This window comes from Oratosquilla oratoria, chromosome 12 (assembly GCF_046742065.1).
Source record: "Oratosquilla oratoria isolate Oo_2021 chromosome 12, ASM4674206v1, whole genome shotgun sequence".
Taxonomy (NCBI): Eukaryota; Metazoa; Arthropoda; class Malacostraca; order Stomatopoda; family Squillidae; genus Oratosquilla; species Oratosquilla oratoria.
Window position 1 is genome coordinate 13,314,508 of NC_134788.1, and position 62,523 is coordinate 13,377,030.

At 39.7% G+C, this 62,523-nt stretch overlaps 2 protein-coding genes across 2 annotated transcripts; one reads left to right on the forward strand and one right to left on the reverse strand.

The window, feature by feature from the left end:
• Positions 1-30,106: 30,106 nt before the first annotated feature.
• On the reverse strand, positions 30,107-33,629 carry LOC143030983 (uncharacterized). Its single transcript, XM_076194292.1, has 2 exons — positions 30,380-33,629; positions 30,107-30,268 (listed from the first exon to the last, which is right to left on the reverse strand). The coding sequence occupies exon 1, from the start codon at positions 33,624-33,626 to the stop codon at positions 30,768-30,770; it is 2,859 nt and encodes a 952-aa protein (XP_076050407.1). The 5' UTR covers positions 33,627-33,629; the 3' UTR covers positions 30,107-30,268; positions 30,380-30,767.
• Positions 33,630-48,369: 14,740 nt separating this feature from the next.
• Positions 48,370-60,600, forward strand: LOC143030559 (BTB/POZ domain-containing protein 6-like). Its single transcript, XM_076193708.1, has 6 exons — positions 48,370-48,465; positions 53,280-53,440; positions 57,264-57,494; positions 58,596-58,691; positions 58,918-59,057; positions 59,179-60,600. The coding sequence occupies exons 2-6, from the start codon at positions 53,300-53,302 to the stop codon at positions 59,747-59,749; spliced, it is 1,179 nt and encodes a 392-aa protein (XP_076049823.1). The 5' UTR covers positions 48,370-48,465; positions 53,280-53,299; the 3' UTR covers positions 59,750-60,600.
• Positions 60,601-62,523: the final 1,923 nt, after the last annotated feature.

Consider the following 62,523-nt stretch of genomic DNA (forward strand, 5'->3'; position numbering starts at 1 on the left):
CAGTGTCGTCCGCAAACAACAGCTGGCTCACCTCCCACTTTTCTCCATTTTCTTTAACCATCTCCAATCCCTGACCCACTACCCTAGCATTCACCTCTCGCACCACCCCATCCATGTATAAGTTGAACAGCCAGGGCGACATAACGCATCCTTGACGAAGTCCCACCTTTACTTCAAACCACTCACTCTCTCCATTTCTAATCCTGACACAAGCTCTACTACTCTCATAAAAACTCTTGACAGCTCCCAGAAGCTTTCCTCCTATCCCATAAATCTGCATAACCTCCCACAGTGCCTTTCTGTCTACCCTATCATAAGCCTTTTCCAGATCCATAAAAGCCCAAAAAACATCCTTCCCCTTTCCTATAGCTTTCTCACATATCTGTCTTACCACAAAGATCTGATCTACACAACCTCTACCTGTCCTAAATCCACACTGTTCCTCACCAATTACTCCTTCTGTTCCTCTCCTAATCCTCTCAATTAAGATCCTCCCATAAGCCTTCCCTACTACACTTAACAGGCTAATCCCTCTGAAACTACTACATTCACACTTGTCCCCTTTTCCCTTGTAAAGAGGAACTATACAGGCACTTCTCCAGTCCTCCGGTACTCTACCCTCTCTCCAGCAAACATTAAATAACCTCACCAACCAGTCCACCATCACTGAACCTCCCTTTTTCAGACATTCTGCATGGCATCCATCCAGACCAGGTGCCTTACCTGCTTTCATCATCTTTACAACTGCCTTCACCTCATCCTTCCTTATTTCTCCTCCATTCTCCTCACTCATCACTCTCATTTTCTTCGCATTTCCCACTGCAGCTATCTTTCCTTCCCTATCCTCCTTCACATTTAGCAACTCCCTAAAATATTCTGCCCATCTTCCCCTTACTGCCATCTCTTCCATTATCATCTCTCCATCTGTACCTTTTACCTTTTCTTCTCTACTTGATTCGCCTCCTCTTCCTCTCTTAATTTCTTTCCAAAACATCTTTTTATTACTTTCAAAATTTTCTGTCATACTCCTACCCCATTTCACATCTGCTCTCCTCTTTGCCTCCTTTACCTTTTGCTTTACTTCTCTTTTCTTTTCTTTGTACGTCTCATATGACTCCCCCGTCCTCTTTTGTAACCAATCTGTGAATGCTCGCTTTTTCTCTTCTACAACCTTCTTTGTTTCCTCATCCCACCATTCACTACCCTTTCTTCTATTTCCCCCTGTCCTTCTTGTTCCACACACCATCCTTGCACACTTTAAGACTCCCTCCTTGAACCATCCCCATTCCTCCTCCACACCCATCTCTGCTCCATCCTTTACTCCCTCCCACTCCTCCTTCAGCTTCTTTTCGTACTCCTTCTCCTTTTCCTTTACATTCAAGGAGTTCACTCTAAGAACCTCCCTACCTTTTGTCCCTTTCCTCTTTCTCCATCTATTCTCCACTCTCAACTTACCTTCCACCAAAAAATGAAATGATATTCCCCCACCCTCTCCCCTTAGCACATGTACATCCTTAACTCTTCCTATCATAATCCTATTTACCACTACATAATCCATTAGCGCTCTATCTACCACCCTTCCCTCCACCACCCTCTCCCATGTGTACTTATGCTTGACTTTCTTCCGAAACACTGTATTTGCTATCATCAACTCTCTTTCTAGACACATTTCCACCATCAACTCTCCACTACGATTCTTTCCTGGAACTCCACACTTCCCAACCACTCCATCGATTGGACCATCTCCTACCCTAGCATTAAGGTCTCCCAGTACTATTACATTGACATTTCTTCCTAAACCCTCTATGCACTCATTTAAATCTATCCAAAAGGCCTCCCTTTCTTCCACGCTCTTCTCACTGCCAGGCCCATATGCACTTACAAAAACCCACATCTCCTTTCCCAGTTTCACCTTCATCCACATTATCCTTGAGGAAACCTCCTTCCACTCCACTACCTGTTTACCTATCTCCTCACTTACTAGAATAGCCACCCCTTCCCTCCCTCGCCCTCTCTTCACTCCTGATAACCTCCCACTTACACTCCCAAACTTACACTCACCCTTCCCTTTCAACTTAGTTTCACTCAAAGCCAACACATCCATCTTTCTTCTCACAAACATACTACCTATCTCTTCCCTTTTACTCACATCTGTACCACATCCACGCACATTAGAAGACCCAAACCTTAGGGTGCTGGCCCGAGGCCCTCCAGCACCCCTTATGCCTTCACTTTTCTCTTTAGGATGTGTGCCCCGTGGGGCTACAGGGAGAAGGATGCCTAGTCCCTCTCCCCGTCCCTTTTTTCTCGCCTCTTACGATCCAAGTGGGATACTTGGTGGCAGTATTCTTTTCCCCCACCACAGGGAATTCCCCCATTACAGAAAGATAATACTCAGAGAAATGGTACAGGACAGCAACAAGGGGTTGGGGGACAGCATAACGGAGGGACAGTCGTAGTATAAAAGTGTCATCATTTCTCTATGAACAGAATTTCTTCTATCATAGACAAAATGATGTGAGGCTCTGGTCCGTAGGGGCGCCCCATATAGACCCTAAAGTATCGACTGCATGCTACTTTGCCACAATAACAAGCAGCCAATACCCCAGACGTAAAGACAAAATGATGTGAGGCTCTGGTCCGTAGGGGCGCCCCATATAGACCCTAAAGTATCGACTGCATGCTACTTTGCCACAATAACAAGCAGCCAATACCCCAGACGTAAAGACAAAATGATATGATAAGAAATTATATGAGGAGGTGATTGTGCTGTCAACACTGCATGGAATGGAAACTTGGAGTTTGAGAGACAGAAAGAAGTTTAAATGTGTTTGAGATGAAGTGTCTGAGAAGTATGACAGGTTGGATAGAGTAAGAAATAAGGTGAGGAAGAGAGTGGGGGTTGGAAAAGCAGATGGCAGATAGGTCTGATGAACAAGTGTTAGAATGGTTTGGACACCTGAATAGAATAAGTAATGAAAGATTAGTAAAAGAGGTGTGAAAAGCAAAGGTGGATGGATTGAAGTGATGACAAAGGATGAGATGGATGGGTGGGGTAAAAGGGGCAGGAGATAGGGGCGAGTGAAGAATGGCTGTGTATGAGTGATTATTTTGACACAGCCTAAAGAGATTTCTTCCCATCTTCTCTATTTTCTGTAGGAGGAAACAGAGAGAGGGTTGCCAATTAAGTACAGTGGCTTTGCTGTGTCTTGCTTCTGACATGGGCAGTGAGCAGGAGACAAGGATCACCCTTCACCCACAAGGAGCTAAGATGAGGTGGTAACAAGGGTGATACATGGGAGTGGAATGGGTCGGAGTGGGTGTGTGGCTTGGACTTAGCTACCTCTCTTATATGGGGGAAGAAACACCTTGATGTGTATGTGTATATATATATATATATATATATATATATATATATATATATACATATATATACATATATATACATATATATATATATATATATATATATATATATATATATATATACACATACATAACATTTAAATCTCGTGTGAATGTTTTTAGGGTGTAGTTGAGCCAATGAAATTACTTAAACCTGCCACCTAAGGTGGTACCAATGACATATTGGGTCCAGGTTTGGAGATTGTATCTGGCTTAAGAACATAAGAACATAAGAAATAAAGGAGACTGCAAAAGACCATAAGGCCTACACTAGGCAGCTCCGTATCCATCACCACCTGTCGTCCCCATCCATAAAGTTGTCTAATCGTTTTTTAAAACAACTGATAGTTTCAGCGCTTACTACGTGGTTACTAAGTTTATTCCATTCATCGACCACCCTATTTGTAAACCAATTCTTGCCTATTTCCTTCTTAAATCTAAATTTGTCCAGTTTATACCCATTACTGCGAGTCCTGCCCTGTTGTTTTATTATGATGACCTTGTTTGCATCACCCTTGTTATAGCCTTTGATCCACTTGAACACTTCTATTAGATCACCCCGCACTCTGCGTCTTTCCAGAGTGTGTAAGTTTAGGTGCCTAAGCCTCTCTTCGTAAGGCAAATTTCCGAGTCCATGTATCATTTTGGTCATTCTTCTCTGTACTGATTCTAGTGAATTTATGTCCATTCTGTAGGACGGAGACCAAAACTGTACCGCATAGTCAAGGATGGGTCTAACTATCGCTAGATAGAGTTTAATAATTACCTCTGCACTTCTATTCGTTACCGTCCTAGCAATGAAGCCTAATGCCCTGTTAGCTTTATTTCTGGCGCTAATGCACTGCTTCCTGGTTTTAAGGTCCGGACTCACCAGAACTCCCAAGTCCCTCTCGCACTCAGATTTTTCTAAAAACGTGTCATCTAAATTGTATCTATTTTCGGGGTTGTGTAGCCCTACGTTTAACACGCTACACTTAGAGATATTGAAGTTCATTTGCCATTTCACCGACCATGTTAACAGTTTATTAAGATCATCCTGCAGTATCTGGGCGTCTTCTCCTGACCTAATTAGGCGTCCTATTTTAGTGTCGTCCGCAAACTTACTAACATCACTATTTAACCCATCGTCTAAGTCGTTTATATACATAATGAACAATAAGGGACCCAAAACCGAGCCCTGGGGGACCCCGCTAGTAACATTGCCCCACCTAGATTTGATTCCATTTATGGTGACCCGCTGTTTTCTGTTACTAATCCAAGCTCTAATCCATTCTAACACTTTTCCTCCTATGCCATGGGCTTTGATTTTATTTAGTAGTCTCTGGTGTGGCACTTTGTCGAACGCTTTGCTAAAGTCAAGGTAAATAACATCGTAATTTTCATTGTTGTCTGACGCCTTATATACCTTAGTGTAAAAGGATAGAAGATTAGTCACGCATGACTTACCTTTGGAGAAACCATGCTGTGAATCACGAATTAAATTATGCCCTTCAATGTGTTCTCTGAGTCTATTTACTATTATTGATTCAAGCATTTTTCCTATAACCGATGTCAAACTGATTGGCCTGTAGTTGCATATGGTCGATCTATCTCCCTTCTTAAAAACAGGAACAACGTTTGCCTGCCTCCAAGCAGTTGGAACAGAACCAGTGTCTACCGATTTATTGAATATTTCAGTTAACTGGTCGCAGATTTCAAATTTACACTCTAAGCATTCTTGGAAAAATTTCGTCCGGACCCGGAGATTTTGTAGCTTTAAGTCTGTCAATCTGCTTGATAACTTCTTCTTTACTAATGCTGATATTAGTTAGGCTATTTTCTTCATCCCCTCTGAAAATCGGATCGCAGTCAGGCACTTTATCTAACCTCTCATTAGTAAACACCGATAGAAAATAATTGTTAAACTCCTCACTCATTTTTTCTTCCGATTCTATCATGACATTTTCATCGTTTTTAATTGGTCCTATTCTTTCTTTATTTTTTGTTCTATAGAGGTGAAAGAAACCCTTTGGGTTGGATTTTGCTTGACTGGCAACCTTGATTTCATAATTACGTTTCGCTGAACGTGTATTCCTTTTAACCAGCTTTGCCATTTCGTTATATCTTGATCTAAGGTGTGATTCCCCGTTTTTTATTTTTACGTAAAGTCCTCTTTTAATTCCGATCTCATGTTTCAATCTGTCCGTCATCCATTTGGGAGTATTACTATTTTTCCGTATTGACTTTAGGGGGATAAATGTGTTTTGTGCATTAATAATTAGATCTGCCAGATTGCTATACATCTCATCCAAAGTACTGACCTGATTTTTGGGCCGTCGCCCCGAATCGACCTGACCCAAGGCACGCGCATCACTCTCTTTGACCCAGACCTGACCTAAGGTATTCGTATTTCTCTCCTTGACCCAGACCTGACCCAAGGTACGCGTATCCTCCTTGACCCACTTCTGACTATCAGCCCCGCAACGAGAATCAAGAAGGTTTGAAACGTCCGGATTGTTTTTCGTATTCAATTTCAAATAGGTTTTTATATTGTCAAAGTTTGCTTTCCTGAAGTCTGGTACTTGAACGTTATTTGTACTTTTTATTTTTTCCCAAATAATATTAAATCTTATTTCTTGATGATCGCTAAAGCCTAGACTATCGCCCACTATTATGCTGCTAATTTGGTGCTCATTATTTGTTAGAATTAAGTCCAGGGTATTTTGTCCCCTCGTAGGATCGGTAATCATTTGTTTTAGGAAATTATCCTGCACTACATCTAGGAATTTTTTCGCTTCATGATCTCCTATTAAAGTTTCCCAGTCAATGTTTCTATAGTTAAAATCTCCCATGATTACAACGTTTTTGTACTGGGACGCTCTGTGAATTTCATGAATTAGGGAATCAGTCTGCTCAATGCTAAGGTTAGGAGGTCTATACAAGACGCCAATAATAACTTTCTTATTCTTGACTATAATCTCTACCCAAATAGATTCCGTACAGTCCTCTTCCTTAATCGAATTGTTAATAATACAGTTTAATGTATTTTTAACGAAAAGTGCTACACCTCCCCCATTCCTGCCGACCCTATCCTTATGAAAAAACTTATATCCTTCTATTTCGATTTCCGGAAGGAAATGTTTATCAGCCATGTTGATCCAGGATTCAGTAATGGCTATAATATCGAAATTTTCTACGCATGCTTTACCTCGCAGCAAATCAATTTTGTTAATTATGCTCCTACTATTTGTATAGTAAACTTTAAGTTTATCTTCCCTCCACCTGCTTTGGTGATTTTTTGTACAGTCCTCTAAGTTGTTTCTATTTCCTAAACTAAATTCCGATACTTCCCCCCCTACTCCCACATAATCTACCCGAAAAAACCCTGTAGGATGCCTACTTCTCGCTCAAGGGATTCAGCAAGGAGCCGAAATCCTTTGGGAGACAAGTGCACTCCGTCCCTTGTGTATAGGTGATTCTTACCATAAAAGCGGTCCCAGTTGTCGACAAATGCCCATCCATTAGCCTTACAATGTTTTGCCAGCCTGCAATTCATTGCAATAGCCCTGGAATGCCACATGCCTCCAACTCTACGCCTCGGAAGGATTCCACATACTACAGGAACACCTCCCCTATTTCTGATCTTGTCTAGCGTATCTCGGTACCGCGCAAATAATTCCTCACTCCCTACCTTACCTATATCATTTCCTCCGGCACTTAAGCAAACTACTGGGTCCTTACCTTCCCCTACTAGACACTCTTCAATCCTATCTCTAACATCACCTATGCCCGCGCCGGGGAAACACACCTGCGTCCTATGCTTCCTATCTCTGTCGCAGAAAACCCTGTCTAAATACCTCACTTGACTGTCTCCTACTACCAAAATCTTACCTGTGGGCAGGGATCCAGCGTCTGCCCTTTCCTTCTTCTCTTGGATTTCATTAGTTCCTTCTTCCTGCAGATTTGCCAGCACTTGAAACGAGTTTTTGCATTTCAGTGGGGCTGGTGAGGACTTTTTTCCACTTTTCCGCATCTTATTTCTCACCGTATTCCATCCATGCTCATCGCTAATATTGCCTTCCGTATCATGGGCCTTCGAGCGGAGAACTCGATTCTCCTCTTTAAGGCACTTAACAGCATCCTCCAAGGCTTCAATTCTACTAAGTAGAGATTGTACCTCTTCGGCGCTGAACACAGTGACACATTCACTCGCCATATCGCTAACTGAAGCAGCTACCCGGTTTGACCTGACCTGAGTGACGACTACGGCTTGATGCAGACATGGAATTCTAACCCAGCAGGTACTTTCCCTGGATGTCCTCAAGTGTGACATGTTTCTATTTTGATATTGTGATCCTCTATTCATTCGCACATGTCAAGATAACTTTGGACGCTGTGTTAAACTGGATCAGGTTTGTGTAGTGTACCGATCCCGATACCAGGGAACTTTGCAAGGTCATAAATTTCATTCGACCTCTGGATGTTTCCACTTTTCTTTTGTCTGGAAAAATAATATTTGTTCCAGGTCATAGATTTCTATTTAATTACTACCTACGTATCCATATCCTTGTATGAAGGGGTGATTGTGCCTACAGCACTATATGGGGCAGAAACATGGAACATAAGAGAGGAAGAGTTTAAATGTGTTTAAGATGAATTACCCGAGAAGTATGGGAAGGGTTACTAGGCTGGATAGAGTGAGAAATGAAGAGGTGAGGAGGAGAATGGGGGTGGAAAGGGAGTTGGTAGATAGGGTTGATGAAAGAGTATTGGGATTGTTTGGACACATGGAAAGAATGAGTGAAAAAAGATTAGTAAAAGAGGTGTGGAAGGCAGAGGTGGAAGGAGTGAACATGAGGGGGTCACCAAGGATGAGATGGATGGATGGGCTATAAGAAGCATTGAAAAAGAAGGGAATGTCTGTTGAGGAAGGAAGATGACAGAAGATAGGAGTGAGTGAAGAATGGTTTAGAATGGATGATGTGATGCATGGAAGAGAGTGGGTGGGGGATGGAGGGGCGAGGGAGTGCATGTGAGTGATATTTTGACACAGCTCAAAGGGATTTCTTATCTTCTCTTTTTCTGCATGAGGAGATGGAAAGAGCGTTGCTGTGGATGTATTATGTCTTGCTGCATTGCTTCTGACCCAGGGAAGTGGGCGAGATGCAGAGATGACCCGTCATCCAGGAAGAGCCAAGAAAAGGGGGAAGGAGAGGTGGTGAATAGGAGTAGTGTGTGGAGATGAAATAGCTGGGAGTGGATTTATACCTTTGACTTTGGCTACTTCCCTTGTAAGAGGGGAAAAGTTGTTGGTATATGTACGTATGAACTGAATCTTAACTGTAGAACACTATTCTTAACTATAATTATCAGAAGCCCATAAATGATCCTGTTCCAGATATCATTGAGAGCCCCAGGAATATGTAAACAAGATTGCTACCGAAACGTTTTGGCAGATGTGAAAACGTATTGGAGTTTATTTCAGTTTTCCTTTCCGACTCTGCTTTTTTCTTGAAAAAAAAATGTAATTCCAAGTTGCACATGCAACTTTTATTGTATAGTCCCATTCGTACTTCTGTTCGGACCATTGCATAAAAAATATGGTCAAGGGTTGTTGTAGTTCATTAATTTACAACTGAGTGAATAGTGCTACGGCTACCTTGCTACGAACCATGGAATCATTTGCCTCAAAACAAGACCACGCCTTTAAGTACGCATTAGATTAATACCATACGGTTTGGTAGCCAAAGTTCTTATATTCTTACAGTAATTATTCCCACCCAACCACCGCTGGTTATTCTCCTACATCACTTACCTTCGAAATGACGTCAAACAGACCGTAGAGGTGTTTTGTGGATATACAACAGGCAAAACACAATATTTTCCTTTAATGCCCTGCCGACTTGAACTTTACGTTCCTGATTCAAAGGTACGTTTGACTCGCACTCACACTCACAAAGCCAGATAAGATATACCCTCGACTTGGACTGAAAAAAGAAAAGAAATATATATATATATATATATATATATATATATATATATGTGTGTGTGTGTGTGTATTTTGGGAGCAGGTTCTCTTTTAAACATGTTTGATTGAATACGACAGCATTCTGGAAGTTGTTGATTTTCTTTCTTGTATTTTCTATTTTTCTAATTATATTCTTCCCTTGGATAGGGTGGGCATAGACCAATTCCTTATACTTCTCCATTTTATTACACGACGTTTCGTCTTTAATAAGACATCTTCTGGTATTTCTGTTTTAAAGATACAATAGATATTTATGATACTAGTCTGAATTACATTGATTGTTGCACATTTACAATTTATATCAAATCTTACAATTACATTTACATTTTAAATTTGAATGAATAATAACACTAAAGATAATATTATTATTAATAATAATGATAATAATAATATTAATAACTACTTCTTGCCTTAGGTGAAAAGGATGGCTAGCGGCTACATGTTGACCCTGGGCGACCTTCTCCTAGGAAGGTGAGGAGATTAGCGGATTACCCGTGAACTCATTCCTTTAAAATGGTTCAGAGACCTGATGAGGAGAGGGGGTGTGTGGAGGGGAGGGGGGAGGAGGAGGAGGAGGAGGAGGGAGAGGAGAGGGTGAAGCTGCGGGGGCGGGGGGGGTAGGGGCGGAATATTGCAATTTATGGCTATACAAGGGGATATTAGATATTAGGTCACATTGCAAATTGATGGAAGGGGCTTTTTCTCTAATGTATATAGATTCTAAGAGCTGGAGTTTTCTTGAATTATAATGGTGTCCAATGATTTTAGTATTTTTTGATATTTAATCCCTTGTGATTACTATGTTGTAGCATTTCTTTAGGTGTTCTTTTTATCGCCCCCGTTTGCTGATGGTATGTTAATCTTCTACCTAAGGTACATTGTGTATGACCAATGTAACTCGCTGGAAGTGCAAAGCCTTCCTCTGGACAAGTGAATTCATAAATTACATCAATGACGTCATTTACCATAGCCAATATGGATTTCAACGAAATCTTTCAACGTCAGCAGCAGTAATGGAATTAATTGAAGAGATAATTAACAATATAGAACAAAAGAAAAAGACAGCCGGCATATTTATTGATCTAAAAAAGGCATTTGACACAGTAAATCATGAAATCCTAATTAGAAAGGCTGAATACTAAGGGCTAAGAGGTAAGGTTGATGATTGGTTAAAAAAGTTATCTAAAAACAGGAAACAACATGTAGCCATTGAGGAAGAAAGATCATATATTCTACCAGTTACATGCGGAGTACCTCAAGGTTCAGTTCTAGGACCCAAACTATTCTTGCTATACATTAATGACATTACAAATATATTCAACCTTATGAAATTTATACTGTTCGCCGACGATACCACCATTCTATGCTCCGATATAAATTCCGACAAACTGATCAAGACAATTAATGAAGGATTATGTCAGCTATCTAACTGGTTTTCAGCCAATAAACTATCCTTAAATGTATCAAAAACTAACTACCTGCTTTTCTACAAAAATAATGAAAGCACTCAGCCGATCAAAATAAACAACCAAATTATTGAAAAAGCGTCCGTCAGTAAATTCCTCGGCGTGTATTCAGACGATCAACTTAATTGGAAACATAATATAAATCACGTGATAAATAAGATGTCCAAAACTTTAGGAATAATGCATAAAATGAGAAATATCCTCAATGAAAATACCCTACGCATCATTTACTAGTCTACTACTACCATACCTAAACTACTGTTCAGAAATTTGGGGTAATACTTATCAAACTAATCTTCAACGCATAATTACCTCACAAAAATAGGCACTGCGTATAATCTGCAATGTAGGTCGTTTAGAACATACAAATAATTTGTTTAAAAAACTAAATCTACTGAAATTCATGGACTTAATAAAGTACAAAATTGTCATTGTTATGCACCAAATCTACAATAAACAAATGAATCAAAACATATTGAAATTTTACTCAACTTACGAAACTCGCTATACGACTAGGCATACAAACGACTTCTTTAAAACTCAATACAGAACAACCAAAAAAGGCCAATGCTTATCTAAATTATAGGTGTTAACACATGGAATAAACTTGAAAAGGAATGATCTAAGACAAAATGTTTATCAACATTCAAACGACATTTAAAAAAAAGTCATTAATCTATAAGTATTAGTATATTGAACATTTCAGATCCATTCCATGATTGTATTCATGGAGAAACTGTCATGTACCACCCAAGTCTGACCTCTCACCTCTCACCTGACCCCCACAAGATGCGTTGCTCGTACGTGACCCCGATTCCTACGTGAGGTCGGAGTTGCGGGCGTCGTGTTGCATCTCATTGCAATATATATATTATATATATATATATGTGTGTGTGTGTGTGTGTGTGTATGTATAATACTAACATGTAACAAAAATAAATAGAATAAAAATCATTCTTTCCTTAAAGAGAGAACAATTCCCCATAAGCTTTGCTTCACGCTTTCCTTTTTCAAGAAGCAATTTTGTACAAATTTTGTATATACGTATGTATAAATTGTATTTCATTTTGTTGAATAAATCTTAACTAACTAACAAGTGAACGGTTTTAAAGGTCTACTGAGTAGGTTCTCAAAGAGTTGGTGAATTTTTGCCAGATGTATGGCTTAGTCACTTTTTGATAAAATAATGCAAAAATAAATCCAATGCAATGTAATAAGAAAAAAAGGCCTATCAAAATATCAGTAGCATATGAACTTTTACTTTACCAACTTTCGGTTTTTCTTGTAAGACTGTGATGTCAAGCTTGCTGTTTACATCCTGATGCTTGCCATATGCATGCATTATAAAATACCGTGCCATGCTGCCAATTTGATCAGTGATCTGTCATATTTCATGTGTTAGCAAGGTTTTATAAAGTATTTCGTTCGAAAATTGCTTACTGTGTCACCGCAAGTTGCAACAGTGATTCAACAAAACAAACATCAGTGTTGGAATCTTATCACAAGGTTGTGTGCTTCTTTGTTCCCAAGTCCTAGCACTTTTTTATGAAGTATAAAAATTATGGTTTAACATATTCATTGATTAACGATCAAGAAGTTACCAGTCACAGTGTTCAACCTGGTTGGGTTCTCAAACAGTGGTATTTGAAATAAGAAGATTAAGACCTTTGAGTGCTTGAATTTTCGAAGACGTAGGTCCCTTGCCTTGATGTTTCTAGTCTTGACGTCCGTTTGGTACTAGAGCTCTGGGTAGTCTGTGGTGACAGTTAGTGCAGACAGTGTATTTGGCACGTCTCTTCTGAGTTCGTAAAGCTCGAAAAGGCCATGGGTTAATATTGACTTTTTAAGTAAATTCTCAAAAGTTCAATCCCCGATTTATTAAACTAATATTATATAAAAAGAGATTTAACAGGCAATAAAAGAGGAAAGGAGTTAAATCGTATCTTATTTAAAGTTACAATAGGCGCGGTTCAAAGCTTCAGGAAATGCTCCCGATTCGAAAGATGTAGACAACAACACCTTGAGGGAAAGTTTCCAAAACGAAATGGTAGGCACTAATAAAGATTCCCAATAATAAGGAAGATGCCTATTCAAATAGGTAACAATTACCACAGAAGTAATGAAAGGAAGACAAGTACATATTTAACTTCAAACATCTCGATGTAATTTCAGTATGGTAATTCAGGCACAAGGGGGCTGAATCCATATTGAGAATGGTAAAATGTATACATGGTGATTGAAAATTATCATTATTAATTTTCTATTTTCAGACTACTATTTGCTGCACTTCTTTTCAATGAAATTTCATGTAAAAAGAAGAAGAAAAAATTAAAAAGGTGCAATGGGCTATCTTATCCCAAAGTCAAAACAGGTGTTGGAGTGGTGAAGGAGAAGGTTGATCTAAAATATGGTGAGTGTATAAAGCATTACTGTGCTACATATTGCATCCAAACTGTGAAACCATATAGGACTTCCTACTGGAGCAATGTGATAACTTCGAAATACTTACCTAAAAATTTGGTATTGTCCTGATATGACAAACTAAATAAAATGTACAAAATATAAACCTCAATTTTTTATTTACAGAATCCATACAAATTTTACTTGGTGAATTACTAAGGTTATGTTTTGAATATCCATCATACAAACTTGCAAGAGATGCCAAACTTCCAGTCCACTATAAAAGGTCCTAAACCAGTCTGTTCCAAGTATGAAAAACAAGAGAAGTCTGACATCATCCTGAAATGAAGGTCCAGGTTTAATTGTTCAAAAAAGTGAATTTTTTCATATACCAAAAACAAATAGTACATACATATACCAAAGGCTTTTCCCTCCTTACATGGAAGGTAGCCTCCTGGATGACGGGTCCACTGCCCTGGGTTAGAGGCAGTGTCACAAGACATTTTGTATGGTATCCATCCAACCCAGGTGCCTTACCAGCTCTCATCATCTTAACAGCTGCCTTCACTTCATCTTTCCTTATTTCTCCTCCATTTTTCTCACTCATCATGGTCATTTTCTTAGCGTTTCCCACTGCAACTGCCTTTCCCTCCTTATCCTCCTTCAAATGTAGCAACTCCCTAAAATACTCTAACCACCTTTCCCTCACTGCCTTCTCTTCCATTATCATCTCTCTATCTGTATCACCTTTTCTTCTCTACTTGATTCGTCTCCTATTCCTCTTTTAATTTCTTCCCAAAACATTTTTATTACTTTCAAAACTTTCTGTCATACTCTTACCCCATTTCATATCTGCTTTCCTCTTTTATGCTTGACTTGTCTTCTCTTTTCTTTGTACCTCTCATATGATTCTCTCATCCTATTTTGTAACCAATCTGTGAAAGCCTGCTTCTTCTCTTCTACACCCTTCTTTCCTTCCTCATCCCACCACTCACTACATTTCCTTCTATTTTCTCCCATCCTCCTTGTTCCACGCATCACCTTTGCACACCTTGTGACTCCCTCCTTGAACCATCCCCATTCCTCCTCCACTTCTGGTTTTACTCTATCATTCACTCCCTCCCACTCCTCTCTCAGCTTCTTGTACTCCTTCTCCTTTTCTTTCTAATTTAAACAGTTCACTCAAAGTACCTCCCAATCTACTGCCCTTTTCCTCTTTATCTATTCTCCACTCTCAACTTACCTTCCACCAAAAAGTGATCTGATATTTCCCCACTCTCTCCCCTTTGAACATGTACATCCTACTATACTCTTGGTTATCACTATAAAGTCCATTAATGCTCTATCTGCCACACATCCATCCACCACCCTCTCCCATGTGCACTTATGCTTGACTTTCTTCCTAAACACTATATTTGCTATCAACTCCCTAGACACATCTCTACTGTCAACTCTTCACTACGATTTTTTCCTGGAACTTCATATTTCCCAATCACTCCATCTAATGGTTCATTTCCTACCCTAGCATTAGGGTCTCCCAATACGACTATATTGACATTTCTCCCTAATACCTCTATACAGGTAAAACAAAGAGAACGCCATGCTGGACTCTAAGTGTGTAGGCATCACTTGCGTATGCCTTTCTGCCGGTTTGATCCAAGCCGTCGGAAGAGTGTGATTTTTTCATCATACAAATTATACAGGAATGGCTTCTCTCCAATGTCTATCCTCACATACCTTGTGAGAGAAGTCTTATGTGAAAAACCAGAATCAAAGAGGTCACACTGGAAATGCTGTTTTCCTGTGGGAGTCTTCATCTGCTGTGGGGGATAACCCTTTTGTGAAAAAGAAAAGTTACACAGGTCACACTGGAAGACCTCTCCTGTGTGACTCTTCATATGCTCTGTGAGAGAATCCTTTTTTGAGAAAGCTGCATTGCACAGAAGTCACATTGGAAAGGCGTCTCTCCTGCGTGGGTCTTCATATGCTTTGTCAGATCACCCTTTCTTGAAAAAGCAGAATTGCACAGGTCGCACTGGAAAGGCTTCTCTCCTGTGTGGGTCCTCATATGGTTTGTGAAAGAAACCTTTTGTGAAAATGCAGATTTACACAGGTCATGCTGGAAAGGCTTCTCTCCTGTGTGGGTCCTCATATGCCTTACGAGTTTACTCTTTAGTGAGAAAGGAGAATCACACAGGTCACATTGGAAAGACTTCTCTCCTGTGTGGGTCCTCATATGACTTGTAAGAGAACCCTTTTGTGAGAAAGCAGAATCACACAGGTCACACTGGAAAGGCTTCTCTCCTGTGTGGGTCCTCATATGCTTTGTAAGATTACTCTTTAGTGAGAAAGCAGAATCACACAGATCACACTGGAAAGGCTTCTCTCCTGTGTGGGTCCTCATATGACTTGTGAGATGACCTTTTACTGAGAAAGCAGAATCGCACAGGTCACACTGGAAAGGCTTCTCTCCTGTGTGGGTCCTCATATGAATTGTGAGATGACCCTTTCTTGAGAAAGCAGAATCACACAGGTCACATTGGAAAGGCTTCTCTCCTGTGTGGGTCCTCATATGCCTTATGAGAGTAATCTTTAGTGAGAAAGCAGAATCACACAGGTCACACTGGAAAGGCTTCTCTCCTGTGTGGGTCCTCATATGCCTTATGAGAGTCATCATTAGTGAGAAAGCAGAATCACACAGATCACACTGGAAAGGCTTCTGCTGTGTGGATCATCATATGCTGTGCGAGACAATGCTTTAGTGAGAAAGCAGAGTTGCACAGGTCACATTGGAAAAGCTTCTCTCCTGTGTGAGTCCTCATATGACTTGTAAGAGAACCCTTTTGTGAGAAAGCAGAATCGCACAGGTCACACTGGAAAGGCTTCTCTCCTGTGTGGGTCCTCATATGCCTTATGAGAGTAATCTTTAGTGAGAAAGCAGAATCGCACAGGTCACATTGGAAAGGTTTCTCTCCTGTATGAGTCCTCATATGCTGTGTGAGAGAACCCTTTTCTGAGAAAGCAGAATCGCACAGGTCACATTGGAAAGGCTTCTCTCCTGTGTGGGTCCTCATATGAATTGTAAGAACACCCTTTTGTGAGAAAGCAGAATTACACAGGTCACACTGGAAAGGCTTCTCTCCTGTGTGAGTCCTCATATGACTTGTGAGATTACCCTTTCTTGAGAAAGCAGAATCACACAGGTCACATTGGAAAGGTTTCTCTCCTGTATGAGTCCTCATATGACTTGTGAGATGACCTTTTACTGAGAAAGCAGAATCGCACAGGTCACACTGGAAAGGCTTCTCTCCTGTGTGGGTCCTCATATGACTTGTAAGAGAACCCTTTTGTGAGAAAGCAGAATCACACAGGTCACACTGGAAAGGCTTCTCTCCTGTGTGGGTCCTCATATGCTTTGTAAGATCACCCTTTTGTGAGAAAGCAGAATCACACAGGTCACACTGGAAAGGCTTCTCTCCTGTGTGGGTCCTCATATGACTTGTGAGATTACCCTTTTGTGAGAAAGCAGAATCACACAGGTCACACTGGAAAGGCTTCTCTCCTGTGTGAGTCCTCATATGACTTGTGAGATTACCCTTTCTTGAGAAAGCAGAATCACACAGGTCACATTGGAAATGTTTCTCTCCTGTATGAGTCCTCATATGACTTGTGAGATGACCTTTTACTGAGAAAGCAGAATCACACAGGTCACACTGGAAAGGCTTCTCTCCTGTGTGGGTCCTCATATGACTTGTAAGAGAACCCTTTTGTGAGAAAGCAGAATCACACAGGTCACACTGGAAAGGCTTCTCTCCTGTGTGGGTCCTCATATGCTTTGTAAGATCACTCTTTCGTGAGAAAGCAGAATCACACAGATTACACTGGAAATACTTCTCTCTTGTGTGGGTCATCATGTGATATCTAAAACAAATCAAGATATAGCTGTGCTATAGATGTCACACCAGATCCTCTCCATTACATGACACCTATAGATTCTATGGATAGCTCTCCCAAAGGAATGGTGATAGTTACCCTCCTCCTGGAAAATATGTAATCATAAGATTGTCATCTAACTCTTTGAAATCGTGTAATATACTGTTATAGGATTATGAGTGTTGTGTACACAAACCATTTAATATTAAAGTCCCTTTGTACCTAAACAGACCCCTTGTACTTGCCATAATGTAACATGAAATATAAATACTAACAGATATAGTGCTATCATATATTGCATTCTACTTTTACATTAGAAATATGCTGAAAACCATCCAATAGCTACATGCATACTCACCCCACCACAACTGGAATGACTAAAATTTTGCTCTGGCTTTTTCATCATGTCATGAGATTTGGAAGTAGGAAACAGCCCAGATGGTCAAAGCAGTCATATTTTAACATAATTCCACAACATTCCATGTTTGGGCTCACAAGACCAGAGTCTAAATATGACAAACCCTAGGAGGGCTTATTCAGTTCATCTCATCTGAACCAAATAAGTGATGCAAGTCGTCACATCCTTTCAGATAAACTGGTAAGTGATGTACCTGTGTTATTATTTCTAAATAACATAAATGAAATTGTAGAGGAAATTTCCATATTTTTTCTTGTCACATTAAGTAAAATACCTGTTTGTCTAATTAAAAAATATATATTGGATATACCTACTAAAACAATCTCAACAATCATGATGTAATCAGGAAGGAACTGGTATTAAAGGTTCAATCCCAGTAAATGTGGAAATAGCAAGAGGACAATGTATAATATCAGAATTAGTGCTTTCACATATTCAACCTACAGGTCCTTTAAACACAGGCATTACATACACAATCTCAGTCATCTTCCAGGAAGCCTGTGACTCCCTTACCAGTTGTGACACTTGTGTGATAATATATATATACATATACCAAAGGCTTTTTCCCCTTTACAAGGAAGGTAGCCAAAAAAACAAAGACATAGAATCCACTCCCACCCATTCCATCCCCACATACTCCACTCCCATCCACCACCCTCCTCCCCTCTTATCTTGGCTCCTCAGTAACCCCTGCATCTCGCCCACTGCCCTTGGTCAGAAGCAGTGTCGCAAGACATAGCACTTCCTCATTAAAATGGTGATCCCCCCTCTTCATCCCCTCATTTAGAAATGGAAAAGATGGCTTAGAAATCCCTTCAGGATATATAAATTTATTTTTCACACCCACTCCCTCACCCCCCATCCCCCACCCACTCCCTTTCATGTATTACAGCATTGTCCATACACAACCATTCTCCATTCACCCAAATCTTCTGTCTTCTCCTGTCCTTCTTCAACAGACATTCCCCTCTTTCCTAATGCCCCTTTTACCCCATCCATCCATCTCATCCTTGATCATCCCCACATGTCAACTCCTACCTCTGCCTTCCACAGGTGTTTTAATAATCTTTCTTCACTCATTCTCTCCTTGTGTCCAAACCATCCCAATACTCTTTCATCAACCCTATCTCCCAAATCCCTTTCCATCCCCGTTCTCCTCCTCACCTCCTCATTTTTCACTCTATCCTGCCTAGTAACCCCTATCATACTTCTCAGGCACCTCATCTCAAACAGGGTTGCGGAGTCGGAGTCAGAGGTTTCAGCTGGGGTCGGAGTCAGATTTCTAAGAGTACTAGGAGTCGGAGTCGGAATTTTTTATCCGACTCTGACTCCTTAAGTCCAATAAAATCACTTTTTTAACATGGTTTCCCTGTTTGGTTTTACCAGTTGCACAATTCAACAGTTTTTGTATGGTTTTGCTTTTATTTTTGGAGGCAATAGTTAGTGTGTGCAGTGTATATGTACACTAAGTGGTCTCTCCAGATGGAAACAAAAAACAATCCATCAATAATAATAAAAAAAGAAAAATACACAATACTGACAAGCTATCATTGTCAGTCTGGGTAAAAGTGTTTGTGGTCATGTATTTGTAGTTGTTTCCTGTAAGGAGAGTGAAACTGTATATAATGTATATATATATATATAATATTTAGTACTATACTGCAATGCTTCTACTTCAACATAAATAAACATCAATTCGTGCTGCCACCATGTGACGGCATTGTGTGCTACTAGTACTAACTAATGTAAACAAACAACAGATTCTGCCTGAAGCAGTGTCTCCCAATGAATTTTCTTTTCCTTCATTTTCGGTAGTTTTATCACACTTTCCTTTAATAGAAATATGCTAGATTATGATAAAGCTACTTCAGAATATGAAAATCATATGTTTATCAAAGAAATTTAGTGGTTTGAAATATACCAAATAGAAACAGGCTACTGATCATGGTTACTAGTGAATACGATAGGCCTACAAGTGAAGCAATGAAAAATAGAAATCAGAGTGAAGAAAATCATGAACCATTTTAATCTAATTCAAAACTGATTATGTTATAAAGACAATTGCAAATTAGGCCTAAGTGTACCAGATATTTATGCTTTAACCCATAACCATAATTCTATCTATATACAAAAGGCTTTTTCCCCCTTATCAGGGAGGTAGCCAAGTCAAAAGGCATAAACCCACTCCCACCCATCATCCCCTCCAAACTCACATCTTAGCTCCTCGTGGATGATGGGTCATCCCTGCATCCCGCCCACCACCCTGGGTCAGAAGCAATGCAGGACACAGCACATCCACAGCAAGGCCACTTCACTTAATTGGCGACCCCCCCCCCCTCTCCGTCCCCTCACATAGAAAATGGAGGACAGGGAGAAGTCCCTTCGGGCTGCGCTAAAGTATCATTCACACTTTCCCACTCCCCAAACCCTCCCCATTCTCCCATCCCTTCCCTTTCTTTTCATCACAGTATCATCTATACACAGCCCCTCTCCACTCATCCGTATCTTCTGCCACCTCCCTTCCCTGCTCCAGAGACATTCCCCTCTTGCTCAATGCCCCTGTCACCCCATCCATCCATCTCATCCTCGGTCGTCCTCTCAAATTCACTCCCTCCATCTCTGCCTTCCATACCCCTTTCACCAGTCTTCCTTCATCCATTCTTTCCATGTGTCCAAACTATCCTAATAGTCTTTCATCAGCCCTCACAGCCAACTCCTTTTCCATCCCAGCTCTCCTTCTCACTTCCTCGTTTCTCATTCTATCCAGCCTTGTAACCCTCACCATACTTTTCAGACATTTCATCTCAAACACATTTAAACTCTTCCTCTCTGCCCCTCTCAGATTCCATATCTCTGCCCCACACAGCACTGTCGGCGCAATCACCCCTTCATACAATCTCCTCTTTGCATTAATTCACAAATGTCTATTTCTCATTACTTTTTTAAATCCCCCCCAAGACATTTATTTGCTTCTCTCAATCTACAGCTTAGCTCTACCTCTACTCCTCCCTTTGCAGCCACATATGACCCCAAGTACCTAAAACTATCCAGTTCCTCCAGCCTCTCCCCTTTAAGACTTACTTCCAACTCTCCAGCATCCTCTCCTCTTGTACACCTCATCACCTTCAATTTTTTCCTATCACACACCCTCCCAAACTCAGTCACTAACTCTCCAAATACCTCCTCTGACCCTGCCACAAGTACAGTGTCATCAGCAAACAACAACTGACTTACCTCCCACTTTTCTCCATTTCCCGCAACCAACTCTAGTCCCCTACCCATTACTCTTGCATTTACCTCCCGTACCACCCTATCCATATACACATTGAACAGCCATGGTGACATGACACATCCCTGACATAGTCCCACCTTTACCTCAAACCATTCACTCTCTCCATTTCTGATTCTAACACAGGCTCCACTCATAAAAACTCTTCACTGCTCTTAACAGCTTTCCCCCAAAACCTGTCTACCCTATCATAAGCCTTTTCCAAATCCATAAAGGCCCAAAAGACATCCTTACCCTTTCTTAAAGCCTTCTCACAAATCTGTCTTATCACAAAAATCTGATCCACACAGCCCCTACCTCTCCTAATCCCACATTGCTCCTCAGCTCCTCACCAATTACTTCCTCTGTTCCTCTCCAAATTCTCTCAATTATAACCCTCCCATATGCCTTCCCAACTACACTCAACAAACTGATCCCTCTGAAACTACTACATTCACACTTGTTCCCTTTTCCTTTGAAAAGTGGAACTATACATGCACTCCTCCAGTCCTCTGGTACTCTACCCTCCCTTAGACACACATTAAACAGCCTCACTAGCCAGTCTACTATTACTTTACCTCCCTTCTTCAGACACTCCGTATGACACCCATCTAACCCAGGTGCCTTACCTGCTCTCATCAATTTAATCGCTACTTCCACCTCATCTTTTCTTATTTTTCCCTCATTTTCCTCACCCATCACTGTCATTTTCTTTGCCCCTCCCACCATTCCCTCCCTATCCTCCTCTACATTCAACAGTTCCCTAAAATATTCTGCCCATCTTCCCCTTATCGCTTCCTCTTCCATTATCATCTTTTCATCTTTGCCTTTTACTTTTTCTTCCCTACTCGAATCAACTTCCCTTCCTCTTTTAATCTTTTAATAATAGTAAAAAGAAAATATTTAGACCAAATCTTGTACATTGTGTAATGTGACCTTGGTAAAGGCAAACACTGATATACTGGTATACGGAATAGTCTGTAAAACCCTACTATTGATAGTAGCCTATTGAGTCACTACCGGACCTCAAATATTACCTACAAGATATAAATTTTGCATGACTTGGCTATGTTTTTTTTTTTTTTTTTTTTTTTGTAGGAATTGGTAAACAATAAGCATTGGATGCAAGAACAGTTTAGATTACTTTGCCAAAGTTTTCTACTTTTCCCAGTGATGTAGCCTAGGCCAATTGTAAGGTTCTACGTGTTGTATGATAAATGCTGATTATGAGATAGGCTAAACTAGCCTCTCAGTTTGTTGGCCTAGGCAATCTCCATGGGCTAACCTAGGGAATTATTGGCAGTTTGTATTATTTTTAAAACTTTGATGAAGAGAGTGTATATACAGTATATGTACATATATATGTATATATATATATATATATATATATATATATATGTATGTATATATATATATATACATATATATGTACATATATATGTATATATATATATATGCAGATAAAACCTATTTCTTTTGGTACATGTTGATTATCGGGTTCTTTAAAGAAATAGAAAAAATAAAAATAAATAAATAAAGAAAATAAAAAATAAAACTAATGCTATAATAAAAAAAATTACTCTTTTACTTTTATTTTGTTTTTATTTTGTTTTTATTTCTATTGTTTTATCTTTATTTACTTTATTTCATTTTTTTATTAAAAAAGAAAAAACAAAAAAAGATAATCCCAAAATAACCTTATAATCCACATTTACCTTTCTTTTTACCATAAATTGTAGGGTCGAATTTGTTTTTCCTAGACTATAGGCTGCCTCTATTCATAGGGTAGTCTAAGACTCTAACCTCTATTTCTCATAGGCTAGTCTAACCAACCATTTTCATCACATTAAGATATCAGTTTACCCTACTTATATAAAGTACAAACTACTATTTTTTTTTTTTTTTTGCAAATTTCAATTGAGTAGCCTATAAGTTCTATAATTATGAATAAAGCCTATTTTTTAATGTTTACAAATAAGAAATTTGTATAGATTTTAGTTTTAACCTCATTATCAATATAATAATACTGGTAGATTCAAGGAACATATAAAATATTTTATTACAAGAAATTTTTATAGATTGAATTTTTAACCTAGTTATTAATGTAATAATATGGGTGTATTCAAGGTACAGTACATATATTTTGTTATATTCTTGAAAGATTTGTCTGAATTTTTACCATTACAGTAATTGGCAAGCCAACAATAGCTGTAAAATACTGTCTATAGATGTGCACTGTGAAATAATTTGTTGCTATTGTGCAAATAGAGAGCAGTAGGTCTCATTATTCCAAGTTTAAAAAATCTAAAAAATTCTATGTTTTGTGTTGAGAAAATTGAGTAACCATCCAGTATAGAATAGTTTTATAGCTAGTTACAGGATATGTACCATTTATAGAAGTTTCCAGAGTGTAGTTTGTATTAATATTTCATTCATTCTATACTATGGGAGTTATAGCCAGTGGAATGTATTTCTATTTTTAATAAATACTCAATAAATATAATTATTAATTCAAATTCCTGAATAATTTGTCAATTGTCAAGTGACAGAGATTATTTTTTTCTTTAAATAATTTAAACTAGGTACTTTACCTTTGTTGACAGTCTAATTAATTCAAATTATGTTAACATCTAGAACTCCATCATGTACACACATACATGACAGTGTAGACAATAGTATATATCCACTACAAATGCACTATACACGTACGTCTTCATGTATGTAAAAGTCAATGGAAGTGTTTTTGTGTGGTTTACTGTTTTGTAGGAGCTATGTCATGCTTGGATAATGCCCTGAGATAAACTTTGACCAGTCTCAGAGACCAGATAGGAATGACATTAGAGCATATGTCACAGCATTTAATGATGACTGAAAAGGGGAGGAACAACAGCAGCTATGAACAGTGTGCATAGGAGAAGGTTGTCTCTCTCTTTCCTGAACTGATTCCTGGTTTTTATGATAACATGGTGAAATTAATTCTGCAGTAAATACTAGGTAGGGCACCCTCCATTAACCTTTCCTCATCATGATTTGTCACATATTTTCCTAATATTGTGATAGAATGTATATGAGATTGGACAAATGAAATAACAGGGGATTTTGTTTTTTGGGGGGAGGGGAGGGGCACAAAGGAAAAAGAAAATATATATCTTGAAGTGGCAACTCTGCCATGACAGATTTGAAAGTGCTCATAAGCAGGTAGATGATCATGAGCATAGATAATACCATTATTTACTTAATATGTATATGTTTATACGAATATACGTGCTTGTGTGCATATATATATATAAAGCTGGTTGAGTGTATATGTGAGTATATTTATCATACAAGTGAATGTTTCACATAAAGAATAATATATGTAAAAGATATTTATAAAATGCTTGCTGAATAGGTGTGGGAGGCTGGTATATGGATCTGCAGAATAGATTTCCACATAGGGGTCAAGGAGTTAAGGAGTCGGGAGTCGGAGTCAGAGGAATCAAAGGAATCGTAGTCGGAGTCGGACCTTATACCATCCAACTCCGCAGCCCTGATCTCAAACACATTCAATCTCCTCCTCTCCTATGTTTCATGTTTCTGCCCCATAAAGTGCTGTTGGCACAATCACTCTTTCATATCATAGCTATAGAAGAGAACTGAAGAAAAGCAGTTTTCCACATAGAGTTTTGGACACTTGGAACAAACTGGATAATGAAATAGTATGCGCAAAAACCATTCACGAGTTTAAAAGCAAACTAGACACTGAGAGATACAATGGCGGGACAACACGAGCATAGCTCCCCTTCCCGCAAAATACAACTAGGTAAATATAATCTTCTTGTAGCATTCATTCCCAAATGCCTATTTCTCAGTACGCTTTTTAATCCCCCTAGGTATTTAACTGCTCTCAATCTACATTCTACGTCCACCACTCCTTCCTTTCCTGCCACATTTGCACCCAAGTATCTAAAACTATTCACTTCCTCCAGTCTCTCTCCCTTAATACTCAGTTCCAGTCTGTTGCCACTTTCTCCTCTTGTATATCTCATCACCTTACTTTTACCCACATTCATCTTCAAACAACAACTGGCTTATCTCCCACTTTTCTCCATTTTCTTTAACCATCTCTAATCCCCGACCCATTATCCTTGCATCTACCTCTCACACCACCCCATTAATATATAAATTGAACACCCAAGGTGACAAAACACATCCCTGGTGAAGTCCCACCTTAACCTCAAACTACTCACTCCATTTCTGAATTTAACACAAGCTCTACTACTCTCGTAAAAACTCTTGACTGCTCTTATCCCATATATCTGCAATACCTCCCACAGTGCCTTCCTGTCTACCCTGTCATAAGCCTTTTCCAAATCCATAAAGGCCCAAAAAGCATCTTTACCTTTTCCTATAACTTCCTCACATATCTGTCTTACCACAAAAATCTGATCCACACAACTCCTACCTGTCCTAAATCAACACTATTTCTCACCAATTACTATCTCTGTTCCTTTCTTAATCCGCTCAATCAAGTTTCTCCCATAAGCCTTCCTAACTACACTTAACAAACTAATCCCTCTGAAACTACTAAACTCACACTTGTCCCCTTTTCCCTTGTAGAGTGGAACTATACAGGCACTCCTCCAGTCCTCTGGCACTCTAAAGTTAACATTGAATAACCTCACCAGCCACTGCACCATCACCGTACCTCTTTTTTTTTTTTTTTTTGACATTCTACATGACACCCATCTAACCCAGGTCTTTCCCTTGCTCTCATCATCTTAACAACTGCCTTCACCTCATCTTTTCCTTAATTCTCTTCAATTTCCCTCAGTTATTGTCATTTTCTTAGCATTTTCCACTGCAATTACCTTTCCCTCCCTATCCTCCTTCACATTTAGCAACTCCCTAAAATACTCTCCCCATCTTCCTCTCACTGCTGTCTCTTCCATTATCATCTCTCCATCTGCACCTTTTACCTTTTCTTCTCTACTTAATTTGCCTCCTCTTCCTCTCTTAATTTCTTTCCAAAACATCTTTTAATTTCAAAACTTTCTGTCATACTCTTACCCCATTTCATATCTGCTCTCCTCTTTGCCTCTTTTATGCTTTACTTGTCTTCTCTTTTCTTTGTACCTCTCATATGATTCTCTCATCCTATTTTGTAACCAATCTGTGAATGCTTGCTCCTTCTCTTCTACAACCTTCTTTGCTTCCTCATCCCACCACTCACTACTTTTCCTTCTATTTCCTCATGTCCTCCTTGTTCCACACACCATCTTTGCACATTTTGTGACTCCCTCCTTGAATTATCCCCATTCCTTCTCCACTCCTAATTCTACTCTATCCTTCACTCCTTCCCACTCCTCTCTCAGCTTCTTCTTGTACTCCTCCTTTTCTTTCTCATTTTTTTTCCTCTTTCTCCATCTATCCTCCACTCTCAACTTACCTTCCACCAAAAAAATTATCTGATATTTCCCCACTCTCTCCCCTTAGAACATGTACATCCTTAACTATTCCTACTATTCTCCTGGTTACCGCTATACAGTATACAGTAGTCCATTAATACTCTATCTACCACCCTCTCCCATGTGCTGTCATGCTTGACTTTCTTCCTCACTGTATTTGGTATTATCAACTCTCTTTCAAGACACATCTCCACCATCAATTCTGCACTACAATTTTTCTTGGAACTCCACACTTTCCAACCACTCCATCTGTTGGTTCATTTCCTACCCTAGCATTAAGGTCTGCCAATACCACTACATTGACATTTCTCCCTAAACCCTCTATGCACTCATTTAAATCAATCCAAAAAGCCTCCCTCTCTTCTACACTCTTCTCACTACCAGGCCCATATGCACTTACAAAAACCCACATGTCCCTTCCCAGTTTCACTCAATGCCAACACATCCATCTTTCTTCTCACAAACATACTACCTATTTCTTCCCTTTTACTCTCATCTGTACCACATCCATGCACATTAAAAGACCCAAACTTTAGGGTACTGGTTGGAAAGCTCCCAGACCCTCTTATACCTTTACTTTCTTTTTTAGGAATATCCCCTTTTGGGGCTAAAGGTAGTAGGACTCCTAATCCTATCCCCCGTCCCATCGTTTGTCGCCTTTTACGACTCAAGTGGAAATACTTGGTGGCAGTATTCTTTTGCCCCCACCACAGGGTAGGTAGGCAAAAAAAGGAAGTGAATATTCAGAGAAATGGTACAGGACAGTAACAAGGGGTTGGGGGACAGCATAACGGAGGGACATAGTATAAAAGTGTCATCATTTCTGTACGTACAGAATTTTCCTCTATCACAGACAAAATGACATGTGGCTCTGGTCCGTAGGGGTGCCTCATATAGAGCCTAAAGTATCAACTGCATGCTACTCTGCCATAATAACATGCAGCCAATACCCCAGACAGGAGTCTTAGGCTAAGTTTATTCCTGACTAGTTTTGCAGGTATCCTTTTTCAACGGAATGGTGTAAAAACGAGCTGTGGGTATTTTATACATGAGGTGGACATCACTACCTCTTCATGTTACCAGAATTGGTGACAAATTGTGAACATTACATATTCATTGTAACAAATAATAAGTAAATGTAACAATAATAATAACGCTAGCAATAATATTAAGAGTAGTGTAAATACAATGAAAATTATAACAATAATAACAACGAAAATAATAATAATAATAACAACAAAAATAATGAGTTAATAATAAATAATAATAATAATAATAATAATTATAATGATAACAATAACAATAACAATAATAATAATAATAACAATAATGATAATAACAATAATAACAATATTTATACAAATAAATAATGATTATCCATATTAAATTAATAATGATAACAACAATAACAATAATAATAAGAAGAAGAGAATAACAATAATGGTGATATAATAATGAAAAATTATGCTAATAATGATAATGATAATGATGAAAATATTAAGTGGTGAAGGAACAAAGTATAAATAATGGAGGATACATGATTTGATAGCATCTGAAATAAAATATGGTAGCACGGCATAAGAAGAATTGTCAAAAGGAAGAAAGCTGGAAAGGGTCGGCAAAAGTGGTGAGAAAAAGGTATCTACTTAGAGTCGGGGGTCTATGAAGCCATTCTTGGAGAGTTAATGTCAAGGTAGATTTTGTCCATTTCAAGTCACCAGTTCTCTTGTTTGTATTTTTGTAGTTGGCAATGTAAAGGGATTCAATTATTTTCTGTTGATTCTTGTGTAGACCTTTGGCTAGAATAGTGAATCCCTCCCAGTTTGGTAGGTGTCCCTCTGTGTCTATGGGACACCTACCAAACTGGAAGGGATCCACCATTCTAGCCAAAGGTCTACACAAGACACAATGGAAAATAATTGAAATCTGAAAAAGAATAGCTTCCCACACAGAGTGGTAGATATCTCGGACAAAATGAATGAGGAAACAGTGAATGCAAAAACTATACAAGAATTTAAGATCAAACTGGATGCTGAATGATACAAAGGTGGGTCACTACGAGCATAGCTCTCTTCCCATAAAATACAACTAAGTAAATACACACACATATGTATATACATATCTATATATATATATATATATATATATATATATATATATATATATATATATATATATATATATACACACACACCAAGGGCTTTTTCCTCCCTTATAAAGGAAGTAGCTAAGTCAAAAGACTCACACCCACTCCCAGCCATTTCACTCCAATCTACCATTCTTCCCTCCCTCTCATCTTAGCTCATTATGGATGATAGGTCATCCTTGTATCCCTCCCACTGTTCTAGGTCAAAAGCAATGCAGCAAGACACAGTACATCCATGGCAAAGCTGCCTCACTTAATTGGTGACACCCCCTCTCCATCCCCTTAATGTGGAAAAAGAGAAGACCTTAAATTGGGCTTCTACTGTCATACAATGCAAAAGGAGACTTGATCAATTTTGGGTCAACCAGGAGACAAAATTTAATTTTGAGGAAAGTTTTATACTGGTGGACACACCTGGTCAAAGTCAATTGGGGGAGGACACGGAGGACACAAATCAGAGGCCTGACCTACTCAAGCTGAAAGTGATCTGGACATATAGGTCACATGACCTACATCCATTATCTATGTAAGACTGCATAAGGGGAGGTATAACTGCTCATATTACAATGCAATAACTTCTAATTGATATGGCGTGGATGTGTGGAATGAATATCAAGAAAAAATAAATTTACTCACAAGAATATCATTAGTGCACACTGAATTCTGAGTGAACTTTATGATTTTTTTTTCCCTACCAAGGAAGACTGAATGGAGAACCATCCCCTAATAAGAATATAAGAACAACATAAGCAAATAAGATACACACATTGATAAGCATAAGGATGCTTGCCAGTCCTAACTTTTTTTTAATCACTACCAATGTTAATATTAATTTGAGCTCACAATACTCACAATGATAAGAGCTAGCCAGTGATAAAGTTTGCAGCTTTGAGACTAGCGAATATCTTTAAGATATACCAAAATATTTGCCAGTCTCAATTTCTAAAAATTGCTACCAATATTACAATTACTTTGTAATACTTATACATGGGTTTCAAAATACGTAATGATAAGAGATAGAGTTAAGAATTGCAGCAGTGAGACCTGACCTGACCTGACCTAACCTAACCCCTTGGCCTTGGTAAATATAAAGGTGTCCACTCATCTCAATTTTCTTAAACAGCTATTGACACCACTTTTAGTTTGCAGTACTTATATCTGGGGTTAAAAACACTCAAAATGATATGAGCTAACCGACTATATAGGTAATTGCAGGTGCCAGACTGGCAAACATCTTGATAAATACCTGCACATTTACCCCTGTTCAGAATGCCAATTACACTACCAAACGGTAAGTGAATGCCAAAAGTAAACACACAACACATTCACTAAGCTACTTTACCACTATATGATTTCACTTACGAATTCAACAAAGGCACACTTGTTTAGCTTGTACAAAACACAGCCACGAAAACAAACTCTTCCAATAGGCGAAAGAGTGCAACCCAAACACTGTTGCCCTTTGTCCGTAGCTCCAATTTCCGTCTTCTCTCATCATCTACTGTGAAAGAAAACGTACAAGAATCAAATTATAGGGGTGACTGATGTATCTGAGAAATATCGATTTGCCCAGTGATATGATTGAACATAAGAACATAATTCAACAAGAATGTGCCGGAATCGACTGGGACTCCGGAGATGAAATAGGTATTCAACATCATAGCGTCCGTGACGTAGACAGACTTGGGACTGAAGGTTATAGAATCACGGGGATATTTGATGCGTATTTAATGCAGATCTGATCCATCGTTCGATAATACGTTGGTTTTGATGAAAAACTGTAAAAAGTACTATAATTACTATAGGCTAAAGGCTACCCAAGAAGAGGGTATCACAAAGGATGCACTAGAATACTCTAAACCTCAAATACAAAGAGTTTTAAGACTTACATGGTTTGCTTAGGCGTGGGGTGTGTACATCTTTCTAGATCGGACCAAGACTGGCGCCTAGAGGTGACCCACAGTAACCGGTTCTTACACACCTTCTTAAGTCTAATTCTTTAAGTGAACATCGTACAAATAATGAGATGCTATCTTGCAGCACAGCTTGCAGACAACTTACAATGATAGTATTCTTAAGCAGACGAAGCTTCTGCTCGCAGCATACTTAAATTAAACATGACGAAAAACAAACTTGGAAACCTCTTCCGAGGGGAAACGAGCCTTACGACAAAAAAAATATGTAAACATGGGGATACACGGACATATAAAAAAGCCCCGTTACCTCTCGTAACGGCACACTCCCTTCCTAATTTTCTAGGGGGAAAAATTACCAAAACTATTGACCTAGCAACACAAGCTCAGAAATGGGTCTTACATATTCATGGGCTTTGTTGTTTACCACAACTCTTACTTGGACCTTCCTGACTAAATCATCCTTGCCAGGGAATACTTTGTTTACAATACCCAAGGGCCACTGTCCTTGGGGACACTCTTGATTTTTTACCAACACTACATCATCCACCTTTACATTTGGAGAGGAATTGACCCACTTTCTTCTGGGTTGTAAAGAGGAAAGATACTCTTTCTTCCATCTCTTCCAGAATTCCTCAGCAAGGTGATGGACATGCTTCCATTGAGATTTGTATACTGCCTTAATATCTATCTCTTCAGGAAGAGTTACAGGAATATCAGTTTTCTGAGTGAGAAGGATGGACGGAGACAAAATGAAAGGACTACTAGGGTCCGAGGAAACAGGAACTAAAGGTCTGGAATTCACGATCTTACATACTTCTGCAAAGAAGGTTACTAACACCTCATGTGTTAATGCCTTGGGGTGATGGTTAGTCAGTATCACATTCATGATGTTGCGGACTATCCCCACCATACGCTCCCATGCTCCACCCATGTGAGAAGCATGAGGAGGGTTAAACAACCAAGTGCAACCTTGACTTGACAAGAAACTATTGACATCACCACCTTCATCGGTAATGGCAAGCAAGTTCAGTGCTTTGACAGCACCTACAAAGTTCGTGCCTCTGTCAGAACGCATCATCTTAACTGGGCCACGAATACAAATGAATCTCTTTAAGGCATTAATGAAGGAAGAAGTACTCAATTCTTCTACAGTCTCTATGTGGATAGCTCTGGAAACAAGACAGGTGAACAGAACGCCCCATCTTTTACTTTCGAGGAAGGAACTTCTAGTGCGCCGAGTTTTTATATGCCAGGGGCCAAAAAGGTCAACTCCTACATAGGAAAATGGCGGATTGGGAGTAAGTCTATCGACGGGTAAGTCTCCCATCTTCTGAACACACACCTTACCTCTTACCCTTTTACAGGTGACGCATTTGGAAATGACCTTAGAAATGGTACGTTTCCCTCCCAAAATCCAGAAACCACCTGTACGGACGGCTCCTTCTGTAATCACTCTCCCTTGGTGGTGCACTGTCTCATGGTAGTGACGGATCAACAACAAGCCTAAGTGGGATTCCTTTGGAATAATAATAGGCCTTGCAAGCATACCAAATACATCACTGCCTTGACTCAACCTGCCTCCTACACGAAGTAGGCCCTTCTGGTCTAAATAAGGAGACAGAGATGCAATGGGACTGGAAGGAGATAAACAAACTTCACCTTGCAATTTAGTCATGGCAGACGAGAAATAATCCTTTTGGTATGTCTGAACAATGAAATCAGCTGCATCTTCTAGTTGATCGGGTGACTTATGTTTGTTGCATATATGCCAACCTGAACAACACTTGTTACCTTGTTTGAAAGAACGGGCTATATGCTTAAGGAGAGCTACCGCTCTTACAAGTCTCCTCCAACAGGAGAAATTAGAGAACCTCTGAGCTAATGACGCAATTGCAGGCTCTACATTGCTTTTGTTTGCACTAACAAGGGGTTCAGACTCAATTGTGTAGTCTGATACCTCCACTTCTTTATCCGTCTCAGGGCTTACAAGAGGAAAACTTCCACTGGTGGATACAACATCCTCAAATAAGCTTGAGGGACCTGACAACCAATCACTCTGATTTAGGTTGGTTATTTCAAGACCACGGGTAGCCAGGTCTGCTGGATTACAATCTGTAGGTACATAATGCCATTGGTTAGGTTCGGTGGACGACCTAATGTGGTCTACTCTGTTACTCACGTAGACCTGAAATCTACGCCTTTCATTATGAATATAGCCCAAGACAATCATGCTGTCAGAATAGAAATGCCTTGCGTCTAAGGGTTTGTCCAAGCAATCCGAGATGGAATTGCTGAGATTAACTGCCATCACTGCAGCACACAACTCTAACCTGGGAATAGTATGACCATGGTTGGGAGCTACTTTAGCTTGTCCCCTCACAAAACACACCTGGTAGCTTTTGGTATCACTGAAAACCTTAAGATATGATACAGCTCCTACTGCTACTCTGGAAGCATCTGAAAAGGTATGAAGCTCTATCCTGTGAGCTTGAGACAAAGAAATACTAGCAAACTGACGATTGATGCTTATATCCTTGAGGTCCCTTAAGGACGTTAGCCATCTGGACCATTTGGTATGGGTCTTAGCTGGTATGGGTTCATCCCAACCACACTTTAGATTGGTTATCTCTCTTAGGAGTAGTTTTCCCACTATTATTACTGGAGCTAAGAATCCCATGGGGTCAAACAGACTATTTACAACAGACAGTATCCCTCTTTTTGTCGAAGGCTTGTCTGAATCCATGAACTTATAGACGAAAACGTCTCTTTGGATGTCCCATAAGAGGCCCAGGCTAGACTGCATAGGCATAGAGTCAGAAGTTAGGTTCAGCTCCTGAAGGTTATCAGCCAGCTCACTGGTGGCAAACTTTTCCAGCACTTCCTTACTGTTGGAAGTGATCTTGTGCAAGCGCAGGCGTCCTCCTTCTTGAAGTGCTGACTTAGAGTCTTGGATTAACTTGTAAGCAGTCTCCGCATCTGGCAGAGATGCTAACCCATCATCCACGTAGAAATTGTTCTCTATGAAATAGCGAACTTCAGGAGAGGCATCTTCTACAGACTTACGCAAGCCATAGGTGGCAATGGCGGGAGATGGCGTGTTCCCAAAAACGTGAACAGTCATTCTATACTCAATCAACCTTTCATCAGGGTCATTATTCTTGTACCAGAAGAATCTGAGATAATCTCTTTGCTCAGTCTTCACTTTGAAATTGTAGAACATCTGTTCTACGTCAGCTGCCACTGCTACAGCTTCCTGACGGAAACGTAGAAGAATCCCGAGAATACTGTTTGTCATATCAGGACCTGACATCAGCATATCATTTAGGGAGAACTCTCTGGATTTGGCAGAAGAGTCGAACACAACCCTGATCTTGTCAGGTTTCTTAGGGTGGTACACCCCAAACAATGGAAGATACCAGCACTTCTGATCAGACTTCAATGGTGGTGCAACCTCAGCATGCCCACGATCTAACATCTTTTGCATGAAGGCCATCATATGCTGACGTTTTTCCGGCTTTGTGCCGAGGCTACGATGGAGAGACAGTGTGCGGTGCCACACAAAGTCTCTATTATTACTGGTGGCTACAACATTGGGACGGAAAGGCAGTGGCGCGACCCAATGACCACTTTGATCCTTGCGGAACTCTGAGTTCATAACATCCAAGAACTTCCTGTCTTCAATCGACAGGGCGGCCTTGTCATCATCTTTGGTTACCTTGAACAAATCATCCTTTACTTCAGAAACATGAATCTGGTTACCACATGGTGCGACTATAGAGGGACGTCTATCATGTACAAAGGATGTTTTGAAACTGCTAATGACAGGAGGCCTACAAGTGCCATGGAGACACACTTCCCCAATGATTGCCCAACCCAGACTGGTCTGTTGAGCTAGAGGGGCATTGACAGGTCCAATTCTCTGGTCAAAAATGTAATGAGCTGAAGGCACATCTCGACCAATGATGAGTAGAATCTCAGCTTCAGGAACCAGAGGTGGAATACATTCGGCCAGATCGGACAGATGGGGATAACCACGAGCTATGGCGGGGGTGGGTATCTCTTCTCTTACACTGGGAATGCTGTCGCATTCCACTAACTGAGGGATATGCACCTCTTGTGAGTTATGCCAAGACACGATGGTGTAATTTTTGGTGGTGCGCCCAGAAGCGCCCGTTACACCTGCACAGGTAGCTAGACGATATGAAACCCGTTTGCTCAGCTTGTCAAACAAATCGAAAAACTCAGACCTTGCTAAAGAGCAATTGCACTGATCGTCTAGGATGGCATAACACCACACTCCGAGCTCTGGCTTACTTTCAGGATAGACCTTTACCAAGAAGGTCTTGGCGCAGGACTTACTCATGGAGGTGGGGTTACTGCATATCAAGGTACATTTGGAATTGACCGCAGCATCCTCCCCTCCCTGAGTCTTTACTATGGGGGTAAGAACATTTGGAAGCGGCACTTGATTGACTACAGGGGAGCGAGGTGTTTTATCTTGAGCAACCTCCCTTCCATGCTGTGTAACCGCTTGAGTCGAACTCCTCTTCGACCTGGGTTCATCGTGATGTAAGGCAGTCACATGAGTATGGGCCTTACAGAGTTTGCAGAAAGTTCTCTCTTTGCAGCTGGAAGGAGGATGGTTACCTTTGCAACATCTGTTGCACACTCCTTTATCGTTTAAGAAAACCTTCCTCTCGCTCACTGACATGGTGCGAAAAGCCCTGCAGAAATCCAAATGGTGTACGTAGGCATCATGGTAGACGCAAAAATCTCCCTTTTCTGCCTTTCTTTGCTCGGTAGGACTAGCGGCGCCAACAGACCTGTCAGCGCCCATGGTCGACTTACTGCCACTGGACAACATGGTGTCAGTCTTCTTCACACGTACTTGAGGAAACTTAGAGGGAGGTGGCTTCTCTGGTTTCACAAAACCATCGGCTCCAAGGCTTTGATAAGAGAAACATGGATCATTCTCGACCCTTGCCATCTCCTTCACAAACTCAGTGAAGAAGGAGAAAGGTGGGTACGGCACACCGTGAGCAGTCTTGTAGTTCATGGCTCTGCCAGTCCACGCTCTCTGTATACAGGGTGGAAGTTTTGCGACAATGGGATTGATGCCTGACGAGGCGTCATAATATGCAAACAGTGTACTGTATACAGGGTTAGCCTTCAAGGCTTCTATCTGGTACAGAATGTCACACAGGTCGTATAACCTTAAGGTGTCTCTAGGTGAAATCCTAGAGAAGTTGGCGAGCTTCTTTTTAATTGAAGTCTCAATGATCGAAGGGGCAGCAAACCTGTCATCCAAGCGCTCCCAAATTCTACTGCACGCCAGGTTTGGATTCTTGGCATTTGAGTTTCTGGTTGTACGGGCCCATTCTTTAGACTCAGGACCTAGGTACTTAACTAACAGGTCTATTTCCTCCTTACATGAGGTGCCTAACTCTTGCACGACTTCCTTGAAACTCTCTTTCCAAACAGCATAGTCTTCCGCAGTATCATCAAACGTAGACAGCCTGCTAAGAAGTAAATCCTTCCGCAAGAAGAACTTGCTCAAATCGGCAGAATTGGAGGTTGTCCCCAATCTAGGAGATGCACTACGAGGAGGTTTTACTACAGGTGGTGACACATAAGAAACATGGTTAGCAACAGGTTGCTGCGCAGGTTGCAGAGACCTCACCTTTACCTTTTCGATACGAGGTTCAAAACTGAATGGAACATTGTTAGCAGGCTGTGAGTTAACTCTGAAATCAGAACAGGGCTTGAAAACAGGGCTTTCAGGATTCAAGCCTACCAGATCCTTCTGACTAGCGGAAACATCGACTATACCACCCTGTTGCTCCACATATAGTTGGGTGCGGGTAGCGACTGTACCTTTTAATTGGTCCCAGTCACTGCATGTTTCCCAATCATCGTCGGGTCCTAAGTGCCTAAGTTCGGCTTCGGCTTCTTCCAACTCCTTTTGCTGTGTCATAAGTTTGAACTTGGCCTGCATTTCAGCCTGCTCTTTCATAAGCTGACCCTCCTGTTCGGCAAACTTAACTCTGATACGAGCGGTCTCCACCTTGGCTCGTTGCTTCCTTGCAACACTAACACTGGTGCTACTGGAACGACCTGACCTAACCGACCTTCTTGAACTGCCCTTCATGGAAGGGGGCATACAACGCTCAGAGTGGTCGACGAGGGATAAAGGAACTTGACTGGACTTCGGGTCATCTTGTAAAAACGGTTCAGTGTGGTGTTCCTCTTCCGTGACTTCAACTGAGGAAGAGGAAGCATAGTTACTGATTACCTGACGAAAAGATGCCTGAAAATCCCTGTCTTCGTGCTTCACTGATTCAGCACGAGCCAGACTTTCTGGAGTACGTTCACGCATTAAGAATTCCAGGTACCTTTTTACAGTATCCTGGTACACAGCGTGGGCCTCATACAACCAAGGACCATGATTCGGTTCTTCCAATAAGGCTTGTACTCCTTCTCTACTCGCCTTTACCCTCTCTTCATGCTGATCAGACGCTCTCTGAAAAGCCTCTTGCCCTTCAGCCGTGAGGACTCTGACCCTACCAGAGACGGGTCCTTCATCTATACTGTGGTTGGAAGACATATTGCCAAGTGAGAGAAACAGTGAGAGACAAGACAGTAATATGATAAAGAAGACAAGGAAAACTCGAACTTAATCGAAAACCACGGAGTACGTTACCACACTCCTAACTATACGACTATTGAGGTAGACAACAACAGATTAAACCCTACATTTGGTTCAATCTAAAAATGCACATTAGTCGCATGCTTATATTAACATATGACAGGATTTAGGCAAGGTAGCTTGCCTTCAAAGGAAAAACACATGCTCTGCGACGAGGTGTTATGTAAACACTGTTGGGGCTTGGCAACCATACGTTGTTGCCACATCACACTCGCGCGCCGATACGATCACTAAGACTGCCACATCACACTCGCGCGCCGATACGATCACTAAGACTGCCACATCACACTCGCGCGCCGATACGATCACTACACTTTGGCTTGCGCTACACTACACCCAAGCACACACATGCACTTATGCCAGGAAGGCGACACATCAAGTTCATGTGGTGACGACGAGGGGAATCTAGACGTGGCAACGGCGTGCAGGGCGTGGTCTGGCCGACACCTCATTCCTATGCTTTCTTCATCTGTTCGTTTCTATCGAACCATTTTTTCATTGTGCCGGAATCGACTGGGACTCCGGAGATGAAATAGGTATTCAACATCATAGCGTCCGTGACGTAGACAGACTTGGGACTGAAGGTTATAGAATCACGGGGATATTTGATGCGTATTTAATGCAGATCTGATCCATCGTTCGATAATACGTTGGTTTTGATGAAAAACTGTAAAAAGTACTATAATTACTATAGGCTAAAGGCTACCCAAGAAGAGGGTATCACAAAGGATGCACTAGAATACTCTAAACCTCAAATACAAAGAGTTTTAAGACTTACATGGTTTGCTTAGGCGTGGGGTGTGTACATCTTTCTAGATCGGACCAAGACTGGCGCCTAGAGGTGACCCACAGTAACCGGTTCTTACACACCTTCTTAAGTCTAATTCTTTAAGTGAACATCGTACAAATAATGAGATGCTATCTTGCAGCACAGCTTGCAGACAACTTACAATGATAGTATTCTTAAGCAGACGAAGCTTCTGCTCGCAGCATACTTAAATTAAACATGACGAAAAACAAACTTGGAAACCTCTTCCGAGGGGAAACGAGCCTTACGACAAAAAAATATGTAAACATGGGGATACACGGACATATAAAAAAGCCCCGTTACCTCTCGTAACGGCACAAAGAATCCACTGTGTTGGATAAGAAGAAATGAAATAGATGATATCCATATATTTCGATCACGGACTGTGATCCTTTTCAGTGGAATACAGAAGTGGATCACAGTTCGTGATCGAAATATATGGATATCATCTATTTCATTTCTTCTTATCCAACACAGTGGGTTCTTGTTGAATTTTACGAATGTGTTACGACATTATTTTGTAGTTATAAGAACATAAGAATAAAGGAGATTGCAGGAGACCATAAGGCCTACTCTAGGCAGCTCCGTATCCATCACCACCTGTCATCCCCATCCATAAAGTTGTCTAATCGTTTTTTAAAACAACTGATAGTTTCAGCGCTTACTACATGGTTACTAAGTTTATTCCATTCATCGACTTGATGATACTTGATGTTGTAACCATCACCCACCACGCACGTGATCCACAGGCTTGCAACATAGCGAGACTCCCCTTCTTGCTAACCTTGCATTTTCCACAACATACCCCTAACGCAGCATATTTCATGACAAACAAGATAGATACCCAATGTCACCAGACTAACTTATCAAAAGTCCTTTTATTATAACTGCCCTATTATATTACGCATAAACTAACATAGATATAATATACCTAACAACATCCACTAACTATAGGACTAACCCTCATATATAAACTGACCCTAATGCATAGAATAGCGAGACTAACGCCTTTGCTTACAGTAACCTACTAACAACCTATATAACCTTTAACACCCATGTCACGTAGGGAGGAGAGGCTGGGTAGGTCACGAGCCTACAAGCCAGTCGTCAGAGCTGGGTAGACCGAGTAGGCTGCCAGCCTATTGTGCCCTAGGTCAAGGCCTGGCACTTATTGTAATCTGCCCACAGGGCCCATTTGTACCTTATCATATTTGCAAACCAGATTTGCCTCAATTGTTAATTAAAAGTAGAAAACTCCCGTTTTGGAGTTTATCTCGCCCGCATTAAGTCCCCCTTACGTAACCAACAAACCTATTTAACGGTTACACAACCTATTTAACGGTTACACTAACCTAACCAACGGTTACACAACCTATCCAACGGTTACAATGTGACGATTCGACGCTGAGCTCCGTCTTGCATGACGCTCTGCTCAGCTGAAAACGATTATACTAGCAACCAAAATCCGTCCTCATTGACATGCTGTGCGTGTCATAGCACTTAGTGAACAAATATGCCTTTAGTTCCTTCTTGAAGGTTATGTAGTTCTCGGATATCCTTACACATTCGGGTAATTTATTATATAACCTTGGAGCACTATTCACAAAGGCTTTACCACCCATTTCGGTGTTGAATCTTAGCTCATTTAGCCTGTCTAATTGAACATTATGCCTTAACGTCAAGTCGGAAGCTGTACTGAAGTCACTAAGCAATTCTCTGAGGTAGACTGGTTTTCCAAATTTAATCGCTTGATATACTAGCGTGCATATTTTATAAATGATCCTCGCCTTAATAGGCAACCAATGTAAGCTTATCAGTACGGGAGTTATTCTCTCACGCCTCTTTAAACCCACTATTATCCTCGCAGCTCTGTTCATAACTAAATGTAGTTTCCTCAATAAGTGGTTAGGCAGTCCATAATACAGCGAGTTGCAATAATCAAGTCTACTTATCATGTAGTTATGAACAAGCATTTTGACAGTTTCTTTAACAAGATATTTCCTAAACCCTTAACAGGTAAAGGTCTTTTTGACAAACGATTTAGGTAAAGCGGGGTCTGACAGACCCCCCCCCCCAAAAAAAAAATACTTTTACTGCATTTATTGACATAGAAATCAAAACATATGTACTTCAACTTATATTCTTTCATTTACATGCTTAAAAGTGACTATAATTGTTAGACATATATTTTAATGAAAATTACAAAAAAAAATTATGAGAAATAAGATATTGCTGACTTCAGAGGGTGCTTGACTGAAAACATGAAACATGAAGTCGTTGGTCATCATCATTTTGTAGAGACCAATGTCCCAACTACCTTTAAGGAAAAGCAGAGCTACAACAAATGAATAATAAATGTGTTTCATAAACCATGAATTCTGAAAAAAACCGAGGTAATTATTTTGACTTTGACCAATTTTACGCGAAAATTATGGACTGGTTTTAATGAAATTTTTAGGGAAGGTTGATACTAGGTCCAGCAAACAATCTACAAGTTTTTAATGGTATCTAAGTTTATCATTCATAAGTTTTTATGGCTCTAAGCACTCCTATCCTGACTCAGCAAAACCCCATCCTTCGTTGACGGAAGTTTGTGGTCTCAGAGGGTTTTGAGTTTTCTTGAGAGGACATGAGTCGAGTAATTCATACATAATGCTAGTGATAATGAAGAACATATTTTATTGGATATACTGAAAGTGGAATTTGTGATACTGAAGAACCTAATTGCAGTCATCGCAGATGGGGTTGAATGGTGGCGAGATGTCACATTTTATGATGATATGAGAATAGTGTGATCTTGTTGTGAGAAGAAACATATTAACAGAACAGAAAATATTAAGTATTTATGTGTGATACAAAATATGTGATACAAATTAAATTTGAACAAAAGAGGGAAGGATAAATTAATCAAATAAAATATGGCAGAATGTCATGTTTTATGATAATATGAGTATAGCGTGACCATGATATGAAAAGAAATTAAACATTGTGATAAAAGTTAATGTGATCAAAAGAGGGAAAATGGGATAAATTAAATAAATAAATTGAATAAATTAAATCAAACTCGGATGTATGTGTGGGAATACAGTGGCTGAGGTGTCCTAAAATGTGGCGAGATGTCACATTTTATGATATGAGAATAGTGTGAGAAGAAACATATTATTAACATAACAGAAAATATTAAACATTTACATGTGATACAAAATATGTGATACAAATTAAATTTGAACAAAAAGAGGGGAAGGATGGAATAAATTACAGCAGTATGTGTGGGAATAGAGTGGCTGAGGTGTCCTAAAATGTGGCGAGATGTCACATTTTATTATAATATGAGAATAGTGTGATCTCGTTGTGAGAAGAAACATATTAACAGAACAGAAAATATTAAGCATTTATATGTGATACAAAATATGTGATACAAATTAAATTTGAACAAAAGAGGGAAGGATAAATTAATCAAATAAAATGTGGCGGAATGTCATGTTTTATGATAATATGAGTATAGCGTGACCATGATATGAAAAGAAATTAAATATTGTGATAAAAGTTAATGTAATCAAAAGAGGGAAAATGGAATAAATCAAATAAATCAATTGAATAAATCAAATCAAACTCGAATGCATGTGTGGGAATAGAGTGGCTGAGGTGTCCTAAAATGTGGCGACATATCACATCTTATGATGATATGAGAATAGTGTGAGAAGAAACATACTATTAACAGAACAGAAAATATCAAACACTTATATGTGATACAAAATATGTGACACAAATTAAATTTGAACAAAAAGAGGTGAAGGATGGAATAAATTACAGCTGTATGTGTGAGAATAGAGTGACTGAGGTGTCCTAAAATGTGGCGAGAAGAAACATATTAACAGAACAGAAAATATTAAGCATTTATATGTGATACAAAATATGTGATACAAATTAAATTTGAACAAAAGAGGGGAAGGATAAATCAATCAAATAAAATGTGGCGGAATGTCATGTTTTATGATAATATGAGTATAGTGTGACCATGATATGAAAAGAAACTCACATTACCAGAACAGAAATTAAACATTGTGATAAAAATTAATGTGATCAAAAGAGGGAAAATAGAATAAATTAGATAAATAAATTAAATAAATTAAATAAATAAGTTAAATAAATAAAATAAATAAATTAAATAAATTAAATCAAACTCGGATGTATGTTTTTCTGTTGATAAAAAAGAAGAAATTATTATTTACCCATAAATATAAATGATAAAACATCTATATGACATGAACAAACCTCAGGTAAAATGGGGTCTGACAAACCCCACGCTACTCACACCTCAGGTAAAGTGGGGTCTGACAGACCCCACGCTACTCACACCTCAGGTAAAGTGGGGTCAGACGGGCTCAAAAGCTCTATAAAGCTTATATAGAACAAGATTCAAGAATGACCCTATCACCCCATTAAACTACTCCACTGATCAAGAAGGTATATGGGAGTACATATCTATATGTAATATATTAGTATATCAAAAGTAAAAAACAAAAAAGTATGGGGTCTGTCTGACCCCACTTTACCTAAGAAGGGTTAAAAAGGTTATGTTCCTCAGGTAATAACTAGCAATTCTAACCACATGATGCACCTGACTCACGAGATTTACATTTCTGCCTATGGTCACTTCCAGAGTCTTAATATTGTCTCCCACAGTCATCGAGACACCATTTATGTGCTACCTTGGAATGTTTAGCTTTACCAAATCAATTTCTTTCCCAACTATCAGGCACTCTGTCTTGTTTTCATTAAGTTTTAGTTGTTTTTTGAGTTTCATCCAGTTTCTAATGTCATACATTAAGTCATTCAGCACTGTCTCTATGTTGGGAATAGAGTTTATTGCCCTAACGTTTCGACCAACTTGGTCTTCTTCAGAGGACATGTTACATTACAAAGGATCACAAGTCTTATGCTCGTAGTGAGGGGGAACCCGGCCAGCTGTGAGTGGATGTGTCAGGTCTTGTCTTCGGCTAATGATCTAATTATTAAGACACTTGCTGTTTTTGACAGGAATCTAAATCCGTCTCTGTCATTGTTATTTTCCCTGGTGGCGACATGTGCGGCTTCCACATATCGCATCAACTCTCTCCAAATTAACATACGAACAAAGATTGGTCAAATTGGAACTACCAACCCTGGAGCAAAGAAGAGAAAAGGGAGATCTACTGACTACCTATAGAATCATGAAAGTAATGAAAATCCTAGATAGGGATGATTTATCAAAAATGGGACAATGGAAAAACAAGAGGACACGAAAAGAAACTCAAAGAGGATAACTATAGAAGAGATCTGAAAAGGGATAACTTCCCACATAGAGTACTAGATACCTGGAATAAATTAGATAAAGTAACAGTGTGTGTGCTGACACTATTCAAGATTCTAAGAAAAAAGAATTGAGGCTGAAAGATACAAAGACGTGTCACCACGAGCATAGCTCCCTTCCCGTATAATCAAATCAAATCAAGTCAACCATTCTGAGTCCACTGCTGAACAAAGGCCTCCTTCATAGCATTCCGTGATTCACATGACCGCTCCAATCTCTGCTATGTCACTCCTGCAAACTTCTCAATCTCGTCTCTCCATCTCCTGTCTGGCCTGCCTCTTCCACGCTTCCTATCTCGCGGCGTCCACTCAGTAACACACTTGCTCCATCACTCGTCAGTCGTTCGCACTAACTTACCTGCCCAATTCCACTTCCTCTCTTTCACCACCTCCACAATATCTTTCACTCTAGTCTGCTCTCTCATCCAACTTACTCTCCTTTGGTCTCTCAGCATTATTCCTATCATTGATCTCTCCCCTCTCCTCTGTACAGTCCTTAGCTTTGTTTCCATTGCCTTCGTCAGTTTCCAAGTCTCACACCCGTAGATTATTGCTGGCAGAATACATTGATTGTGAGCTTTACGTTTCAAACATAAAGGTAGAGAGTCTCTCAAGATTTTATTATACTTACCAAACAATTTCCAACCAATTGTAATACGCATTTTTATTTCATTATCAGGATCTTTTGTCACTTTCACCGCCTGGCCTAAATAATTATACTCCTTAACTTCTTCAAGACACTCACCATCAGTTACAACCTCTTTACTTTGAACTTTCGTGTTGAACATTACTTTGGTTTTGGTCTTATTCACCTTTAAACCTACTTTGAGACTTTCCTTGTTTAGATCACTCAGCATCTCTTGCAAATCTTCTGCTCTTTCTGAAATAAAAAATAATGTCATTGGCAAATCTTAGGTGGTTCAAATATTCGCCATTAATCTTCAAACCTTTCTCTTTCCAACTCAACCTTCTGAAAATATCTTCCAAGCAAGCTGTAAATAATTTGGATGAAATAGCATCGCCTTGCCGTACTCCTTTTTTGATCTAGATTTTTTTAATCTTTATGTAATCGTATTATAGCGGTATCATTTGCATAAATCTTTTCTAAAAACCCTTACGATCTGTTCGTTTGTACCGTGATTGCGTAGCGAGTTTAGTATTGCTATTTGTTCTACCGAGTCAAAGGCCTTCTCGTTATCTACAAAAGCTAAACACAGAGGTATATTGTATTCTGTTGTTTTCTCGATTAATTGGTTAATCGCCTGCAAATGGTTTAGAGTCGAGTATCCGCTCCTAAAACCTGCTTGTTCTCTCGGTTGGTTTCCATCTAAGAAAAAAATTGACTCAGTCTATTTGTAAGGATCTTGGAGAAGACTTAAATATACATTTGATGGTAAGCTAATCGGTCTATATTTACTAAGGTCCCTCTGGTCTCCTTTTTTATGAAGCAAAATCACTAAGGCATTGCACCATGATCAGGAACGCTTTCTTGGCGTAAGCACTGGGTGTACAACTGAGCTAACGTAATATGAACTTCTTTCCCTGCGTCTTTCGATAAATCTATCGATATACCATCTTCCCCAGGTGCTTTTCCTCGTTTCATATTTTTAGAGCAAATTCTACTTCTTCCTTTGTAATCTCTGGTACACTACTAACGTCTACAGATGAATTCACTGACTCAACTACTGTCTTCGACGAGTAAAGCTCTTGGTAAAATTCCTCTACTCTTTTTACCATTCTGTCTCTGCACTTAATGATTTCTCCATTTCTATCTTTCAAACATATCATTTGCTGTCTTCCTAAAGCATGTCTGCGCTCAGCCCTTTAATACCTTTTCCTTTCCGAATAGTTTTCTCTATTTCATCCATATTTTTCTTTCTTTTCTCTGATCTCTGCCTTTTGTTGATAAGCTTGTTTAGTTCTACTCTTTCTATTTCGTCTTTCCTACTTTTAATCTGCATGGTCCTTCTTCTTTTAATGAGGTCATTTGTAGCTTCGGATTATTTGTTTTCTCTAATGCTTTTTGTACTTCCTACTTTTTCTACCGATTCCCTAATGATATTCACTAAATTCAAATTCATATCCTCGACTGTGTCCTCGTTAGTTCTTAGAGTTTTGAATTTATTTTTAATTTCTAACTGAAATTCCCTCCTATTATCCTTGACCTTTGCTAGGCTGATTTTCTTTTTTAAAACTATTTTCTTTCTCTCTGCTCTGAAATTGAATTTAGCTGTGCAACCTACCATTCTATGATCACTACCTATGTTGACTTTATTTATGACCGTAACATTGCTAACGCTCTTGCTCTCATCTCCTAATATGAAATCTACTTCGTTCATTGTTGTTCCATTTGGACTTCTCCAGGTCCATTTACGACCTACGCAATCTTGGAAGAAAGTGTTCATTATCCTCATGTTGTAGTTCTCTGCAAAATTGACTAACATCTCGCCTCTATCATTTCTTTCACCTACTCCAAACCTCCCAATGCACGACTCGTCTCCCATCTTCATTCCAACTTTAGCATTGAAGTCGCCTATTACCAACGTGTACTTAGTTTTTTCTTAATCCATTACTTGACTTAAATCATCATAGAAGGATTCAATTTCATCGTCTGTACTCTGTGAAGTTGGTGCATAAACTTAAACTATTTTTAGAGTGTACCTTTTACATAGCCTAATCACAATCCAAGCTGGGTCTTACTGGTGATCCAGAGTGAGCGGTGGAAGCTGTGGGCTTGGCCCCTAGTTCTTGGTCTTACAGGCAGGAAGGTGTCGTTGGTTAGGCTGAAGTGCATAGTGTTCCTGGGACCGCTGAGGGGCGCGATGCTTCCGAGGGGGTTCAAGGGCATCGTGCTCCCGATGACGCCGAAGGGCATGGTGGTCCCAAGGGCGTGGCTCAAGGGAGAATGAAGTCTGCAGCTTGCTGGACATTGATGGTGGGATGCTGGGATTACATAGACGTAGCTTCAGCAATTTGCAATCTTATAAAAGACGCTTCTCTTTAGAGGATATTGGTGTTTTCGAGGAGTTTATTATGGGAGGGAGGGGGGGTTCCTGTCGTGGTGGTCAATGAAGTGCTAAAAAATGGATCCTTGGTTTCGGTGGTACTGGAGGCGTCTTCTAAGCGTAGTGGAGGTTCTACCAACGTAAGAGATAGAGCCGTCACGGCGGCTCTCCTGGCATGGAAACTTGTAGATTATTTCACCACCCTTGTCACCACTGTCACCACCACTGTCGGTCCTCGACCATTACACTTATATTTGACTTGTAATTCCACTCGTCTCGAGGCCCCTTGCCTTCGTTACGTGAGTTTCACTAAATTTTCAAGTTCTTCTTATGCAGTAGGCCCTATGCCTTGTATTTCCTTTAGTCTCACTAGTTTCCAATTTCATTAGGCCCCATGCCTAGTTCTCTCGACCTTTGGGTTAATAAAAGAGTGGTGAATTTCTTGCTTGTTAAACTAACGGACTACACGCAGAGAATGCCCCCTTTCAGCTTCTCTCCAATACGTCAGACCGCCTTCGTTCAGACGTCACTTTTTTTATTCGTCCAATCGTTTTTTACTTTTCAACACAAGTGACACACCTTAAGGGCGTGTCTTTTCCTTTTAAGCCAATAGTATTTCTCTACATACCCATTTACCTCCAATCCGAGAGGCTGTTACAGTCCTTCCAGAATTATTGCTGCATAAGCAAAAGCATAGAAGCAAAAACATGACGTCATTGCGCAAGTGGTATGTCTTCACGGAGGTGGTCTGCAGCTAACACAGTTTAGATTACATCAGTGATTATAAAGCAGTCACCTCCGTCGGTGTGTTTACATAGACAGAACGGCGCCTTCCAATCTTTGTTTATAACAACAGTAGGCGTCGAATCTTGACTTGTTGACTCAGGATTTTAATACCCATGTATTTCCTAACCTGATTACCATTCGTACAACTACCGGCCTCTTACAGGGCTCGGCAGCTACCGTTGGTCGTCCCGACCAATTTCTTATTTCCCTCTTACAGGGCTTGCTAATATATTTCTAGAATAAGCTAATCTACCCTTGCGTAATTGGTTATCAAGAAATAAGCAACCCTCCAAAATACATAATTCATGCAATAAATGGTGAATAATACATAAACATAATACCTATAGATGTGAATAATATGTATGTCAATATATAAGGCACTAAAATAGTACATATAAATGAATTAAGCGGTTACATGGTTGATTTGCCTTGACAGAGCCAACCTCCGGAATACAACAAAGGCAATCAGTGCTGCCACCAACATTGAAAGCAAAGGTATAACAATGATTGGTATATGTAAATCATTTGAGGGAGATCTTGACAATGGTCTTCTCTTAATTTTCAAAGGAGGAGAGTTTTCAGGCAATGTGAAGTTGAAGGTTGAAATGTAGGTGTCATCAGTTAAATGCATTGTATTAAGGGTATTGTGTGTGTGTGTGTGTATTCACTTGGTCTTTGGATCACGTGTTGGACTCGTGATCGATAGCTATTTCCCTCCTGAAAGAGAGCTCAGAGCTCGTAAGTCCGATCTATGGGTAATGCTATGACCTTGCACACACACACACCCCCAACTCCCCGCCCACGAGAGTTGGAGTAACACCCCTCAGCGCTGCGATACTGATATTATTTCAGCCCCGGGCGAGAGTCGAACCCGGACCTCCGTAGTGGCAGGCCAGAGCTCTAACCACAGCGCCATGAGAGGTGTGTGTGTGTGTGTGTGTGTGTGTGTGTGTGTGTGTGTGTGTGTGTGTGTGTGTGTGTGTGTGTGTGTGTGTGTGTGTGTATGTATATATATGGAATAATGTACCTAAGAGTAAATGGAGGTAAAACAGGTTTTGTTTTGTTTCTTAGTGTCTAAAAAAATATCGAACTGGCAACTGTTCAGTCAGTTGTTGTCGTCATGGTCCAGTGATGCCACCTATACAGATTACTCAAGAGATCAACATATTTTGTGGGTAATTTTCAGGTTGTCATATCTTATTAAATAATCATATTTAATTGACAGATTTTTAAGACTAGTGGAAGTTTTTATTATTTGATTAAGCTACCCCTTAAAAACCACATCTTCTATGATGAATCTGAAGCCCCCATATTGATCCTTCTCCGAGTTGCACTGTGTTGGTAAACAATTTCAAATTGTAGTAATAAACAAGCTGAAGTTGATTTACAGTATCAGTTACAGGTGTGTATTGACACTGATTTTAAATGATCTTTACTGGGCCAAAGTATGTTACAAATACATTGCTTGTCATAACTTGGTTAATTTTTATGTTTAGAATGTGGGAAAATTCTTGTGGAATTATTCTTTAGAAAAAAACAACAACAACTACGGGCTATGGCTGCTACATACCTTAAATATTACAGTATAGCTGATATCATGAAATGTTTGCCAGGGATACCCTGGCTGTCAGGACATTGCACTGCTGCATAGCCTGGGTCTGAGTAAAGCCCAGTATACATTAGCCTAGGATATTATGGCTTATGTATTTCTATTTTTGTTTTTGATTGATAAATGTGTATTGACTCTCATAAGATATCAACTTACGAATATGTAGTCGGCTTAGGTAAAAGCCCAATGACTAGCTTGGTACATTGATTGTGTGGTACCTTGGGGGAACCCAGTGTGCCTATTTATCATGTTATTATCAGGTATATTACGGTTCATATACTTTGATTTTTATTTCTGAAAAATAGATATGTACTGATATAATAAAAAAAAAGCTAAACATAAGTATTAAGTGAACAAAATTGTGATAGATTGCCTGCTTCACATGTATCCAAAGGCCCAATGTACCTGGTACATTTCTTGGACAATTTCTAGTTTCACCCAACCATAGAATTTGATAAGTGGCTTATGTGTTTCTGGTGAGAAATGTTGTGATATGAACGATGGTGTACATCATTTCCGTCGCAAATGCGTACTTTTGAAGTAATTAAGTATTGAATTTATGCACTTATGCCTACATCTCCCGAACGATCTAAGGGGACGTTTGGGAAATCGGGGTTTTGGGTGGGGAAGACTAATAAATGGAGTAATGCGCGTTGCAAAGCAGGTATAGAATGAATAAAAACACTTAAAAAACATAAAACAAAAGCATAAAAATCACATTTTAGGACCGGAGTCCCGCCTAACGCGAGCGGTAGCCATGTTTGTTTTCCAAACGTTTCGAAAAATGTCTCGCTAGATCACCTACATTTAGCGAAGTCCACTCCAGCCGCGCAAGACTTCCTAACTAAACTAACGTTACCTCCGTTAGGTTAGGTTAGGTGAGTTTAGTTTAGAGTTACCAACTCTAGCGGCTTCCCTAAATTTAGCGGTTATAGTCACAAATACTTATGATCCGACGAAATGGGATATTTCTGTTTTTTTTATGTGTTTCTTTAGTCATCTTCTACATTTTATATCTGTTTTGCAACGCGCATTACTCCATTTATTAGTCTTCCCCACCCAAAAACCCCGATTTCCCACACGTCCCTCCAGATCGTTAGGGAAATGTAGGCATAAGTGCATAACTTCAATACTTAATTACTTCAAAAGTACGCATTTACGACGGAAATTATGTAAACCATCGTTCATATCACAACATTTCTCATCAGAAATACATAAGCCACTTATCAAATTCTATGGTTGGGTGAAACTATAAATTTACCCATTTTTTTTTTTTTTTTTTTATGAATGTGAAATAAATAACATGTATTTTTTTTTTTTTTTTCAATTTTCTATTGTGAACTTATGTCTATGCATCAGCCCAAACGTTCTAGGTTGCAGAAACACCCATGGCCTAAATGTCCTAGATATGGGACGTTTTGGCTGCATTCTAATATACCGTTTTTAGGTGATGTCTTATTACAACTTATCACATTTTAGTTAAAACATCTTCACTGAGTCAAATATGAAATATTAAGTATTGTATTAGTTGGGCATATGTACATGATTTAGCATTAGAAAATTAAATATCAATTCTATAGATTATAATATATGAACGTAATATGTGATTTCCTTGGGGGAAATAGATAAAACACCTTGCTACAAGCTAATCTACTAATGAACGAAGCCACTAGGATACAGTTGAGACGCCATGTTGTTATCTGTCTAGTCCAGTCACTGTCAGTTAGACGATGGCTTTCATGTCGTGGACCGGGTTCTCCAACTCCAGGTGACATTAGTAAGCGCTGTTACAAAGCCAATAGGGTTTCCTTGGACATTTTGAAGGAACAAGGGGTTCTGCCGTCATTTGTTAATCGCTCGAGGTACAATAATAATCAGGCTGTCAGCATCCATGACAATGACAACGACCCGGATGATCTTTAGAAATAGAGTTACTGAATTACTAATTACTAAATACAAGTTAGGTTATGCAGGTTAGTTAGGTTAGGTTAGAATAGACTACTTTATCATCCTCATACTCTTTCCCTCCCTCCTTGTTCCTCATCTTCCCCCTCCTTCCCTCTTACCCGCCCGCCCCTTCTCCTCCTCCTCCTCCCTCTCTCCATACTCCTCCCTCCCGCCCCTCTTCCTCCTCCCTCCTTACCTCCATACTCCTCCCTCCCGCACCTTTTCCTCCTCCCTTCTTCCTTCATCTCCCTCCTCCTCCCTCCCTCACTCTCTTTATCTTCCTCCTCCTTTCTACCCTCCCTGCCTCCCCTTTGCCCTCCTCCTCCTTCCCTCCCTGCCTCCAGCCGGCCCCCTTCGCCCTCCCTCCCACCCTCCCGATCGCATTGTGCATTGTCTCCTGCTTTGGATGGGACGGTACACAAAGATGGCGGAGGGACGAGGAAGGCGAGTGTCGTCGTGTATTGTTTCATGAATTCAATAGTATCTTTTATTATCTGCCTGTGGTTGTACTGCGAAGAAATTCCATTGGAAAATGTGTATTTTAACCCGACGACTTAGTGTATTACGGTAAATATAACAAAAGAAAAAATTAAAAGGTGTATAGATAAACTCAAAGTTAATCAAACACCAGGGTCTGATGGTTGGCACCCAATAATCTTAAAGGAAATTAAGAATTAAAATGTTGTTCCATTAGAAATTACTTTAAAGAAATCCATCATGTCCGGAGATGTCCCAAGAGAATGGAAGCTAGCTAACGTTACTCCCATATTAAAAAAAAATAATAATAAAAAAAGAAAGATGACAAAAAGAAACCAAATAACTACAGGCCGCTTGACTTTAATCGTAAGAAGAATGATGAAAACTATCATCAGAGATGCTATAGAACACCATTTAGAAAGTAACTGTTCTAGCATGGATTCAAAGGGAAACGTTCCTGCGTGACTAACTTACTCGAATTCTACAACACAGTCATCTCGAATTATGACAAAATAAACAATATAGATTCAATATATATATATATATACATATATATATATATATATATACATATATATACACACATATATATATATACATATATATACATACATATATATATATATATATATATATATATATATACATTGCAAAAGCTTTTGATACCGTCCCCCACAAAAGACAATTAAATTAGCCTCACATGGAATAAGTGGTAGCCTATTAAGCTGGACTAGTAATTGGTTAATCAATCAAAAACAGAGTTCAAAATAGCAAAACTTCTAGATAGAAAAGTGTTACGAGTGGAGTTCCTAGGGGTTCTATTCTTGGGCCACTTCTATTCATAGTATATATAAGTGATACAGACCACAAACTGAAATCTATTGTCTCCAAATTTGATGATGTTACAAAACTCTCCGGAATGGCAAATGATCACTTGAACCAGTTAAGCATTCAAAAAGATTTAGATAAACTACAGCAATGCTCTGAAAAGTGGCTAACGAAATTTAACACAAGTATATGCAAGGTTATGCACATAGGTAAAAATAACAGATTACAATTTATTTGGAAATTCGTTAACAAAAGTGGATAGTGAAAAGGATCTCGGCGTAATCATCGGTAATGATCTGAAATTATCTGAGCAGTGTATTTTAGCCTCTGAGAAAGCAAACAAGATCGTTGGACTGATTGCGCGATCTTTTGACTTCAAAAGTCCATCTCTCATTAACAAGCTATATCAATCGTTAGTTCGTCCACATTTGGAATATGGTGTTTCCAAGTCCATCTCTCATTAACAAGCTATATCTACCGTTAGTTCGTCCATATTTGGAATATGATGTTACCGTATTGTCACCGAATCTCATTAAAGACATTGACAGATTGGAAAAAGTACAACGGCAAGTCACAAAATTGATTCCAATTATAAAAAACAAAACATACGAAAATCGACTAAAATGTATGAATCTATTTTCCCTATAAAAGCGTAGACTCAGAGGTGACTTGATACAGGTCTTTAAGATTCTAAAGGGAATTGACAACATCAAAAGTGACAAAATTTTCACACTTGATGAGAATGCGACAAGAAATAATGGTCTCAAACTGTCAGGAAATGTACTTAATTTGGAAGTGGGTAGAAACAACTTTGCCAACCGTGTAGTAGTAAATGAATGGAATAAAGTTCTGCAGAGGCAGTGCAATGTAGTTCAGTTCGAAGCTTTAAGATTCGTTTAAATAAACACCTAAGCAAGATGCTGTAATGCCTGCCAATTATTTTGTAATATTTGTTAATTTGTTTGTTATTGTTTGTTTATTATTTAACTTTACAATTTTTTTTTATCATTATTTACATTGTTATTATCCATTTATCATTATTATATTTTTTTCGCATCCGATCTAGTTATGGACCAAAAGCTCTCCTGTCGGCATGCTACTCCTTTGTAAACAGCAGGTGGTTGTGGGTGGGGTGCTTTCTGATTAGTATTATAAATTTGTTCGCCCTTCCAGGGTCTTTCCCGGTCGTTCTATCAGTTTAGCTCCAATTCAGTCTTTTCTAATGATTTTTCGCTTGAGTTTGTTTTGGGATGCTGTATCTATGTTTTTGTGCGAATTTGTGTTGTGGCAAATTTAGGGGCAGAATACATGGCTCATCTTGACAGATACACGGCTGAACCGGTCGGCATTTGCAGGCAGCAGCCGAAGAACTAATATGGTCGATACCGGAACCTTGCGCTTCAAGAAATGGCAGTCGATGTTGAAGAACGGCAAAGAGCGCATGCAGTACCTGTACACCTCGAGCAAGTTAAGCGACCTGGACATCTTCTTTCCAGACGACGAGGAGCCTATCAAAGTAAGTGTGGTGACTCGCATCGAATATCATTCCCTCCTTGAGCAAGGTGGGCGGTGCTTTCACGCGCGTTGCCCCAGAGGAAGGCTTTGGACTTAATACGTGACCAATATTCATATAGTATAGGTCAACGCACGCGCAGGTCCAAGTACCTAGCGGGGGAAGTGGGGGGTTAGGGACGTCACTGGGTACATCCCACGTGATCTGTCAGGAGTCTCTCCTACTCCTCCCCCTCTCCTTGGCTCCTGCTCTCTCTCTCTCTCTCTCTGCTCCCGCTCAAGGCCTTGCTCTCGCTCTCTTTCTTTGCTCCCGCTCTCTCTCTCTTATAATAATAATTAATATTACTACTGTTACTAACTTTAATTGGAGATCTGTCTCCCAGACGGACATGGGGAGACAGATCTTCTGATGAGCGCATCTGGGGAGGTAGGTCTTCACATGGCTTTACGTGTGAATATAACCTCGCCTTCGGATCTGACCTGGGGACAGATGTGTAAGGTCACATCTTGCCAGTTTACTCTGGGGGTGGAATTTCTTTACATGGGTGTTCTAGGGAGACAGACCTTCACATGATCCATATAATAATTATTGCTATGATATACTCGTTATATTATTACTAATATCACCATGACCTCTCTGAGTTATATTTTACATTACATACATAACTAAATTCAAGGTGAGAGATCGACAAAACACAATATTCATTGATTCTTATGTAATATATACCTTCTTGTGAGTATACACTCAATACAAACTAATTACACCTTATTTACACATTCTTACACCTTAGTTACACTTTCAGTAGTTTAGTGCTAGCACTTAATGTTTACAATGTGTTTGCACTGTTATGTGGGATTCCCTTTGATGTTCCTAATTTTGATAGTTTTCTGTTGCCAATCTTTTGTGCCACTATTTTTCTGTTTAATACTCTCATCCTGAAAAAATTCTGCATTTAACGAAGGAACCTATGACATCCCCAGGTAAAGGTACGAATTTGACCATGTATTTTGTCAAGTTTTTCATGGCATTTTTTTTAGATTTTAGCTTGGAATCTCCATGGTAACAATTAAACAACCTTTCCATGGTTTTCAAATGGTCAAAAAATTCCTTGTTAGGTGTTTTTAGTTTTCCTTCCAATCTACTTAAGGTAGAAATACATGTATTATCATAGTCCTTCACACTTGATCCTAGGAATTCATATTGGGGAAATTTGTTTACCATAAACCCACCAACATACCTTAGACCCTCAGTTTCCATGGCTACTTCAAAAGCTATGTCTTTTACATCAAATGAAAGGGGTTCATAGCAGTCTGGCTCATCATCCACAGCAAAAACCATTGCTGATAAGCAAAGTTCTTCATCCAAATTGTTTGAGTCAATTTTGGAAGTAGTAGCACATTGATTAACGTTAATTTTAGTAAGTGCTGCATCCAACATGTTTGTACTTGTACACTCTTTCACTGTGTTATACCTCATACCCATCAGAGTAATTTCTTTTCCAAGAAGAATCTTTTTAATTCTATGTTTGATCTGTACAGGAGATGGATTGTCATTAGCTCCTGCCATTTGTCTAAGATAGCCAAATAAATGTTCTAAGCAATCTTAATTTAGTCTGTACGTTAGCAAAAAGGTTACATTAAATCTTTCATTCAACATTTTGTATAACTTTGAGAGGGACATTGAAGAAATAATTAACCCTTATTGAAATTGATACAAGTGATTTTTTCCACCCGCTCTCATTCCTTTAGCAGTTTTAATCATATCTTCCAAAATGTGATTTTGTTCTTCCGAATTCCACCCATAGGCATTTCTAGAGGATTTTTTGAGTCTATACGTACCCTTGCATTAAAGAGATCAAACCAACGATCTGCTACCATAATGAATTTACTAGTCATTTCCCAATCATTACTCTTTAAAAGGCCTTGCTGACCAAAATACTTAATTGTTTTACCTGTAGTTTCAGACAACAGTTGTGCAGCTAAGTGAACATTCATTCTTCGATGACCTTGTACATCAATGTGTTTGTCGCTGAGTCGGAACGTTGTTTTTAAGTCTTTTACAATCCTTTTGATTATCTCGCGTCCATTTTTACCATCCAATTTGAATCCAGAATCTAAAAGATTGTTTCTAATTAGTTTTATGACATGTAGAGCATCAGCAAAAACAAAAATTTCCCTGTCACTAGAAGCTGAATTTGTGAAGCTATGGTTATCAATGGTGACACTAAGTGTTTGTAAGAGTTTAAGATTTGTTTATCCCATATCCGATATCATAGCAACAACTAAAAATCCAGCTTCTTCCACCTTAACAATAATGTTATACAGTATGTCCTTAGTCATATTAGTGTCAAAGTCGTAGTACACTAGCTGTTTCCAAGGGTTTGTCAGTCCCCTTAACATAGCACATTGCAGTCTCTTTTTAGGTTCATATATTACATCAGTGCCTTTTTCGTATGTCCAGTCTGATGCAACACTTGTCTCATCAAAAGACAGTACACAAAGGCGCTCAATATCTGACATTTTTTTTTTCAAAAGCTGAATTACTGGTAATAACACACCAGGTTGTAAGTCAAGCTTTGACACATGGCGGTTGAGCGTACTTACAGAAGGCAGAGGAAGATGCTTCTTTTCCTTTAGATATTTGTATGCTTTTGAACTGTAGCCATGCAGTACCAGCGATTCACTAATATCATTATCTGTGTAAGTTGCTGGTTGTTTTCCATTTAACATTGCATCTATTTGTGTTTCTGTAAAGGATTTCCCAAGTCCCTTCTTAATGTGAGCCACAGCTATGTCATATGCAGTTTTGAATATACTTTGTAAACGCTTTTTCTCTTTTTCCCATTGTTTCTGTTCCCTACGCAGATAATTTCTTTATTGTGTCACTTGCTTAAGCCTTCTATTGGCTTCAATCAAGTGACCAAGCAGAGGATCTAAACCTGAAACTGAGAGACTGGTCGGAGGTCTATTTTCTTGCAACACTGGTGGACCTGGTGGTGGTCATCTTGGCTTACCCTGGGATGGTGCATTTCCTGAAATAATTAGATGTGTTTGTTTACCATTTCATGAACCCATCACTGTGAGCTTGTACGTTCAAAAACATACAAGTTACATGAACACATTATATTGAGACTAATCACGTTAATTCACGCACAATAATTCAATTAACACTGGTCAAAACATCAAGCTTTTATTACAGCAGTTAGATGGAAACTGCAAAATAAGTGTATCCTACTCACCATCAGTCTGTAAAGGCTTGAAACTTGAATCAGGCAGAGGTTTTAAATCTGGAACTGGGCGACTGGTCGGAGGTCTATTTTCTTGCAATACTGATGGACCCGTGTCTAATGGTAAATGTAACGATGGAACTGCACCAGGCTAGAATGCTATACAACTTGGAGGCACTGGTATTCCAAGGAGTTCGTATTTCATATATCTCTGAAATGCTGATTGCTCAAAATGTTTGCTGCATACACGTTGAGTCAGTGGGTTTATGTGGTCTTTTCTCCCACACAGCCGAATCCAGCGATTTTTGGTTTCTTTATCTTTTGGAAACCGAAAATAATAAACATTTGATTTCCCTTTCACTCGAAAATTAGCACAGCTACGCACGGCACAAGAAGGCATTGTGAAACCACATGAACGGTGAGGACAAGTAGGCAGAGAGGTGTGACCTTGTCTCGCCCAGAGGCAAGCACAGATTGACACACGCTCCCGCGTTTAACCCCTACTGCGTCCATTGATGTCACGGATGCGCAGAACATAGAAAAAGCGGAGCGCTCGTGGGTTGACCTATACTATATGGACCTTGTACGTGACTCCCTCAGGTCCACAGCCTGATCCTGAGCACGAATTCCCCCGTGTTCTTCGCCATGCTGAATGGACCCCAGGCTCCCGATAAGCTCACCCTTCCAGAGGACCCTCGTCACTCCTTCCAGAAGCTACTGGATCACATGTACCTGGACCGGGTGGACCTGGAGTCGGTGGAAGAGGCTCTCAAGGTGTACGCTCTGGCCCACAAGTACGAGATAGAGTCGACAAAGAAAGAATGTGTGAAGGTATAGTGTAGGGAGGCCAGCTGCCCTTGCTTTCCTTCATAGTAATTCTACCGTTCTTCTGTTTCTTCTTCCACTTATATTTCTTCTTTTTCAATTTTGTTTTTGTTTTCCTTTTTATGTTTCTTTTTATTCTTCTTCTCTTTCTTTTTGTTTCCTCTTCTGTTTCTTCTTCTGCATTTTCTTCTTATGTCTCTTCTTCTTCTGCTCCTCTTTTTCTATTCTTCCGTTCCTTCTTCGTTTTCATACTCTTAGTCTTCGTCTTCTTCATAGTTTTCTTCTTCCTCTTTGTCTTCTTCTTCGTCTTCCTCCTCCTCTTCGTCTTCTATTTTTTCATCCTCTTCTTGTTTCTCTACTTCTTCTTTTTCTTCTTCTTCGTCTTCTTTTTCGTCTTATTTTTCTTCGTCTCCTTCGTCCTCTTCTTCGTTTCCTTCTTCGTCTTTTTCTTCTTCCTCTTCTAGTTTTTCTTCTTTTTCTTCTTCTTCCTCTTCCTGTTTTTTTCTTTTTCAGCGTCTTATTCTTCTTCTGTGTCTTCTTCGTCTTCTTGTTCGTCTTATTTTTCTTCTTCGTCTCTTTCTTCATTTTCTTCTTCGTCTTCTTCTTCATCTTCGTCGTCATCTTCGTCTTCTTTTCCTTCTTCTTCTTTTTACTTTTATTACTGTTATTACTATTATTATTATTATTATTAATTATTATTATTATTATCATTAATCATTATTATTATTATTATTGTTATTATTATTGTTATCATCATCATCATCATCATCATCATCATCATCATCATCATCATCATCATCATCATCATCATCATCATCATCATCATCATCATCATCATCATCATCATCATCATCATCATCATCATCATTACTATTATTACTATTATTATTATTACTATTATTATCATTATCATTATTATCATTAGTAGTAGTAGTAGTAGTAGTAGTAGTAGTAGTAGTAGTAGTAGTAGTAGTAGTAGTAGTAGTTTGGGCGTCATTATTGAACACCACGGCAGCAGACGGGTCTCTCTGTGGACAAAGATGCAATAGCGAATCATGATATACTCGACTGTTCACACTAGCTTAGGGAAACTCTTTTTGTCTTCAGTATATCGCTTCCAACGTGAAGGCGGAGACGATGCCGGCAGTACTGGAGACTTCGGTTCTTTATGAGGACGCGGCGGTGAAGAAGAAGTGCAAAGAGGTACGTGGGTCCGTTTCCTGATGTCGTGGCTGGTGTTCCTTTCGGGTAAAATGGTGATATCTACACTTCTTGGAACTAGGGTCCAAAGCCGTCATGGTTGAAAGACGCCTCTCTTTGCATTAGAGCGTAAGGAAGCACGGCGGCATTGCACGCTCGGTCGCGTCAGCTGTCGCCCGTCCCTTGGATTCGTCGACATGTTCAGAAGCATGGTCTGTTTGACCCACAGATACTGGACCGCGACCCCGACGCCGTCATGCTGCCTGAGACCGTGTCTCGTCTGAGCAAGAAAACCTTGAGGGCTTTGCTGACGGACAAGACCCTGGCCTTCTCTTCCGAGGCTGTTCCCTTCAGAGGACTGATTGCCTGGTAAGTACTCGCACTCGTGGCGACCATTCTGTTCCTCTTTGCACAGTGCATGACTATGTTTTGGTAGTCGCTAATCAACCCCGCACGCTAAAGTGATCTCTGTGCCTCTTGTTTGTCGCAGGGGAAAAGCCCAGCTAGGCCAGCAGGAGGAACCGTCGGGGAGTGCGCTCCGGGAGGAGATCGGGGACGACCTGCTGAGGGAGGTGCGGTTCCTCGACATGTTCCAAGACGAGTTCGTGGACAACGTGGTCGGCACGGACGTGCTGAGGGGAATATTCCCGAAAGGGCTGCTTTCCCGCTTTCACCTTTCCCCGGATGGAGACAGAGAGACATTGGAGCCGCAAGTGCGTTATGGTTTGATTCCCTGGCTTAGGAGTGATAGGAATATCTGTGTCCATCGCCTGGATGCACCAGGTGCTGGCACCCTTGAGATAGAGGATTTTGATGGGGGCAATGTTGTAATAAGCTCGACATCCTCTGAGGGTCTTGAATTCGTTTTTGCACCGCCTGTTGCCCTTGAGAGGGGCAAAAGATATAATGTATGGTTTACCCCCAAAACGGAAGTAGTTGCGAATGGGTCAGATGGCGGAAGTCAAAGGGTGGGGAATGTAACCCTGTCACGTGAATGGGAGGGTATTGAGTGTGCCCTGTATGCGTGCGAATCTAGAAGCTCTGGCTGTGGCTCGGAGTGAGTGAGGGGAAAGCCCCGCCTGGCCGCCGCGCCGCTACACGCCACCCCGGGTCCGGCCGGCTGCCGAAGGAGGAGTGGGCGTGTTGGGATTCGCCCCTTTTTGCACGACCGAGGGAGGAAGGGGGCACGGCGGGCGGCGGCGACCTGAAGCCGATAGGAATCGCTTGGCGAAGAGCCGTTTTATTACCGTCATCATCATCATCGCCGCCGCCATTGTTATTATTATTCATATAATCTGGTGTCTTATCAGAGAGGCAGTATCAGTCCTAAGGAAGCGTTTCATTTGTTGTATTCGGATCCTTTAGTTCACGTAATTTCCAAGGTGCAGAAATCATCATGTGCCTTACTAAAACACACCTAATTATACAAATGTATATATTATATTATATATACATATGTATATATATATATATATATATATACATACGTGGAGTTAAAAACGACAGCATTGTTGTAGTTGATCAGTTTTTTCTTCGTATTCTCGATTGTCCTGATTAGAGATTTTCCATTAACCGGGTGAATTGAAACTAGGTCTCTATATTCTTCCATTTGTTCTTATTTGAAATCGACGTTTCGTCTTGAAAAAGACATTATCAAGATATAACTGAAATAACAAAAACTACATGGTAACAGTAAAGGTACAAGACAATATCAAGATTTAACTAAAATAAAAAAAATTACATGGTAACAGTAATGGTGAAAAAAAATAATAAAGATGACAATTTTGTGAACATAAATACGAAGACTTACATTTAAAGGGAAGAAAGAGGGGAGAGTGACAAGCCGAGGATGACCGATCTATATATATACCTAAGATCAGGTCAGACAAAAGGGGGGCAGACAACAAGGATCTCAGAGGTCAAGGGGTAAGGGGGTTGGGGGGTGGGGGAGGGTTAGGCGGGTGTGGTCACCGAGGGTGAGGGAAGAGGTGGAGGCGAAGGGAGAGAGAGAGAAGAGATAGAGGGAGGGGGGGTTATTTCTATATAATGGGATAGAAGAGATTAGATTGCTCTGGATGTTAATGACTGGAGCTTTGTCTTTAATGTGAAAGGCTTCGAGTAATTGTTGTCTCCTAGAGTCATTGCTCGATTCAATAATTTTGGTGTTATTGATCAAATCATCCCTTCTGAGTGCAGCGTTATGAAAATTCCTATGATGTTCTTTGATTGCTCCCTCTTGTAGATGTAAAGATAGGCGACGGCTGACTTTACATCTAGTAAAACCAATGTAGGAATGAGAGAGATTACAATCTCCTGTAGAACAGTGGTATTGGTATACTACATTAGTTCTAGATGTGAAGTCTGACCGCCTAGACAAATTGTTTGTCATGATCAGAGAGGAAGTTTTTGGATTTTTGTAGTAGATGAGAACTCTGATTTTGTTGTTCTCATTTGTAGGAAGGCAATTCTTAGAAATGATATCCCTAATGACTTTTTTATCTTTTTTGTAATTACTAGAAACAATTTGTCTAGGCGATCAGACTTCACATTTAGAACTAATGTAGTGTACCAATACCACTGTTCTACAGGAGATTGTAATCTCCTCTCTCATTCCTACATTGGTTTTACTTCAGATGTCCATAAGAGGGTGCAGACTTCCTTTTCCCATTCATGTTCTTTGAAGCGTCGTTTTAGAACGATTGAGAAACCTTATATGTACAGTTTGTCAGACTTCTTCGTCTTAGCAGTCACTCCTCTACTGAATCGTCACATTAGGACTCACGCAAGTAGAGAGTTCTATAAGTGTGACCTTTGTAACCATTCATTTTCTCAGCCCTCTGAGCTGAAGACCCATGTAAAGCCCCCTGGAATTTTAGCCAAAAGCCAAGATCAAAATATTTGTGGCAATGATGGTTCTGGGTTCTCTAGTTCGCCTGAAATCAGGTCTCGTACACATGCCAAGTGTGTCCACTGTATTGCACTCTCAGGAAAATGTCAAGGAAGAATCAGTTGAGACTGTAGCGCTCATATGAAAGTGAAGTATCTCAAGAAAAGGAGATGGTTGAAGTTAAGTTCGAAGAACATGATCTCGACATGGAGTCATGGTGTAGTAACTAAGTAAAAGAAATTATATGATGGTTACTTAACTTTATATATATATATATATATATATATATACATATGTATAATATATTCATACATATATATTATATATATATGTATACATATATATATATTCATACATATATATATGTATATATACATACATATATATATATATATATATATATATATATATATATGTATATATATAAATGGCTTACAGTCCATCCGCCCGAGTGACGATGCACCCCAAGTCCATTCGCCCTAGAAATTTGGGCGAATCTACTTCATCGGTAGTTCATGCGCCCCAACTGACTAATATTAAGTTGTTGCGCCCAAACTCATTTTTTCAATGTTTGAAAGAACTCGCAATTAGAAATTTGTAAGAAGCCGGTAGCGAATGCAAATCGGGTTGGGAGGCGTTGGTGCTGGGTCAGCGAGTTCAGGCTCGGTGCCTGCTGTTTGATAACATTGAAGGCGTCGTTCTGTCTATGTAAACACGCCGACGGTGGTGACTGTTTTATAATCGCTGATGTAATCAAAACTCTGTAAGCGCAAAGTTATTTTTCGTTTGACTAAGCTGAGGTAAACGATATTGCCAGTGACATTGTAACGGCTTTCCGGATTGGAGAAAAGGTGGAGAAGGAGGAAAAACTATTGGTGCATGAATTCAAAGTCACGCCCATAAGGAGTGACATTTATTTGAGGAGTCAGAGGAGATTGGATTAGAAAA

What these genes read in the sequence shown, in the direction of transcription:
- LOC143030983 (XM_076194292.1), bottom strand. Translation starts at nt 33,626, where the DNA reads ATGTTCTACAATTTCAAAGTGAAGACTGAGCAAAGAGATTATCTCAGA.
- LOC143030559 (XM_076193708.1), top strand. Translation starts at nt 53,300, where the DNA reads ATGGTCGATACCGGAACCTTGCGCTTCAAGAAATGGCAGTCGATGTTG. An exon ending in ACGACGAGGAGCCTATCAAA is followed by an intron (nt 53,441 to 57,263) that starts GTAAGTGTGGTG and finishes TGACTCCCTCAG; the next exon opens with GTCCACAGCCTGATCCTGAG. An exon ending in CAAAGAAAGAATGTGTGAAG is followed by an intron (nt 57,495 to 58,595) that starts GTATAGTGTAGG and finishes TTTTGTCTTCAG; the next exon opens with TATATCGCTTCCAACGTGAA.